At 45.3% G+C, this 70,854-nt stretch overlaps 6 protein-coding genes across 8 annotated transcripts; 4 read left to right on the top strand and 2 right to left on the bottom strand.

Moving 5' to 3' along the window:
* The first annotated feature begins 14,220 nt into the window (after nt 1-14,220).
* On the top strand, nt 14,221-15,722 carry LOC136518618 (S-norcoclaurine synthase 1-like). The gene is made up of 2 exons (XM_066512292.1): nt 14,221-14,334; nt 14,413-15,722. The coding sequence occupies exons 1-2, from the start codon at nt 14,327-14,329 to the stop codon at nt 15,518-15,520; spliced, it is 1,116 nt and encodes a 371-aa protein (XP_066368389.1). The 5' UTR covers nt 14,221-14,326; the 3' UTR covers nt 15,521-15,722.
* Nucleotides 15,723-35,982: 20,260 nt separating this feature from the next.
* LOC136516773 (S-norcoclaurine synthase 1-like) lies at nt 35,983-37,254 on the top strand. Its single transcript, XM_066510255.1, has one exon. The coding sequence runs from the start codon at nt 36,000-36,002 to the stop codon at nt 37,101-37,103; it is 1,104 nt and encodes a 367-aa protein (XP_066366352.1). The 5' UTR covers nt 35,983-35,999; the 3' UTR covers nt 37,104-37,254.
* Nucleotides 37,255-37,385: 131 nt separating this feature from the next.
* On the top strand, nt 37,386-40,015 carry LOC136516771 (pentatricopeptide repeat-containing protein At5g46580, chloroplastic-like). The gene has a single exon (XM_066510254.1). It carries the CDS (start codon nt 37,473-37,475, stop codon nt 39,633-39,635), a length of 2,163 nt encoding a protein of 720 aa, XP_066366351.1. The 5' UTR covers nt 37,386-37,472; the 3' UTR covers nt 39,636-40,015.
* A 612-nt stretch (nt 40,016-40,627) lies between these two features.
* LOC136516343 (uncharacterized) lies at nt 40,628-42,293 on the bottom strand. Its single transcript, XM_066509715.1, has 5 exons — nt 42,096-42,293; nt 41,892-42,005; nt 41,407-41,486; nt 41,185-41,309; nt 40,628-40,902 (listed from the first exon to the last, which is right to left on the bottom strand). The coding sequence occupies exons 1-5, from the start codon at nt 42,146-42,148 to the stop codon at nt 40,831-40,833; spliced, it is 444 nt and encodes a 147-aa protein (XP_066365812.1). The 5' UTR covers nt 42,149-42,293; the 3' UTR covers nt 40,628-40,830.
* Nucleotides 42,294-42,401: 108 nt separating this feature from the next.
* On the top strand, nt 42,402-49,811 carry LOC136516341 (ATP-dependent DNA helicase 2 subunit KU80-like). 3 transcript variants are annotated; one of them, XM_066509714.1, is made up of 12 exons: nt 42,402-42,648; nt 43,296-43,388; nt 43,490-43,541; nt 44,538-44,669; nt 45,282-45,676; nt 45,863-46,149; nt 47,250-47,445; nt 47,579-47,725; nt 48,254-48,421; nt 48,512-48,841; nt 49,353-49,483; nt 49,579-49,811. In XM_066509714.1, exons 1-12 carry the CDS (start codon nt 42,634-42,636, stop codon nt 49,637-49,639), a joined length of 2,007 nt encoding a protein of 668 aa, XP_066365811.1. In that variant the 5' UTR covers nt 42,402-42,633; the 3' UTR covers nt 49,640-49,811. The 3 variants fall into 3 exon arrangements, with proteins under 3 accessions (XP_066365811.1, XP_066365810.1, XP_066365809.1); XM_066509713.1 differs by having other exon boundaries at nt 47,522-47,725; nt 49,362-49,483; XM_066509712.1 differs by having other exon boundaries at nt 47,522-47,725.
* A 2,475-nt stretch (nt 49,812-52,286) lies between these two features.
* On the bottom strand, nt 52,287-54,844 carry LOC136517238 (acyl carrier protein 3, chloroplastic-like). The gene is made up of 4 exons (XM_066510769.1): nt 54,467-54,844; nt 54,220-54,336; nt 52,856-52,978; nt 52,287-52,654 (listed from the first exon to the last, which is right to left on the bottom strand). The coding sequence occupies exons 1-4, from the start codon at nt 54,536-54,538 to the stop codon at nt 52,526-52,528; spliced, it is 441 nt and encodes a 146-aa protein (XP_066366866.1). The 5' UTR covers nt 54,539-54,844; the 3' UTR covers nt 52,287-52,525.
* Nucleotides 54,845-70,854: the final 16,010 nt, after the last annotated feature.

Raw genomic sequence — 70,854 nt, 5'->3', positions numbered from 1 at the left:
CTTTCTTCCATGATGTGGCAAATGAGACCATTCATTGGTTGACGGAAGGAGTTCACTACAAGGTAGATTTCACTACTTTTGCTCGTCTTCTAGGGTTTGGGAGTGGAGATAGATATGCATGCACCATTTAGACAGAGAATGTCATGAAAGCTGAGGATATTGTATTTGCATATGAGAGGAGAGGTCTAGCTAATGGAAAACAGTAGGGTTGAAGTCTTTCTACTATACCATGAACAACCTTTTTAGAGAGATAATCAACCCAAAAGGTGGTGACTCAACTTCACTGAGGAAGTATGCAAAGAACTTGCTTACAAGGATGGCTCCAGGGAGTGATGCTTTCTCTATTAGCAGGTTTATTTGGGCTGAGTTGAGTGACTCACTAGATGATGCTAGGAATGATCTCCCGTATACGCCTTATATCATGTATATCATTGAGAGGGTGTTCAGCATTGAGTTTAAGAAGGATGTGGAGCATAGGCCATATAGGTTGCCATAGTGGTAGCACACAGGCTAGGAGGCACTGGTTGGGGCTACTGGACACGTCAGTTGTAGTAGGGGCTGCACCCTTAGAGATACCTAGTAGCAGTAGGCCTTCCTCTTCCCACCATAGATCCAGGGGGAGCAAGCTCAAGGAGTTGCTCAAGAACATATTTTGCATGTGTCAATATGTTGTGGATGCCACTTATGAGGGAAGGAAGGACATCAATGACATGAAGAGGTAGTTGGTACTTGAGGTTAGAGAGATTCCACCGCTACCAGACAGTAGTGAGGATGATGAAGAGATGGAGTATTCTCATGATCAGGAGACGCTTGGTGAGAGGATGAACATCCTCAGATGTGAGAGAGGACAGTCCAGGCCACAGAGCTTCATAGCTACTACACACTGGGCTAGTAGGGCTGTTGTGAGTGACAGTGGCGAGGAGTCTGGTCAGAGGACTGTTTTTGGCAGCAGGCAGCAGACCGACTCGATAGATAATGATGATAGTGACATTGGCAGTGACTGGAGCAGGGAGTAGTGAGACAATCGTACTTTACCTCTCTTGTTCTTTCCCTTTTTGGCATCTATTGACAAAGGGGTAGAGAGACAAGATTGAGATGTTTCTTTTGTGTCGTCGTTGTCTTTCGTCATGGTGGCAGTAGTAGTAGTTGATGTTGTGAGTTGTGAGACTCGAGGTCTTTTTCAAACTCTTTTTCTATCTTAGTGGTCTATAATAATACTTTGATTTGCCTCTATGTGGCGATTGGTGGTCATGGACATGGATATGTGAATTTTATGTGAAATGAAATGCTAGAACTATGGTAAAACTTCTTCATATTCATAAGTTTCTAGCATTCCATAACTGTGATGTTTGTTCATATATGTGATGCTTTCTGTTCTGATTAGAAGATTCTAAGTGTGCAGAATGCGAAGGCTCCACGCTTTGGCCCAGAGGCTTCAGTGGTCTGCAGACCTAGGATATTTTCTTTTGTGCATAAACTGTCATACGAATCATGGATTATTATTTGACACACTTCTTTTGCACCCCCACGATGGCATGAATACAATGTATCTTTCACACTTGCTCTTATTATATGCAAAGTATGTCTTGAAGGGATATTTTTATAATTCCAAACAAATCTTGCATGTATTCAGGGGGAACCTAATGGAGACGTTGCAATAGCACAACGGGTGATGGGATATGAGAAAAAAACAACGATGAACACAAATATTTTTGTGGGGCAATTTTCTAGATTTATAGGACAAAAACAAAACAAAATTAGGGTAATCATAAACCTGACGGTAATATCTGAAGCTCTGCTACTGCTTCGAACATGTATGGTCCCCCTTTTTTTTTAGATGAGCAAGTCATGCCGGCCTGCTTGCTCTCTCCGAGTCTCGACACAAGACTGCATTCGACTATGGTTGTGTGTATGTGGTTGCCAATGCCAAGTCAGCATCACGATTTTTTCAAGCACAGCCCAGATGCACCGGCCCTGAAAAAGTTGGGCCGGATCTTGCCAGGCACGGCATAGCTTTGCCGAAGGCACCCACGAGCGGGGGCTGCTAAGGTGATTTTTTTTAATTTTAACATTTTTTGTAAACTAATTTTAAATTTAACATTGTTTGTTTTTTATTTCCAAATCTAACACTTTTTGCCGCGCCTATTGCACGGTGGCGCGGCGAGAGTATGACGTGGCGAAGACTGGGGGCGCTGACCGGTGACATGGGAGGGTCTGCCGCGCCACTGATCTTGGCGCGGCGCCGCCGCGCCATCCCTCACGGCACGTCAGTCCTAGGCACGCGCCGCAGGCACGCAACGAAGATGGCGGGCTACTGCGCCTGCGCCTGCGCCTGTGCCACAGACAGGCGCACGCCGCTGATGCGATGGATTGGGTCACTTCACTTTCGTCGTGGGCTGCTGCGCCTGCGCCACAGACAGGCGCACGCAATGGAGACGGCGATGGCGTGGCCTCGGAACTTGGAGAGCCCAAGCATACGGGTTGCGTTGCGTCACAGTGTCAGCTAGTACGTGCATGCGTCCGTTGGTTCGACGTAAGGACATAAGGAGGTTGGTCTGAGCCAGAACTGAGGTGGATTGGATGGATGGAGACATGGAGGAGTGAAGTGAAGCTGGGCTAGGTTGGTGGCAATGATGGTGGCACAGGCAGCAAGACAGACCGCGCTGCATGAAATTGTTGTAATTTTTTTCTTCCTAATATAATTCATTTAATGCTATTGAGGTCTAACCTGTACTCTGAAAGTAGGCTGGAATTCGATATTGCAAAACTTCATTTAGAAGGAGTCAACTAAAATTGTTAATTTAACATGTACCACCTATGTGTACTGTCATAATCAAAAAGCAAAAATCAATGGATACAAATGAGAGCTACTTTGGTCCATCGGTGTGGATGCGAATTATGAACCTGCCTGATTCTCTGTTCTCAGAGAACAAAGAAATAGCATTATTAAGTATTCGTACATGCACAATAGGAAATTAAGGAACTCATCTACATTTTTAAGTTATGACCATGAAAAGAAGTACCTCTGAGATGGAAATTTTGCGACAACAGTTGGATCCTTCTAACTTTCACATAGCTTCTTTTGAGTTTCTGCACAAAATAGGAACTATTCTTATGTTAGCATTGGAGAAATAATCACATCAAGCTTTGGTAATTTTAAGCAGCTAAAAAATGTAGTTATGGAGACACTGGCATTACATAATTCTAGAAACTATATTAGGCTGTACAATAGAATGTAGAATCAGGGAAGATAGATATTTTCATTCTTTTGATTTTTATCATGTAAGGTAGTGTTCCGAGTTTTTTCCCTTGTGTCATACAACACTTTTCAGACTTTGTAATGAATTTTCTCTGCTGTCATAGTGGTCGAAGCTGCACAGTGTTATGCCTATTATCTAAACAAAACAACAAACAGTTGACTCCACTATCATTAGTTGAACTACGTATCAACTATCAAATTAAACCAATAGTTTCATGAGAAGCAAAAATAGTAATTACCACAGACAGAGATACGCACGAAGACGTGCTTCAATTTCTATTAGCACCAAGTCCACCATTGATAATTGAAACCTATCTGAGTTTGTCCAACTTGGTGGCCCTTTCAGTCAACTTCGCTAACTAAGGTTCCCGAGGTACTTATCCATTACTGCATTAATAAAAAGTGAACCCATGACCATTGGTCCTCCAATGTTCAAACTATGATATGAACAATTGATGTGATCATGCAAAGGAAATACTACTGGAGGTCTAAAACTATCAGAATAGCTTCATGAGGCATCCGGTGCTATAAAAAAGGTTCCTTTGTAGATGGTTAAATAATATATGAATTGCCGATGCACCGACAAAGTCTTCTGTTCTTTAGAGGAGGTCCGGTATTGGTGCATATTCAAAATGGTTTATGAACCTGTCCCATATACATTGTTTTGTTAGCTGGAAAAGCTTCAGAACCCGGTTCAGTCATTAATATTAAAGTATTAGAAACCAATCACTGAGCCAGTTTTTTCAAAATAACTGCTATATTCAAAACCCTTTGCCTTTGCTAGTTAGATGTTGCCAATATGTTTTCCTAAAGCCTGCATGAGAAAACCTACAGAACAGGCACATTGGAAGCCAAATAATCGATAATTCAAATGTGGAAAACAACCAAGCTTCAGATGGCAAGTAGCGCTCAATGAGAGGGACCGTAAATTTGAACAATAGTATTTTCCCAGCCTAGGAGAGCAGCAGCACAAAAAGCACCAGGTATAAAAAAATAGTAGAAAGAAGACAGCAACAACATGCAGCAGTAGAAATGGAAAGACTGGCCCAAATATATTTAAATTTTATGCACATTGTTTTTTTGGCTTTACATAATAAAATATTCTAATTAACTGTCAGTATAATCTAGATAAAAAAACTATGGAATAGAAATGAAAAGACTATGGCCCAAATATATCTAAATTTATACATATTGTTTTTTTGGCTTTACAGAATATAATATTCTAATTAACTGTCAGTATAATCTAAATAAAAAAACTATGGAATAACTAGTAGTTCGTGCAGCGCGGTCTGCCTTGCTGTCTGTGCCACCATCATTGCCACCAACAGCCCAGCCTCACTTCACTCCATGTCTTCATCCATCCAATCCACCTCAGTCCTGGCTCAGACCAACCTCCTCATGTCCTCACGTCGGACCAACGGACGCATGCATGTACTAGCTGACACTGCGACGCAACGCAACCCGTCTGCTTGGGCTCTCCGAGTTCCGAGGCCGCGCCGTCGCCGTCTCCATTGCGTGCGCCTGTCTATGGCGTAGGCGCAAGCGCAGCAGCCCGCGACAAAAGTGAAGTGACTCAATCCGTCGCACATGGACTTGCTAGCTTTCATGAAAGAAGCTCAAGAGATATGTACGTGCACATGGACTTGCTAGCTTTCATGAAAGAAGCTCATAAGACTAGCCTGTGGCTCTCAGCTCACGCATGACCCACCTCACCCACATCCCTCTCACCTCACGCATACAGTGATTTTTTTTAAAAAAAATGTCATAGCTACTAAACCAAACATCTAAATTAAGTTCGGATTACACCATCATATTTTTTTTTGCAATAAATCCTTCAAAACAATATCTCACATGAATATATTTAGATAAAAATTTATTAATAAATATTTATCTTATAGAAGATAGAACATTTTCTTTTATTGAGCAAAGACGATGTTCTAGATTCACAAAACAATGTTCCGTCTCCATAAGAAAAATATTTTCGGTTTAGAAGAACAATATTCTAGTTTAGGTTCATGAAATTGGTATTATAATCTATACCTAATAATAAAGAGGTAAAATTTCTCACCACCAATTTTTTGGGTCGTTCCCTTTAACTACTACACAATGGAGTGTTTCCTCCATCCGGACTTATGTATATAATCCGTGCTCATACGAGTTAGAATATATCTTCTCTAGTGCAATACGGAGTCCGATTCTAAAACGTATTGGGTCGTGTATGGTCTATATTTAATCTAAGAGCCCATACTCCTGCGCAAAAAAAATTCCTAAACTATCAAGTCCGCTTTTTCTCATGCGCTTTCCCTTATTATTTTGCATGTCATTTTTGTTTTGCTGATTCTCTCGTGATTTTTCTTATAAACATAAAAATAAATAACAAACACAGTATCATCCTTCTCTAATACTTAATAATCAAATATTTCTACTACTAAGTTATTGATGTAAACTATTTTGCATGTTATTTTTGTTTTCTAGATTCTCTCGTGATTTTTCTTATAAACATAAAAATAAACAATAAACACAATATTATGGGTCTTTTGGTCCTTCGTCCCTCCCTAATCCTTAATAATCAAACTATTCCTACTGCTAAGTTGTTGATGTAATTTGATTAAGAATAAAAAATATATTCTTATTATAACCTAGATCAGCGAATGGTCTAATTAATTAAATCATGTTGTCGGGGACCAATACTAGGGTACCCAAAGAGGAGGAGTTAATGGTCATCAACATTGATTCATCCGAGCAGTCAAGAGCGCGACTACGGCTCCGACCGACCCCTAGGTGCGCGGGCTCCACCTCGCCCGACCTCTGGGCCATGATCTCCGTCTCGCCTGACCCCTTGGGTACGGGCTCCGCCTCGCTCGACCTCAAGGATGTGATCTTCGTCTCGCCCGAGCTCTGGGGGCGGGCTCCGCCTCCGTCGACCTCAAGGACGCGATCTTTGTCTCGACCGACCCCTTGGGTATGGGCTCTGCCTTGCCCGACCCAAGGTGCACGGGCTCCGCCTCGTCCGACCGCTGGGGGCGGGCTCCGCCTTGCCTGACCCCTAGGGTTCGTGCTCCACCTTACCCGACGGGGACCTATACCGCCGTCAACCACTCTAGGTCCAAGTGTATGGGTCTAGGTCAAAACTCTGACACCAGGGAAGATATTGGCATGCCTCGATGTAACCTGTGGCCATAATAGGCCATACCTGAGGGTTCACATCAAGAACAACGTTGAGCGTGCCGGTGCTGTTCCACCTAACCCTCGTACAAACAATGATAGGCACGTCAGTTCACCACTGATGTCCACCAGGATGGAATGGAATGCCATGACCGGCAGACTGATGCCTGCGCATAGCGCTAGTGACGAAGAGGGCCACGACATGGAGCCGTCCCTATTGACATCTACAGGATCATGGGACCCACGTGAAGAAGAAGAAGAAGAAGGACTCGGCGATCCTGAAGGCCTTCTTCTCTCTCTCGTTTTTCTATTTTCCTCTGTTGTAACCCGCGGTTTCCCTTGGACTATAAAAGGGAAAGCAGGGCATCCCATGAAGGGGACCGAATCCAATCCGATTGACCCATCGAGATTTGCCACTCACTCCTTTCACCTAGAGACTTGGGATCATGTCCCTGTCTCACTCGTTTGTAACCCCTACTATAAACTTTCAGTGCTAGTAACACGAGCAGCAGCGATGAACTGGATGTAGGGACTTTCTGCCCAAACCAGTATAAACCTCATGTCCTCTAAGCACTGCCATCCGAGCTAGACGTGTAATACTATAATTTACTCATCAGTGGTAACTCAAAACACCGACAGTTGGGGCACCAGGATAGGGGCCTTTTGCCCGTCTCAACATCCACACTAGGCCTTGAATGGCTAGTCACGGTGTCAGCTAGGTCCCAAACGCGCACGTGCGCTTCAGGAACCTAGATTTCATCGTCATAATGGAGGGAGAGTTGGCGTAGGCTCCCACCACCGTCCAACCTCTCCACTCCACCAGCCTCGATGCGATCATCGAGGCGCTTGAGGAGCTGCAGCTGCACGCTACTGGAGGCCTATGCCCCTAGGAGCGACTAGCTCCTCGGCTTCGATTATGGGAGGCTAGAGCGCTAGTTCAGCGCCTTTCTGGGCCCCCAACTATCCCGGGAGTACCTAGGGTCACCTTACCTTCTTGTTTGCCAACATCATGACGCAGCTTGTCGAAGGAGAACCGCTCTCCCCAGATACCTCATCTAGAGCGCCTCGACAGCGCTCTCATTCGGTCTATGCCATGCCGTAGAGACTGATGACCACCTTGTGGCGCAACGCATGCCACCATCTCCTATGAGCGATAAGTTCATGGGGATGACCGAATATGTCATAGAATCTTTTCATGACCTCCTCATAGGAGAATTGGAGTCACCCTCTATCTCTGACTCTAGTAGGGGGGCCATCACCCCTCTCGTGAATGTTTCATGGTAGGTACCCCCGAGGGACACGTTGAAAGCATCCACAAGGGAGAGGCTACCCCAATGAATGACTTCAATGATGAGGTCAAGAGCGATGCAGGGGTCCCACCCCACCTATGGGTAGAGCAGTTGAAGGCTCGACACTAAGAGCTTGAGGAAGCATGACTCTAGCTCAAGCAGGAACACGTGGAGCTCGAGCGAGAGATCGAGCGCCATGGAGACAGGTGGGCATGCACATGTTGTGGCTCATGACGAGAACCAGAGGATCATCGAGGATGATGAAGCCCTCCCACACTTCACCCGGGCAAGCCAGAACATCATCGCTGTAGTGGCCTTGCTCCGGGGGCTTTCGAGGCCCATGATGCCCGAGGATCATCGAGCCTAATGCGAGATTCAGCACGCTACTAGAGCATGTGCCAGCACAACAGGCTTGAGAGTGTGTTCTCCCAATGACATGAGCTCGACATTAGCCAGCGTATGCCCTTAGAGTGACCCAACATGGATAGTGTCAGTTCACCACGTGCAGCAAGGCGGCAGGCCACGCACTAGCGGTCCTAGTGCATAAGCGTCTTGGCCACAATCGTGACACGCACGACACCCTTGATGCCCGCAGGCGTGCCCATGGCGATGTGAGGGTGGGGGCTAGCCATGGCTACCACCCATCATCATGGCGGACACTATGATAGCTGTGAGGATCGAAGACCGAGCCTCAACTTGTCGGGCCCTTAGTCCTTTGCTCGACACATCCTCAACGCCGCCTTCCCACCATGGTACCGACCAATGACCTAATATCCCAAAATACTCTAGGGAAACGAACCCCAGATTGTGGCTCAAGGATTATCGGCTTGCTTGCCAAGCCGATGGAGCGAATAATGACGATTTCATTATCCACCACCTTCCATTGTTCCTGGCCGATTTGGTGCAAACATGGTTGGAACACCTTTCGCCCAACAGATTCCAAAGTTGGGTAGACCTAAAAGAGATCTTCATGGGAAACTTCTAGGGCACATACGCGCATCCTGGGAACCCATGGGATCTAAAAAACTACCGACAGAAGGCTAGGGAAACTCTTCGTGGGTACATTCCAATGCTTCTCCCTGACTAGTGCAACGAGCTGCCCAACGTCGCCGATGCCAACGTCATAGGAGCCTTCCTATCTAGGACCACCTACAAGTCCCTAGTCCATAAGCTAGGACATAAGGGCCCATGAACCACTAAGGAGCTCCTTCAACATCGCCACCAGCCATGCCTCGGGCGAGGAGGCGGTCAGGAGCGATCTTTCGACCTGCCTCAAAGGCAAGGCAAAGTAGGATGAGGACACCAGCAAAGGTGCCTCCAACCATCCCAATAAGAAGAAGAACAAGCAATGATGTGAGGGCTCGCTCATGGCCACCACCGACCACAAGGGGGTCAGAAGCCCGCCAAGGGTACCCCGAACCACTTCGAGAAGCAGCTCGAAGGGCCATGCTTGAACCATGCTTTCCCCGTTAAGCATCTATACAAGGACTATGGCCTCATGAAGCGGTTCTTGTCCAGAGGCTCCAATAAGGGGGGCATAGGAAGGACCCAAGCTAGCTGCGGATGACACCGAGGGGAAGGACGATGGCTTTCTAATGCTGGATGGCTACCTCATGATCTTCGGAGGGTTGGTGGCCTACGACTCCAAGCGCCACCAGAAGCTTACACGCCGCAAGGTCTATATGGCCAAACCAGTCGTGCCTACCTTCCTCCGATAGTCAGAGTCTACCATAACCTTTGATCAGATCGACCACCTAGAATGCGTTCCACAGCTAGGAAGATATTTGCTCATGGTTGACCTGATTATTGGCATGAAGCAGCTCACCAAGGTACTGATAGATAGAGGCTAGTGGTCCTCAACATCATGTATGCTAAAATGCTCGATGCCATGGGCATCGACCCAAAATGTGTCCGACCGATTGGGGCACCTTTCCATGGCATCATGCCTAGGGAAATAGGCTGTGCCACTTCAGTAGATCGATCTGCCCACCACCTTCGGGGATCTGACCAATTATAGGATGGAGACCCTTACCTTCAAGGTGATCGGGTTTCAAGGAACCTACCACATCATCCTAGGACGTCCATGGTATGCGAAGTTCATGGCCATCCCAAGCTACACCTATCTAAAGTTGAAGATGTCAGGTCCATGGGGGGTCATCACCATCGTTACCTCCTTCCAGCACACCTACAAGTGTGAGGTCGAGTGCTGCGAACACGCCATAGCAATCGTCGCCTCCAAAGAGCTTGCAGCCATTAGGAAGGAGGTCGTTGAAGAAGCACCTGACCCCAAGCGGTCTGTCGGATCTTTTGAGCCAGCGGAAGGCGCTAAGGAGGTCCCTATAGACCCCAATAGCTCCAAGGGCAAAGTGGTGTGCATTGGCACCATGCTTTCCTCCGAATAGAAAAGCAGCGCTCATCAACTTCCTCCATGCCAATAGAAACATCTTTGCATGGAGCCCCTCGAATATGCCAGGTATTCTAAAAGAAGTCACCGAGCATGCCTTGAAGATTAGGCCAGGCTCCAAGCTGGTAAAACAGCGCCTGTGTCGCTTCAACAAGGCGAAATGCACGGCCATCGGCGAGAAGATTGCAAAGCTTTTGGCTGGCCGAGTTCATCAAGGAAGTATACCACCCCGAGTGGTTAGCCAATCCCATTCTTGTACAAAAAAAGAGTGGAAAATAGAGAATGTGTGTTGACTACATGGGTCTCAACAAAGCGTGTCCAAAGAATCAGTTTCCTTTACCACACATAGACCAAATAGTTGACTCGACCTCAATGTGCGAAACCCTTTACTTCCTTGATACGTACTCTAGGTACCATCAAATCATGATGAAAGAGTCTGACCAGCTCAGTAACATCTTTCATCACCCCATTCGGATCATTGTGCTACGTCACAATGTCGTTTGGTCTAAAAACACGAGGGCTATGTACCAGCGTTGTATGCTCAAGTGTTTTAGGGACCTCATCGGGCGAACCGTTGAGGCCTGCGTGGATGATATCGTGGTAAAATCCAAACATGTTGACTAGGTCATAGCCGACCTAGAGCAGACCTTCACAAAACTTTGAGCAAATGGCATTAAGCTCAACCCCAAGAAGAGTGTTTTCGAGGTCCCAAGGGGTATGCTGATGGGTTTTATTATCTCTGAGCGTGGCATCAAAGTCAACCCGGAGAGGATCTCGACCATCACGAGGATGGGCCCAATTTAGAATATAAAGGGGGTACAACAAGTTATAGGGTGCCTCACCGCGCCCAGCCGCTTTATCTCGTGCCTCAGCGAATGAGGTCTTCCCCTCTATTGGCTTATGAAGAAGGCCAACCATTTCAAATGGACGCCCAACGCCTAGGAGGCACTTGACACGATCAAGCAGCTTTTGACGAAGGCTCCGATCCTGGTCCCTCCGACCGATGGGGAACCGCTTCTGCTCTACATCGCGGTCACCACACAAGTGGTTAGTGTCACCCTGGTGGTAGAGCGAGAAGAAGAGGGACATGCCCTCAAAGTACATCATCCCTGTGTACTTCATTAGCGAGGTCTTGTCCTGATTCTAAGACTCGCTATCCCCCATATCTAGAAACTCCTATACGCCTTCCTTATCACCAAGAGGAAGTTGCATCACTACTTCGAGTCACATCTAGTAATGGTTGTGACATCCTTCCCTCTCAGGGTTGGAATGCACTAACTTTTTATACAAAAAGGGGAGAAGGGCTAAAAATATGTTTGGCCATAACAAAATTTAAGAGCTTGTTCACTTGTTACGAGTTCACCGCCTGGCTTATCAGCCTAACTAATTTTTTGGGGAGGATGATCTCATCCTCTATCTCTGCAGGAAAGTCCTATGCCAGCAGGTCACCCAGGTTGTTCAGACAGCTCGGGCCCCTGTCGAGAGACTGGCAAGGAGCAGTAGGATGCCCCATGTGGGTTATGCCAACCCCGTCATGAACGATGAACCCAGATTCCACTCGAACATATCCGGTAAGAGCTCCCCGATCCTGTCACTCGAGCCATCAAGGTAAATCCTATGCTAGCGGGTCATCCAAGTCGATCGGATGGCCCGAGCCGCTGTCGAGAGATAGGTCACCCTTAATTTATGCACATCTTCTCCTATTGGTTTTGCTATCGACTCCACAATCTCTAAGTGACGCTTGACCCTAGCAACAGCTAGGGGTCAATCCTCACTCAGGGGCTGGTAAGAGTATGTCTATTCAGTAGACATTCTCCATGTTTGACCCTTTTTCACGTTAAAAACTAGAGGCAAGGTTTGCGGAGACAAACACTGAGGAAAACTGGTCGGACCGCAAGAAACCTATGCCCTAGCGGCTATGACGTTTTTGCTCACTAGCATGATCAGAGTTAGTTTCCCGCACTCCGAGCTTTAGCCTTCACCTTCCTAGGAAGAGTTTGGAGGGGCTCACCTATGGAATCTCCAACGAGGAGAGACTAGCAGGTCACCCAAGTCGATCAGATAGTTCAGGCCGCTGCCGAGAGATGGATAAGGAGCAGTGGGAGGCCCCATGCAGGTTATGCCAACTCCATCACGAACGACGGATCTAGATTCCACTCGGACATATTCGATAAGAGCTCCCCAAACCTTTTGGAACTAAGTCACTTCTACCTTAGATGCTTCGCTTAAGTTGCTTTTGTAGTTCCACTCACCTTTTGGAACTAAGTTAAGTTTTTACTTGAGCATGTTTTGTAACATAAATGTTATAAGTCTTCCGCACTCTGATGTAATTATTTTTGTACCAAATGTTGTAATGTTGTGGTAACTCTATGTTGATCCTATATGAGTTGTAAAATGTGGATGAGTCGGGGTTCTCCGAGGACACCCGACAGACTACCTGAGTTATCTGGCTCTCATGTGCAGCAGTCAGAGGTCTTAAAAACAATGACAAGTGCATGTGGGCCATATAATTAGGGTGGTTCTGCCACAACGCCTACGTCTGCGCCCCCATCCAACTCGCGTCATCGGCAGGAAGGGAAGGCTTGCGCCACCGCAATTCCCCACCAGGTACACCGTAGCTGCGGCGACACTGTGTTTTCAAGTGTTTCAGACATTTTTCAGACATGTTGCAAGTGTATTATTCAAGTGTTTCAGATATTTCAGGGACATGTTGCAAGTATTTTATACGGATGTTGCAAAAGTAGATTGGGGGTTGTTGCATATGTTGGAATGGTTGTATACGTAAGCTGCAAGTGTCTATCCCCAATGTCCCATCTATGTTTTCAGACGTATGTTGCAACTGTGTTTATCTTGATGTTGCATATGTTTCACATAAATGTTACAAGTGTTTTATCTGGATGTTGCATATGTACGTTTGTAATGGTTTCCGAGCATTTTCAGGTGTTCTTTGCAAGTGTTTGAGAAGCATGTTTCAAATATTTCATCTGTCTTCGGATGTATGCTGCAAGTGTTGCATCTGAATATTGTAAAAGTAGATTGGGATGTTGCACATGTTGTAAGTCACCCGCCTGCTGCAGTTGCTAGAGGGGGAGCGAGGGGCCGGACGGGGTGCAGACGCCACGTGGGGTTAGGCGGGGGCGCAAACGCCGCGTGGGGTCGGGTGGAGCGCAGACACCACGTTGGGCTAGCGCGGAGGCCAAGTGCAGGCGTGGAAACAGGGTGCAGGCGCGGGCATCCGGACGTCCGGGCACTAGCACCACCAAAGATAAATACAATATCGCTGTTGATTATGACTTGTATAATAAATTTCATTGTCAATTCTCCAACTAATCTTATTTGCATCCCCGAATGAAACAAAAGATTGGGATTGAAATCATATTACCACCTTAATTCTCACAGTCACTTCCAACCACCAGTTCACATGTCCCTGCCTAGGAGTAGTTGCCAAATACATGTCCTAATCCTAAGAGCAGCTCCACTGGCCAAAAGGGAATTGAGGGGTGCAAAAAGCAAACCGGGAACATTGGAGCAATAGAAACGTTGGATGTCTGACTAAAAGGCCCCGTTCGGCTGGTAGAGTTTTGGTTGAAACTGGCTGAAAAATACTGTTCTGGTTGATTTATTGTAAGAGAAAAATAATATTTCTGCTAAAAAAAGAAATTGAACACTGAATATAGAGTAAGCCGAACGAGACCAAAATTATAGTTTGCAGACGAGATAAATAGAGGGGAATAAAAAATTCATGTGAGACGCGTTGCCTCTCGTCACTCTCTTGCTCTCGCCAATGCCACTCAATAAAGGTGATTTAAAAAAAACACTATTCGGTTGCAGAAGCCGATGCGCACACACCGGAGGCTGCGAACTTTGCTTTTGTTCGATTGCACGGTTCGACGTGACGCTGGAGGTGCTCTGATCAATGGTAGGGCTCTGTCCTTTTCTCTTTTATTTTCCTTTTTTTTTAAAAAACTTCTTGCTAATACTCGGTCCATCTCTCAGTTAACTAATTTGCAGCCAAATGGAGGCCATGTACAGTATGGACCATGGAGTATGGAGTAGTATAGCACAGCCGACCACCAACCCAAGTCGCCCTGCATGGAGAGTGGAGACCGGCCAGGACAAAACAAACAAGAAATGGTGCCTACTACCTAGCCGGCTGCCGCCTGCCGCCTGCCGGCCGGACGCCGACGTTGATATATCCGGCGACTTGATATGCACAGGTAAAGCCAGCCACCAAACCAAGTCTAGTCATCGATCGAGTCGATCCACTAGCTAATATATAATCGATCCAATTCCAGGCATCCACCACCACCACCAACTACCATGGACGCCAAGCCGCGGAACCTGGGCGGCTCGCTGCCGGTGCCCAACGTGCAGGACCTGGCCGCGCGCCCCGCCGACGAGCTCACGCCGCCCGTGCTCCACCGCTACATCCGCGACGACGTCGACGCCGCTGACGCCGACGCGGCCGCCTCGGTGCCGGTGGTGGACCTCGCGAGGCTTCTGGACCCGTCGCACGGGGAGCAGGAAGCCGCCAAGCTGAAGGCCGCCTGCGAGGACTGGGGCTTCTTCCAGGTGCTCAACCACGGGGTCCCCGACGCGGTGATCGCCGACGTCAAGCCGGACCTGCAGGCCTTCTTCCGCCTCCCGCTGGCCGAGAAGCGCGCGGTGGCGCAGGAGCCCGGCGGGATCGAGGGGTACGGGCAGGCCTTCGTCGTCTCCGACGACCAGAAGCTGGACTGGGCCGACATGCTCTTCCTCTCCACGCAACCGCCCGAGTACCGGGCCCCGCTCTTCTGGCCGGCGCGCCCCGCCACGTTCGGAGACTCGCTGGACCGCTACTCCGCCGAGGTGCAGCGCGTCGCCACCCGACTGCTGGCGGCCATGGCGGCCAACCTGGGCGTGGCGGACACCGGGAAGGTGACGAGACTCGCTGACGCGCAGGCCGTGCGGATCAACTACTACCCGGCGTGCCCGGGGGGCGCGCACGGCCGGGTGCTGGGCCTGTCGCCGCACTCGGACGCCACGGGGCTCACGCTGCTGCTCCAGGTCAGCGCCGTCCCTGGGCTGCAGATCAGGCGGCACGGCGCGTGGGTCAGCGTTGACCCTATCCCGGGGGCGCTCGTAGCCAACGTCGGCGACGTCGTCGAGGTGCTCACCAACGGGAGGTACAGGAGCATCGAGCACCGGGCGGTGGTCAGCCCCACCCACGACCGGGTGTCCGTCGCCGCCTTCCACTCCGCCAAGTTCGGCGACACGTACGCGCCACTGGAGGAGACCACGGTCGGGACCGTGCCGGGGTACAGGACCATTGGCGTCGAGGACTACATCCGGCTGGCGCTGTCTAGTAAGCTCGAGGGCAAGAACATCATGGACGCCATGAAGATCAATCCGGTCCCTGAATGAAGATTTATAAGTACTGCATTTCCCAACAGCAGTGAAAACATTTCTGATTTTTGAAACTATCGACCTTGCAATACAGGCAGCACTGGTCGGCAGAGGATTTGGAATCATATTATAGACAAAAAAAAAGAGTGCAAATTTCTGTTGTCGTTTTCGTCGTCATCTCTTCTTGTTGTTTTGTGTCATCTTTGCAAGAGAGGATTGCTCTAAACATCTTGATCAAACAGTTAGCAGGTAGCAGTCGTAGAGTTGAAGCAAAGTGTTGCTAGGCTGGCACAGAATCAGCAAACAGTTATGTTGACATTGAGGATGACCCCAAACCAACATACCAGTAGGGCCTTGGACGCCTAAGAGGTTGTACACAACCTGCAACACAGCAAGAACGCGACGTAATCGATCAAACCAATCTAAAGACTGATGAAACCGATGTAGAGCCTGTTCTTGGCCGAAAAAGCTCCCGAACCTCTCTCGGGAAGACCCGTCAGGGAGGAGCACGTTGAGGGTCTCCTAGGACCAGTAAGGCCGCCTAGGATGCAGCTGAATCTCGTCGGGAAACTCAACGAACAGCAAGAGGGGTTGAGAGAGAGGAAATTAGGGCATAAGGAGTTGATAGATTGGTTTGTGTGACGATTGGATAGATGGGAACTCAATCGGCCATGATCCTCTCATATATATAGAGGGAGTGGTCTTATCCCAGTAGGAAACCTCTCCAAGCCTTATTTTCTAAGTTTCCCACGAGTTTGGAACAGTTCGGATCGGAATCCAAAAGGCCAGATCCGAACAGGATTTTCTGTCAGATATGTCGGAAGTCTCAACTCAGGTCGGAACTCCCGACGTAGGGATAACCCCAGACACCCGGACAGATTTCTTCAGGCTTCCCGGAAGTCCCGACACCCATCGGAACTTCCGACAATCGGAAGTCCCGACTTGGATCGGAACTCCCGACAACGAGACATCTTTCCGAGAGTATAACTCCTTCATCCGGACTTCAAATTAGACGTTCCATATATGTTTTTTTGACCGTCTCGACGAGAGGAACGCAATGGTGAAGTCCATTTCACATTTTGGCAACTTCACAAAATGGACATTTTTGGTTGTCAACAAGTTAATGAAGTGCGTCCTTTGAAAACAAATCATCTGAGGCCTAATTTTCTTCTGTGCATACAAGAAAGTAAACCACATGAAGCATCCAACACCCACATAAGCTGATTGTGCAAGTTCACAGATGGAGATGAAACACTTCTAGGAGATAGCCCCTAGCTACTTGGCTTTAGGGCCTGTTTGTCCGGGCTCCTATCCGGCTCCAGCTCTGCCTCCTTCGGAGGAGCCCTGTCAAACGTTTTGTCGGAGGAGCCGTTTTTCATTATGGCTCTTTCAAAACGGCTCCGACTCCTTTAGTGGAGCCCCTCAGAAGGAGCCCTATCAAACACGCCCTTAAAGAAATTGAATATATAGCAAGACAACTGGAAGAAAACGTTACTGGTTTCATAAACAATTGTTTTGTGAGGACTATTACCAATTTCAGAATAGGAAAAAAATGCAGGTTTTGGGAACTGGGTTAATTGCTTATCGCAGAAGTTAACCAAGAAAAGAAGTGGACATGTTATAGATGCAGGTGAGGGCTGCAACCTTATGATTTTTAGTTCAACATTTGATACATGTACCTGGCACAAATAGAAACTTCTTTTTGGAGCTCGACTGCAACCACTAGGGAAAAGGGGCAACAAAACATTTAAAAGGGCCAAATTGGATGGAGGAGGTACTAAAACGCATGGCTTGCAACCAAAATGGTAGACCGACTGTAAGAGAAATCTAGAAGGGGAAAGCTTCTTGGTTCTACTTACTGATGACTATTTTCATCTTGTTATGTTTTATATGTCCATCCATCAACTGGACTTGATACTAGCATTGCAGGTATAAAGAAAACTGGGAACATTGGAGAAATCGAACATTGCGGAAAAAAATTGTACTCTCTTCATTCTAAATTATAAGTCATTTTGACTTTTGGTTCATCTATTTTGCTATGTATCTAGACATATTATTCATCTAGATACATAGCAAAATAAATATAAAAAAATTAAAATGACATATAATTTAGAACAGAGGGAGTAGCTTGCACACTAGCCCAACCGAGGAGAATAAAAAGTTCATGCGCGGATGCATCGCCTCTCACCAATCCTTTGCTCTCGTCATCGCTGCCCCCAATTCTATTCCGGCGGTCGTTCACCCAAATATATTCCAGCGAACGATTCCACCGAGCCACGCGCCCAGGAAACGCCTGCGTCCACCGTTGCATGTTGTCAGACGTCATTTTGAAAAAGCGAAACATTTATTTGAAAGTGCTACAACTTCTTAGCGATGTATCTGTTTTTAATTCCATCTGAACTAGTGTGTTCTATATGATGAGACAAACAAAACTAGACCCTACTTGTATATATTTCAAAGAATTTTATTTTAATAGTAATTTATGTGTATTTTCTTATTACATATAATTTATAACATATACTCCGTAACTTATAAGTATAACTTATACACACAACTTGTATTGAGTAACTTATATATATAAGTTGTATAGAGTAACTTATATACGCAAGTTGTGTTTGATAACTTAAATATTATGATGGTCAAACTCACCTTTATTTCAAATAGGTATTACTTTGTGCAAAATTTATTACATATTTTAAGTATTATTATACTCTGAAATTTGGTTGCTTCTCAAGTTCTATTTAAAATTGTGATCATTAGATTAGGACATATTGCTCGCATCTTCAGATTCGTTGACAAGAAGTTTTTGAAAATTTTATGTCATACAGGAGCATGCAAAGCCTATTCGTGAAGCATTGACGTATTATTTGTGCACCCATGAGGAGAATCAATTATTTTTATCTGCAACACGTGACATAGCTGAGCAACATGTAAGATTTTCATATTGTGCCTATGTTTTTGTGTTTGAAGGAAGGAAAAATTGGCTGTGGGACACTAGAGAAACAAGTAATTGGCCAGTGAGCACCGCCAATGTCAAAATTAGCTAGCAGACATTATAAATTCGTGGTTCTTTGCTGGAATACACTGCACCTATTATTTTATTCATTTTTTAGTTTAGAGAAGAGAGAAGGTGGGGGAAATGTCTAAACTGCCCTTGTCTTCTTCAACCTCTGGTTGTTGGTCGATTTGGTCGTTCACTGGCCAGCCGTCGAGATTCAGACGTCGTCCTTCTTCGATCAAGCAGGCCAACAGGGGGCTGGTTGCCGATGGTGATCTAGGTAGTGCCCAATGCCAGCAGGGGCGGGCGAGTGGGCTACGGCCAGAGCGGGCGCGGCGGCTCGGCTCCTAGCTAGAAAGCACGACAGCGGCGGCAGCAAACCTCCCATGGAATCGCGTGGCAACGACCTTCCCAGCAGGCGCCACTCGCCCGCGGCGAGGTCGCGACTCCATCCCAGCAAGGCCACACGCGGGTCCTAGCAAGGCCGCGAGCCGCCGACGAGGCCGCGCTGTAACAGAACCGACCAATTATACGAAATTAAGTAAGAAAATCATCCGCCAGAGCAGACGATTTAGCAAACTTAAGCCCATATAACCCGGTAGTCCATGAAATCACGAAAGATTTCAAACCAACTTCCATTCCAGCCAAGATCGTAATAAGTTTAGCGGTCACCATCACATATTACATAAAAGTTTGCAATCTCAGATACATCAGAGTTAAAACATAGTTATTACAAAACCAGTTCGAATAAAAGTAGCGGAAGTCATTTGTTCAAACCACACACCCACTCACGCGGAGTTCAAATATAGTGCCAGCGAATGATCATCTCCAACAAAAGCATCAGACAAGACGTAAGGAATGCCCATGCCCATGGTCCTAAGCATCACCCATCGCAGGATAAAGGCAGTTGATACAGTAGCCGTAATACATCTGCCCATCTGCAACAAGTGGGAATAAAACCCTGAGTACGAGAAGGTACTCAGCTAGACTTACCCAACATAACCGAAAATAAGTGACACCAATGATTATGAAGGGCTTTATAGTAGGGTAGCTGACTCATTTGCAAAAAGAAGCATTTTTAGTATTTCATGACCCTTTTTAAAGCATTATTGTCAAGTTAATTGTTATTAACCTGTCGACTAGATTTGCACCTATACTAGAGCAAACATGTGATTAAGCAGATAATGATAACCAATGATCATTAAACAACTTCCATACGGTCATATTCATTATAACTGTCCAAGTGTTCCATAAACATTTACTACGATGAAGTCACTCAAGTCAAGTGCTCACTGTCCAGGAGCGATGGCGATTCGAATCGATTCCTAACCAGCTGGTAATTTATTCCTTACACAAATCTCACTCACCCGCTAAAGTAAGATATTGATCACCGAATCAACTATCCAGGAATCTCGAGTTTGCCAGGAACCACATGTACCCGGGGGCCGACCGACTGCACTTTGGTCTTATCATCTCGCCCCCGTGTCCTACCACACCTGCTCCGGCACAGTGCGCTGCGGGCAATCTACTCGGCCCGAATAATCTCCCAGCTTCGCGGTCGGAAGGTACTTTATCCGGCCAGCTAAATGTAAGGCATGCGTTCAACATGACTCGAGGCCCAACAACGGTCGGTCCTTAATCGACACCGACGGAAAGCACTATAGTCCAAAACTCTGCAAGTCTCCGTTCGGTCTCAACTTCATTTAACACTTAGTTATACCATGACTTCATAGTTATCCAAGCAGATCCAGGTAACCACCTATAGCTCGCAGGTGACAGGAAATCACCCGACTTCTACCGGTCTAAGCCAACTAAGCATTGACTCGACTGCGAATACCAGGGTAACAAGGATATAGTATAACAAAGGTAAACAAGGTATAATGCGGCAACGGTTGCAAACAACTCCTGAACGTAATGCATCAATTAAAGTAAAGCATTAAATTAATAATCGCAAACCGGGAGAAAATGCTCCGGGGCTTGCCTCTCTCGAAGGAGCTCGGACGGTGATCGGGGCACTCCAGAAGTTCCTCAACGTCCTCCTCGTCGGCTTCGGGCACTTCCTACGGCTGCACCTCGAGCTGCTCCTCGGACTCCTCGGGTATGACGACTGGGTTCTCGGTTTGCGATCCTATATGATGCAATGTGCGTAAGTGCTTATGCAATCGGTCAATCGGATGAGATGAATACAAGGGATATGCTTGAATGCAAGGTAGTCAACATCATCCAAGAAAATGTACTACAAGCACATGTCATCTACTTCATTCTCTTCTACTACTAATATGCTAAATCAACACATCTTATTAAATGCTTCAAAGATACACCAAAGCTTTACTAATTTCTTAAACACACATAAAGCAACCCTTAATTAAACCCTAATTAATAATAGGTTTGAATAGCAACCTCTATTTTTATTGCTTAGAAAAATCTTAGAAAATTACCATAGCACATTACTACCCTAAGTAGTCTACCATCAGATTTTCATGGTGTTTGAATGAGTGGGTTAGCCTACACAAAAATAACAAGCTATGGCATGATTATGAACATGAAAATACTTTGTACTGTGAAAAGTGTCAAACAACAGAGTTAGTATTTTTCCTATGTTCTTCATAGCATACAACTACTGTACAAAAATTATCACATGCATGTTTTATACAAAGTTTGCTCTCTAGCTAAAATAATAAAAATCAGCCATTAAAGGCACTTGAACTACACCTCAAAATTTTTCTACAGCACAAGCATGACACATATTTTTCCTAGAAAGTACATTACATAAGAAGATTAACAAACTTAGAATCATATTTTTCTGAAGCCTATAGATTTTTCTACACATTTTTCAAGTTATTAGCAATATACATAATTAAATAAAGTTCTACAGAAAAGTATCCCAAAAATGACATGCAATAATTTTCCCAAGTAGATCTGGTGATAAGGAACCTAGCAAAATTTATTCCAACAGATTTGGAGCTAAAAGGAGTACACAAACATTTTCTAAAGCATTTAAATAGAATTCTGAAAAATCATTTTTGAAATCCTTTTAAACTTCATGCTCAAATCTGCTAGATCCACCCGGTTATCCACCCAAAACCTGTGCCAGAGAGACAGACAGGCGGGACCCAGCTGGTCAACCGGCCCACTGGCCTGCCACCCGGGGCCTTCGCCAGCCACTGTGGCTGGGCCCCGTGGGTCAGCGACCTAATGGCAGGGGAGGTGCTCCGCCGGCCGGTGCTCACCGGCGGCAAACCCTTCCGTGGCGCAGGGGGGTGCCAGCGTGCTCAACGTGTGGAGCCGCACCGACTGGCACAATGGCGCTGGCCCGACGGCGTGGGGGTTCGCGCGGCCACGGCGGCATGCTCGCCGGAGAGGAAGGAGGCGCCAGGTTCGGCCCTCACCTCGACGACGGCAGCCTCTGGCGAGCGCAAACGATGGATGTCGACGAGGTGGAACTGTGGGTGGCGCGAATCGTGGGATGGCGCGGTGGTGCGGGAGCTCGACGTCGGCGGAGCGCGTCGGCGAGCTCGGGCGCGGCTACTGCTGCTGCAGGGCAAGAGGCAGGGAGGCAAGCGAAGTGGAGTGGCGGAGTGGGGTTGCGTGCGTGCGCTCGGACCACTTTGACGGCGGGGCGCGGCTGGTCGGAGCAGGCACCGCCCCTCGCCGCCGGTGTACGGGCGCCGCGTGGCGGCCGGGCAGGCGGGGAAGGCGGGCACGGCTGCGCGCGGGAGCGGCCGTGGCGTGGGCCTGGGCCGGCGAAGCGCAGCTGGCCAGGGCGAAACACGCGTCAGGCGGGGACGTGGGCCAGGCCGGCTTTGGCCGTGGGCCGGGAAGCTGAGCGGCGGCCCGCGAAGGAGAAAAAGCCATTTTCTATTTATATTTTCAAGAAATTTTTAAATGCCATCTTTCAAATATTATTTTGAGCAAAAAAATGACATCTGTTGAAAATGTACCAAAAATGAAAGTTGATTAGAATTTAATTCTCTACAACTTTGCTTTTATGACCAAAGCCAAATTCTTTCTAGATTTTGAATTGAAAAATCAAAGTCCATGTTTAACTCAAAACCCTAATTTTTGGGAATTTATTTTTGAAGCCAAATTTTGAATTAATTTGAATACAAACCTTGCTCCAAAAATTGAACTAAACATTTCTAGATGATTTACCATGATAGCCAAACATGTTTTACTAACCGAGCAAGCAAAATCAGGGCAAAACAATTCTAACAAAGGTATGCAACATTCAGGTTTCACAACATGTTTCATATGTTTCGAAGTAGTGTTTCAGTTGTTATTTACATGGTTAGGCATGTATGATTAGGATGCTTGATGATGCATGATATGTATGATTTGCAGTGCCTAAATGCAAGCATAACACCGGGGTGTTATAGCCCTCCCCCCTTATAAAAATCTCGTCCCGAGATTTGGGTTACGAACCATTTGTTATAAAAATCTTCATAAGCTTTTTGTAGATACTCTCCCGTTTCCCAAGTTGCATCTCCCTCATCATGATGATCCCACTGTATCTTGTATGTTTTCACCACACTATTCCGAGTAGCATGTTCCTTAGTGTCTAACACTCGGACTGGTTGCTCACGATACACCAAATCTGATTTGAGTTGGATACCTTGAGGTTCTATTCTTTCCTCTGGAACACGCAAACATTTCTTGAGATGTGATACATGGAAAACTGGGAAAACGGTACTCATTGTTTCAGGTAACTCTAATTTGTAGGCTACCGGACCTCTTTGTTCTAGGATCTTGTATGGTCCTACGAATCTCGCGGCAAGCTTTCTTCGAACTCCGAACCTTTTCTTCTTTATTGGCGTGACTTTCAGATAAACATAGTCACCAACTTCAAACACAAGGGGTCTCCTTCTTCTGTCTGCGTAACTTTTCTGACATGATTGGGCCGCTTTCATATTCTGCTAAATAATATGAACTTTCTTCTCGGCTTCTTCTACAAAGTCAATGCCATAATACCTTCTATCTCCAGGCTCGACCCAACTCAATGGTGTTCTACATTTTCTGCCATATAAAGCTTCGAATGGAGCCATTTTGATGCTTTCTTGATAACTATTATTATAAGAAAACTCAGCTAACGGTAACCATGACTCCCATGATCCCTTAGAAGACAATACATAGGCTCTTAACATATCCTCCCAAAACAACATTCACTTGTTCAGTCTGACCATTTGTCTAAGGATGATAAGCGGTACTGCGAATCAAACTAGTTCCTAAGCCTTTGTGTAAATGTTCCCAAAAGTGAGCCGTGAACTGTGAGCCTCTATCAGATACTATGGTCTTCGGTATACCATGTAACCTCACAATTTCTATGATATACTTCTCGGCATATTGAGGTGGTCGATAAGTTGTCTTGACAGGTAGGAAATGAGCGGTCTTGGTAAGACGGTCCACAATTACCCAAATCGAATCATGTTCTTTTTGAGTAGTGGGCAAACCCGTGATAAAATCCATACTGATATCGTCCCACTTCCAACTAGGGACTGATAAGGGTTGCAACATACCGGCAGGTTTCATATGAATAGCTTTCACTCAACAACATGTATCACATCTGGCAACATATGCTGTAATTTCTTTCTTTATTTTGGTCCACCAATAACGAGATCTTAGTTCTTGATACATCTTACTACTTCTGGGATGGATAGATAGCTTATAAAGGTGAGCTTCATCCATGAGTTTATTCCTAAGCTCTCGATCCTTAGGAACCACAAGACGGTCGTCAAACCACAACATGCCCTGTTCATCCACTTTAAAGTGCTGAGATGACTTTTCTTTGATTTTCTCTTTGATGTGGAATATTCCCTTGTCGGTTTTCTAGCCTTCTATTATCCTACTCTCCAAAGTGCAACTAATCTGAATACTATGTAACACAGCAGGATGCATTAGATCAAACCCATCTTCAAGTAATGGCTGCACATTCAAGTAATGTGACTTTCTGCTCAAAGCATCTGCCACTACATTGGCTTTTCCAGGATGGTATTGCACATTCAAGTTGTAATCCTTGATCAATTCCAACCATCTACGCTGTCTCATGTTTAACTCTGGTTGGGTAAAGATGTACTTAAGACTCTTGTGATCTGTGAAAATATTGCACACATTACCAAGTAGATAATGTCTCAAAATTTTTGGGCGTGCACAACTGCAGCAAGTTCAAGATCATGTGTTGGATAGTTGACCTCGTGCTTTCTCAATTGACGTGATGCATAAGCAATGACTCTCCTTTCTTGCATAAGAACATAGCCTAATCCAGTTTTCGATGCGTCGCAAAACATATCAAATGGTTTCTCGATATCTTGTTGTGCTAGAACAGGAGCAGTGGTCAACAGTTTCCGCAAAGTGTGGAAAGCTGCTTCACATTCCTCTGTCCACACAAACTTGTGATCCTTCTATAGGAGACTTGTCATCGGTTTGGCAATCTTCGAGAAATCTGGTATAAAGCGACGGTAATAACCGGCTAGTCCTAAGAAACTTCTAATCTCAGGAACTGTGGTCGGTGCTTTCCAATTCATCACTTCTTGCACCTTACTTGGATCGACTGAAACTCCATTTTCTGACAGAATGTGACCAAGGAAAGGAACTTTCCTCAACCAGAATTCGCATTTGCTAAACTTAGCATACAGTTGATGATCCCTAAGTCTGGTTAAGACAGTTCTCAGATGCTCTTCATGATCTTTCTCGTTCTCGGAGTACACCAGAATGTCATCGATGAACACTACCACAAACTTATCCAATTCTGGCATGAAAACTGTATTCATCAAAAACATAAAGTATGCAGGAGCATTTGTCAAGCCAAAGGACATGACAAGATACTCATACAACCCGTATCTGGTGGAAAATGTAGTTTTCGGTATATCCTGTGGCCTAATCTTGATCTGATGATAACCGGATCTCAAATCTATTTTTGAGAACACCTTGGCCTTGGATAATTGGTCAAATAGAACATCAATATGTGGCAAGGGATATTTATTCTTGATGGTCACAGCATTGAGTGGCCTATAATCTACGCACATTCTCAACGTGCCCTCTTTCTTCTTCTTCACAAACAAAGCGGGACATCCCCATTCAGACTTGCTTGGCCGAATAAACCCCTTTTTTGACAAATCTTCTAATTGCTTCTTCAGCTCAGCTAACTCATCTGGAGGCATCCGATAGGGTCTCCTTGAAATCGGAGCTGTTCCGGGGACTAACTCAATTCCAAACTCAATCTCCCTATCCGGCGGAAGACCAGGTAGCTCATCCGGGAATACATCCGGAAATTCACACACTACCAGAATCTGATGAATAGGAATGACTACCGTAGCACATGTAACACTTATAAGGTCTGTTCTTTGAGGCAATGGTACTTGGAAAGTACCCTCACCTAGGGGATCCTTAAAGGTAAGTACTCGACTTCCAGTATCTATGATGGCTCCCCAATCCTTCATCTAATTCATCCCTATAATGACATCCAAAACTAACCCAGGCATAACTATCAAGTTCACTCGGAACTTCCTGCTACCTAATTCAAGGGTTGCCCCTCGAACCATCCGGTTGGTTAAAACATCAGCCCCTGCTGAACTTATACGGTACCCATAACCCAATTATGTGCATAGTTGTCCATGTTTCTGTGCAAATGCTTGACTCATAAAAGAATGCAATGATCCAGAATCAAATAGAACAACTGCAGGGTTTTTGTTGACAGGAAACTTACCAGCAGTAATGGGCTCTCCCTCAAGAATTTCATCCACTGTCGTACTATGCACTCTAGCATTATAAGTCTACTGCTTCTTCTTGGGCGGGTATGGACAAAACCTCGAGAAATGGCCGGGTTGATCACAGTTATAGCAGGGTCCTCTCATTGTCCCGGCAGATCCCACAGCTCCCTTGAAACTGCCTTGTACTACAGTTGTGGCTGCTTTGTTGGGCTGTACTGCCATCTTATAAGGTTTCTAGGGTCCACGGAAATTCTGACTTCTTTGTTGAGGTGGCCTAAACCTAGCGCCAGGTGCCGATGGGCGATATGGAGGACGACCTCCCATAGGTGCTCTAGCTTATGACGGACCACCTTCAAGGGCTCTCTTGCATGTCTTGGCTGCGGTGCTGGCGTTGTTATTCTTCTCCTGCTTCAGACAGTCGCTGATGAAGTCATTGAATCTGACGCGGTTGTTGGTACCAACATGCTTCATCATTTTTGGATTGAGTCCCCTCTTGAAACTGGCTATTCTTTTAGCATCTGTGTCAACCATGTCGAGAGCATAGCGACACACGTTGTTGAAGGCATGCAAATATTGCGTCATGGTTTTGGTGCCCTGGTTCAACGCCAGAAACTCTCCCAACTTCATCTCGGTCAGCCCGGGTGGAATATAGACTCTACGGAAGGCCTCAGCAAACTCTCTCCAAGAAATCTGAGCATTTGGAGGGAAGGTGGTGCGATGGTGCTTCCACCACATTCCCGCTAGTCCTTGCAACTGAAGTGCAGCATACTTCGTTTTCAACACCTCAGTCATCCTCAACACATGGAATTTATCTTCCATCGTGTTGATCCATTCCTCAGCATCGAGTGGCTCTGTTACTTCCTTGAATACTGGTGGCCTGGTGTCCATGAAATCTTTGAAGCTGCTATATTGGTTCACTCCCATGCCACCACCCTGATTGTTACCGCGTTGAACGTTGTTGGCGATGGTACGCAGAAAATTCTCTATGTTCTTCTAGGATTGTTCCGCGTTGCGCTGACTCCCGAGCAACTGTGCGAGGAACATCTCGGGGGTAAACGGGGGAGGAGGTGGCAAATGCGGTTCATGGGGAGGTTCATTGTTGTTGCCATGGTTTCCACCACCACCACCGGTCCCCGCACTATTAGCACCGGTCTCAGCGGCCTCATACGTGGTTCGGCGAGTGTTTGTCATCTGCATATTTCAGCAACAAGTAATGATTGAGTGAAGCTGTAATAATTGCGAGTGAAGGAAAAATTATGTCGTACTGAATTTACTGGAGAGAATAAATTCATATAATAAAACAGAGGCACAACAATCGCATCCCAATTAAAACAATAGCACTTAATCAAATTACTTCAACAACAAACATCGCGTCCATACAATTAAATTGCCAGCATACATACATTGGACTTTTTATGCGTTCAGATATCGCATTCGAAAATTAGTTCCAACCACATGCCAAGTCTCATACGTTCAAAGCAACATACAATAGGTTACATGCCAGCAAAAGAAAGGTCATCGCGACAGGACCTAGATACTAGCGCAAGGCAACTAGCCTACTCCTCGGGGCTATCATTGGGATCGGAGACGTCACCATCGCCCCCAGGTGAAACTACAGGCTCGTCCTCATTGTCGTCGTCGATGTCCATGCCTGCAGCGTCTGGTGGAGCATATGGGCCAACCCCATTGTAGAGCGCGTGAAACTCCTCGTGCAGGTTGCCGTTGTATTCCTCTAGCTCATCGACCCTCTACAGCAGAAGGTCCCTCTCGTCCCAGGCTTCATTCCTTTCCTGAACCAACTATCCAATCATGCGGTCTGTATTGTTGTTGGCTTGAGTCAACGTATGCACCCGTTGCATAGCTCTATCACCTCTCTCAACCGCCTGATCTCGCTATAAGTTCATATCAGCCAACTGCTCCTGCAAACTAGCTATAGCACGTGCTTGTCTCTTCTTCTGCTTTCTCCCCTTGAGCTTATCCTGACCACGCAAGCCAGTCAAAGTCCAGTAGGTACTCTCGAGACCCTCATACGCTCTGATGGTGGTGAACATAGCACTCATTGCCTGGTTGTCGCTAGCCTGTCCCTAAGCTGGACCTCTGACCAACGCACTTCCCTAAGGCTGAACCCAAATGGCATCACGAGGATCATCCCTAGGAAAAGTGCCAGTTAGAGCTGCTGCAAGCTCATTGGGAAATCTGCTCATAATATCCCTGATGACACAGAAGGCTGCTCCTTCTGCACCCTCAGCGGGAGTGCGACCCTCAAACTCAAAATGCCAACCATCCCAATCTGGAGCATCACCGAGAGCAGGAACTGTGATCTCCACCACTACGAGTCCATCCTCTGTTAACTGGCTCTCATTCCAGGAGTACACCGGCTCTTGACCCTTTGGGTACCCCACATCATGGAGCACTCTCCAAAGCAAAGTCAGCATGCCAAACTCGCTCAAGAAGGTGTTCGTGGTGCGGTGCTCCCTTAGGGCCAACGGACATCGAGGTGCTCTTCCTCCGGTGGACTTACGGGCGATCTGCTTCGTGCGGGCCATCAATAGCAAAAGTTCTTTTATTACCTCAGGGAAACATATTTTAGGTGATACAACTTTTATCAAAATAAGATAATCAATTTATAAGGGGAGGAATGCATGACATGAATGAAATGCACAGGTAACATGATGTATGTACGTGCCGTACGTTCTCATAAACTTAGGAAATAAATAATTTCTAATGACGAATTCGGTGGCATGCAACGATCTCTCAAATACGTAGCTAATACATTCTACACGATAACGTTGTTATGTACCTGCAGAAGATTCATTTCAGCCCAATTCCCAATGAATGCATAAAAGCAGTAAATTTTATCTACACGCTCTACACGAATCCCCAGATACGTGCACAATGGTAGTAACTACCCGAACCATCGTCCTATTGATGGCACCGCCTCAACAGACGGAAGACCCATACATGAGATACCTTTGTAAAACATGCGTAGAACATGTAATTACTCCAGCATCACATAAGCATTCACCGTAGACCGGCGGTGTATCCGATCATGCTCTCACAACTCACACTTACCGAGGCGTAGAGGCAATTGATCCATACATTACCACTCAAACAAGTGGCACTCATACAATAGCACGCCGTATGAGCGACGAAAGAGAAATATGATGCAAGAACCCCAGTTAGTACTTAATTAAGCCACCTAAAGTCCTTAACTGGGCATAAAGGATATGATCACTGGCACACTTTATATTTTGAAAATCACGTTTTCCAAATGCCTTTTTGTTTTAAATACACTTGTGAACAGTAACACGCTAAACCATGCTCTGATGCCAGCTGTAACAGAACCGACCAATTATACGAAATTAAGTAAGAAAATCATCCGCCAGAGCAGACGATTTAGAAAACTTAAGCCCGTATAACCCGGTAGTCCGTGAAATCACGAAGGATTTCAAACCAACTTCCATTCCAGCCAAGATCGTAATAAGTTTAGCGGCCACCATCACATATTACATAAAAGTTTGCAATCTCAGATATATCAGAGTTAAAACATAGTTATTACAAAACCAGTTCGAATAAAAGTAGCGGAAGTCATTTGTTCAAACCACACACCCACTCACGCGGAGTTCAAATATAGTGCCAGCGAATGATCATCTCCAACAAAAGCATCAGACGAGACGTAAGGAATGACCATGCCCATGGTCCTAAGCATCACCCATCGCAGGATAAAGGCAGTTGATACAGTAGCCGTAATATATCTGCCCATCTGCAACAAGTGGGAATAAAACCCTGAGTACGAGAAGGTACTCAGCTAGACTTACCCAACATAACCGAAAATAAGTGACACCAAGGATTATGAAGGGCTTTATAGTAGGGTAGCTGACTCATTTGCAAAAAGAAACATTTTTAGTATTTCATGACCCTTTTTAAAGCATTATTGTCAAGTTAATTGTTATTAACCTGTCGACTAGATTTACACCTATACTAGAGCAAACATGTGATTAAGCAGATAATGATAACCAATGATCATTAAACAACTTCCATATGGTCATATTCATTATAACTGTCCAAGTGTTCCATAAACATTTACTACGATGAAGTCACTCAAGTCAAGTGCTCACTGTCCAAGAGCGATGGCGATTCGAATCGATTCCTAACCAGCTGGTGATTTATTCCTTACACAAACCTCACCCACCCGCTAAAGTGAGATATTGATCACCGAGTCAACTATCCAGGAATCTCGAGTTTGTTAGGAACCACATGTACCCGAGGGCCGACCGACTGCACTTTGGTCTTATCATCTCGCCCCCGTGTCCTACCACACCTGCTCCGGCATAGTGCGCTGCGGGCAATCTACTCGGCCCGAATAATTCCCAGCTTTGCGGTCGGAAGGTACTTTATCCGGCCAGCTAAATATAAGGCATGCGTTCAACATGACTCGAGGCCTAACAATGGTCGGTCCTTAATCGACACAGACGGAAAAGCACTATAGTCCAAAACTCTGCAAGTCTCTGTCCGGTCTCAACTTCATTTAACACTTAGTTATACCATGACTTCATAGTCATCCAAGCAGATCCAGGTAACCACCTATAGCTCGCAGGTGACAGGAAATCACCCGACTTCTACCAGTCTAAGCCAGCTAAGCATTGACTCGACTGCGGTTACCACGGTAACAAGGATATAGTATAACAAAGGTAAATAAGGTATAATGAGGCAACGGTTGCAAACAACTCCTGAACATAATGCATCAATTAAAGTAAAGCATTGAATTAATAATCGCAAACTAGGAGAAAATGCTCCGGGGCTTGCCTCTCTCGAAGGAGCTTGGACGGTGATCGGGGCACTCCGGAAGTTCCTCAACGTCCTCCTCGTCGGCTTCGGGCACTTCCTGCGGCTGCACCTCGAGCTGCTCCTCAGACTCCTCGGGTATGACGACTGGGTTCTCGGTTTGCGATCCTGTATGATGCAATGTGCGTAAGTGCTTATGCAATCGGTGCATCGGATGAGATGAATACAAGGGATATGCTTGAATGCAAGGTAGTCAACATCATCCAAGAAAATATACTACAAGCACATGTCATCTACTGCATTCTCTTCTACTACTAATATACTAAATCAACACATCTTATTAAATGCTTCAAAGATACACCAAAGCTTTACTAATTTCTTAAACACACATAAAGCAACCCTTAATTAAACCCTAATTAATAATAGGTTTGAATAGCAACCTCTATTTTTATTACTTAGAAAAATCTTAGAAAATTACCATAGCACATTACTATCCTAAGTAGTCTACCATCAGATTTTCATGGTGTTTGAATGAGTGGGTTAGCCTACACAAAAATAACAAGCTATGGCATGATTATGAACATGAAAATACTTTGTACTGTGAAAAGTGTCAAACAACAGAGTTAGTATTTTTTCTATGTTCTTCATAGCATACAACTACTGTACAAAAATTATCACATGCATGTTTTATACAAAGTTTGCTCTCTAGCTAAAATAACAAAAATCAGCCATTAAAGGCACTTGAACTACACCTCAAAAATTTTCTACAGCACAAGCATGACACATATTTTTCCTAGAAAGTACATTACATAAGAAGATTAACAAACTTGGAATCATATTTTTCTGAAGCCTATAGATTTTTCTACACATTTTTTAAGTTATCAGCAATATACATGATTAAATAAAGTTCTACAGAAAAGTATCCCAAAAATGACATGCAATAATTTTCCCAAGTAGATCTGGTGATAAGGAACCTAGCAAAATTTATTTCAACAGATTTGGAGCTAAAAGGAGTACATAAATATTTTCTAAAGCATTTAAATAGAATTCTGAAAAATCATTTTTGAAATCCTTTTAAACTTCATGCTCAAATCTGCTAGATCCACCCGGTTATCCACCCAAAACCCGTGCTAGAGAGACAGATAGGTGGGACCTAGCGGGTCAACCGGCCCACTGGCCAGCCACCCGGGGCCTTCGCCAGCCACTGCGGCTGGGCCCCGTGGGTCAGCGACCCAGTGGCAGGGGAGGTGCTCCGCCGGCCGGTGCTCACCGGCGGCGAGCCCTTCCGTGGTGCGGGGGGGTGCCAGCGTGCTCAACGCGCGGAGCCGCATTGACTAACACAACGGCGCTGGCCCGACGACGTGGGGGTCCACGCGGCCACGGCGGCATGCTCGCTGGAGAGGAAGGAGGCGCCAGGTTCGGCCCTCACCTCGACGACGGCAGCCTCTGGCGAGCGCAAACGATGGAGGTCGACGAGGTGGAACTGCGGGCGGCATGAATCGTGGGATGGCGCGGTGGTGCGGGAGCTCGACGTCGGCGGAGCGCGTCGGCGAGCTCGGTAGCTCGGGCGCGGCTGCTGCTACTGCGGGGCAAGAGGCAGGGAGGCAGGCGAAGTGGAGTGGCGGAGTGGGGTTGCGTGCGCGTGCTCGGACCGTTTTGAAGGCGGGGCGCGGCTGGTCGGAGCAGGCACCGCCCCTCGCCGCCGGTGTATGCGGGGAAGGCGGGCGCGGCTGCGCGCGGGAGCGGCCGCGGCGTGGGCCTGGACCGGCGAAGCGCAGCTAGCCAGGGTGAAACGCGCGTCAGGCGGGGACGCGGGCCAGGCCGGCTTCGGCCGTGGGCCGGGAAGCTGAGCGGCGGCCCACGAAGGAGAAAAAGCCCTTTTCTATTTATATTTTCAAGAAATTTTTAAATGCCAGCTTTCAAATATTATTTTGAGCAAAAAAATGACATCTGTTGAAAATGTACCAAAAATGAAAGTTGATTAGAATTTAATTCTCTACAACTTTGCTTTTATGACCAAAGCCAAATTCTTTCTAGATTTTGAATTGAAAAATCAAAGTCCATGTTTAACTCAAAACCCTAATTTTTGGGAATTTATTTTTGAAGCCAAATTTTGAATTAATTTGAATACAAACCTTGCTCCAAAAATTGAACTAAACATTTCTAGATGATTTACCATGATAGCCAAACATGTTTTACTAACCGAGCAAACAAAATCAGGGCAAAACAATTCTAACAAAGGTATGCAACATTCAGGTTTCACAACATGTTTCATATGTTTCGAAGCAGTGTTTCAGTTGTTATTTACATGGTTAGGCATGTATGATTAGGATGCTTGATGATGCATGATATATATGATTTGCAGTGCCTAAATGCAGGCATAACACCGGGGTGTTACACGCGCCATTCGTGCCCGGCGAGGCCACGCGCCCGTCCTAGCAACGCCGTGAGCCCTCGGCGAGGCCGCGCCCGCCCCCGGTCATGGCCGTCGTCCGCCATGGCCACGCCCCCGACAAGGTCACGCCCGCCCCCATCGAGGCCGCACTCGCCCCCAACCCGGCCGCGCTCACCCCACGCTCAGGATGTGGGCGGGCTCAGGATCCAGAGGACGGCGGGATACGGCCTCCCCCACCACCTCGTGGGGCGCGGGCGGGCGCACATTGACGTGGGAGCGTGGCCTCCATCACCATGGCGGCGGCGCGGCCTCCCCACCACCGTGAGGGCGTAGGAGAGCAGAAGCTAGGTCTCTCACAGTCCGCCACGTCCCTGAGCTCGCGCAACGTGGTGAGGAGCTGCGACTGTGGCGCCGATGACCCGGTGGTAGCTTCGGCGGTGGCGTGGACCCGCGAGACCAGCGCGACGACGGCGGCGCAGTCGGGGCTTGGGTGTGTGGACGTGGTCGACGTCGTCGGCGACGTTGAGCGTGCACCGGGACTAGATGAGGCGGCGCAACGGGAGGCTCGCACGGGCCAAACCTACTCGCGATGCCGCATAGGAAAAAAAGAAAGATAGAGAGGAAGAAGAAAGAGACAAGGGTAAGAATGACATTTCCCTATCTTCCTCTCTCCTTAGTAGGTGGAAATTAATAAAATATGAGGCGCGGTGTCCAGCAGCATAATTATCAATAACGAGAGTGTCTTCCAGCAAATGGCTTAATTTTGGGTGTCCGCCAGCCAACGACCTCCATTTTCAGTGTCCGATAGACAATTGCCCCTTGAAGGAATGGTTATATTTTCATCTTTTTAAACAAAAAGGTTATAAAACTTTCAAATTCTGGACCAGTAAGGTACAACTTGTATGATTTTCATGCTAGCCAACTTAGTTGTTTAACTAAGTCTAAAAAGCTATGTACCTAACTTTCTTTTTATGTGTATGCTAGTTAACTTATTTGATTAACTTATGGTACAGAGTTATGTATTTAACTTGTGTTCTCATGTGTATGCTACTTAACTTATTTGATTGACTTATTGTCTAGAGTTATGTACCTAACCTATCTTTTTATGTGTATGTAACTTAACTTATTTGATTAACTTATTGTATAGAGTTATGTATGATCAACTTACTGTACTTAGTTTCAAATTTATCACCCAATGTTAGATTATCATGTTAGTTTCTGCTATTAAGCTATGTGTTTCTTTGTTGAGAACGTTGTTCTTTTTGTATTTATGATTTTTAAATATTAAATATTTTACAGATCTTGCAATTGAAGACTCAGATGATGAATATCATAGTTGTACAAGCTATGCAAATCCATTTTGTAACTTGTTATTGAAGTTTGCATCATCTCATGGGATTTTGTTGTGTAGTCTATGGTGTAAAAGTTACTTTTATTCCCCCCATCCTTTTTTAAACCCTTTTTTCATATTCCTGAATGTTTAGTTTCTAAAACGAAAAGAAAAATGCTGATAAAACCTAAAGAGAATGTTCTATAACTTAGCATGCTTAACTTATTCTTTCGAAGTTACGTTGTATAACTTAATTTGTGTAAGTTATGCGCAAGAGGAAAGAGAACGACAGGTTCATGCACGTGAAAAGAAAACGAGACCGGCGTGTTTGCACGTGCAAAAATAAAATAAAACATCTGTCTGCCAAATAAGAAAAGTGGTAGAATTTGATTATTCCTAAAATAAAAGTTGCAGAGGCTGTCCGATCGTTGGCCCAACTATAATCGGGTAAACGTTCGTGATTTGGTCACGTCTGCATCGCCACTCAGATAAAGGTGATTTTAAAATATATATTCGGGTGCAGAAGTCAATGCACACACCGCCGGAGGCTTATGTTCGATTGCACGGTTCGACATCAACGCTCAGGGCCTGTTTGGAACGCAGGAATCAAAAACACGGGAATAAAAAAAAACACAGGAATAGAGTGAGTGTGTAGTGGTAAAACAGATGAAAGGAAAAACGTGGGAAATAACTAGAAGAGGTGTTTGGAACGCAGGAATCCATAACACAGGAAAAACGCAGAAAGTAACATTATTTTTTTGTTTCTCCTCTCTTGCTGTCTCGGTCTTCGTGAATCCATTGGTTTGGACTGGATGTTTTGTTTCCCGTGAAACGAATGGAGGTAGGAAACTTTCCTTTGTTTTACTGTTGAAGTTTCCTTCATTCCAAACAGCATTTGTGGAAACATTTCCAAAGGAATGGATTCCTATGAATTTCCTTTGAAATTCCTTTGATCCAAACAAGGCCTTCAAGGTGCTTGAATGATAGGGTTCTGTCCTTTTTCCTTTTAAAAAAACTGCTACCTAATACTTAGTCCATCTCTCAGATAAATAATTTGAAGACAAATGGAGGCCATAGACAATGGACTTTGCACTAGCCATATACAGTGGCCGCTTCTCTTATATTTTCTCCTATCGTAAATTAGTTGCAACAATGTTTCGATGTATTTTTTCAGCGATGCGAACAGAGATGTACTAGTAAAACAGCCGGCCACCAAACTGGATGATGGAGACTGGCCAGGACAAAATAAAATGGCACCTGCCTCTGCCTGCCAGTCACCAACTACCATGGACTCCAAGCCGCAGAGCCTGGGCGGCTCGCGACCGGTGCCCAACGTGCAAGACCTGGCCGCGCGCCCCGCCGACGAGCTCACGCCGCCCGTGCTCGACCGCTACCTCCGCGACGACGTCGACGTCGACGCCAACGCCAACGGCGACGCGGGCGCCTCGGTGCCGGTGGTGGACCTCGCGAGGCTCCTGGACCCGTCGCACGGGGACGAGGAGGCCGCAAAGCTGAAGGCCGCCTGCGAGGACTGGGGCTTCTTCCAGGTGCTCAACCACGGGGTCCCCGACGCGGTGATCGCCGACGTCAAGGCGAACCTGCAGGCCTTCTCCCGCCTCCCGCTGGCCGAGAAGCGCGCGGTGGCGCAGGAGCCCGGCGGGATCGAGGGGTACGGGCAGGCCTTCGTCGTCTCCGACGACCAGAAGCTGGACTGGGCCGACATGCTCTTCCTCTTCACGCAGCCGCCCGAGTACCGGGCCCCGCGCTTCTGGCCGGCGCGCCCCGCCACGTTCGGGGACTCGCTGGACCGCTACTCCGCCGAGGTGCAGCGCGTCGCCACCCGCCTGCTGGCGGCCATGGCGGCCAACCTGGGCGTGGCGGACGCCCGGAAGGTGACGAGGCTCGCCGACTCACAGTCCGTGCGGATCAACTACTACCCGGCGTGCCCGGGGGGCGCGCACGGCAGGGTGTTGGGCCTGTCGCCGCACTCCGACGCCGTCGGGCTCACTCTCCTGCTCCAGGTCAGCGCCGTCCCGGGGCTGCAGATCCGGCGGCACGGCGCGTGGGTCAGCGTCGACCCCATCCCGGGGGCGCTGGTGGCCAACGTCGGCGACCTCGTCGAGGTGCTCACCAACGGGAGGTACAAGAGCATCGAGCACCGGGCGGTGGTCAGCCCCACCCATGACCGGGTGTCCATCGCCGCCTTCCACTCCGCCAAGTTCGGCGGCACGTACGCGCCACTGGAGGAGACGATGGTCGGGACCGGGTCGGGGTGCCACGGCGAGCCGCCGAGGTACAAAACCATAGGCGTCGAGGACTACGTCCGGCTGCTGCTGTCTTGTAAGCTCGAGGGCAAGAACATCATGGACGCCATGAAGATCAATCCCTGAACAGCAGTGACAACATTTCTGAACTTTTAAACTATCGAGCCTGCTGCAATGCATAGTATATGCAAATTTGTGTTCTTGTCGTCGTTTCTTCTTGTTGTTTTGTATGATCTGTGCGAGAGAAGATTGCTCTAAACATGTTGGTCAAGTAATTAAACAATGAACATGTTTCGATTTGAAGGGACTTGTTCTTTCAGTTTATTTTTCTCTCAGTTTACTTGGGCCTGAAACAACTATGGGCCAAATATCAGGGTCATACAGGCAGTTATTACAAGATATTTGTGTCGGATATATTTTCAGAAGTGGATTGTGCTGTTCCCTTCTCCCCAATCCTCCTCCACTCCTCCTCGATCCATTCGTCCCGCGCCGGCCATGGCGCCACTGCCGGCACCACCAATCGCGGCATCGGCCTCCGCCTCCGCATTCCTCTTCCTCTCTCCGCCGCGGAGCCGGAGCCGCTACCAGCACCCCAAGACCAAGCCGAAGCCCGCCGCTACCATCCTCTGCTCCTCCACCGCCACCGCGGCCGGCTCAGCATCGCCCTCCCTCTCCGAGCAGTTGGAGCCGCTCTCCCGCACGCTCCTCCACGACAAGCCCACTCCGATCGCGGACCGCCCCACCCCGGAGCCAACCTGGGTGAACCCCACCAGGCCCAAGCCTAGCGTGCTCTCGCTCAGCCGCCACCGCCGCCGCTCCCCTTCCGCGAACACTTCCTCCGCGCCGCTGCAGCCGCTCCTGCGCGCCCTCCGCGCCCTGCCCGAGGACGCCGACCTCGCGGGCACCCTCGACGCCTTCTTCCTGCAGCAGGGGCAGGGGCAGGGCGCGGCGCCGTCCCCCTCCGACGCGCTCCTCCTCCTCAACTACCTCCACCCGTCGTGGCGTAAGACGCTCTCCCTCCTCGCTTGGCTGCGCGCGCTCCCCGCCGGCGCCTTCCAGCTCGACACCATCTTCTTCAACGTCGCCCTCAAGTCGCTCCGCGCCGCGCGCCAGTGGCCGCACGCCGAGCGCCTCGCGCTCGACATGCTCGACGCGGGCGTGCCCCTCGACAACATCACCTACTCCACGCTCATCACCGCCGCCCGCCGCTGCCGCCAGTTCTCCAAGGCCGTCGAGTGGTTCGAGCGCATGTACGCCGCCGACGGCGTCCTCCCCGACGAGGTCACCTACTCCGCCGTGCTCGACGTCTACGCGCAGCTCGGAATGAAGGAGGAGGTGCTTGCGCTCTTCGACCGCGCCAGGGGCAGCGGCTGGAAGCCCGACCACGTCGCCTTCGCAGTCCTCGCCAAGATGTTCGGGGAGGCCGGCGACTACGAGGGCATCCAGTTCGTCTTCAAGGAGATGAGGGTGGTCGGCATCAAGCCCAACATCTTCGTCTACAACGCGCTGCTCGAGGCGCTGGGCAAGACCGGCAAGCCGGGCCTCGCGCGCAACCTGTTCGAGGAAATGGTCGTCCAGGGCGTCGACCCCAATGCGCGCACGCTCACCGCGCTCGCCAAGATCTACGGCAGGGCGCGCTGGGGCCGCGACGCGCTCCAGCTCTGGAACAAGATGAGGGAGCTGAAGCTGCCTGCCGATAACATCCTCTGCAACACGCTGCTGAGCATGTGCGCCGACGTGGGGCTCGTGGCCGAGGCTGAGCAGCTCTTCAACGAGATGAAGGATCCGGAATGCCGCGACGTACCAAAGCCGGACAAGTGGAGCTACACGGCCATGATCAACATATACGGGAGCAACGGGGACACAGACCACGCGCTCCAGCTGTTTGGGGAAATGCTGAAGGGCGGGATAGAGCCCAACATAATGAGCTACACCATTGTCATCCAATGCCTCGGGAAGGCACAGAGGATACAGCAAGCCGTGGAGGTGCTTGAGGTCGGGCTGGAGAAGGGTCTCAAGCCCGATGATCGGCTCTGTGGGTGCTTGCTCTCTGTCATCGCTCTTAGCAGCGGGGAGGAGATGGAAATGGTGCTTTCTTCACTGGAAAAGGTCAATCAGAACCTGGTCAAGCTGATCAGAGTGCTCGGTGATGCCCGGGTTGGTGCTGACGATATCACAAAGGAGCTGAAGAGCGTGTTGAACGCTGCGGCCCCTGAAGTACGCCGCCCTTACTGCAACTGTTTGATCGATGTATGCCACAACCATGGCTTCCCTCCTCAGAGAGCAAGAGAAGTCTTCCATCTTGCTCAGACCTACGGTTTATATTCCAAGGTTCAAAGCAGAAAGGATGAGGAGTGGTCGCTGGACCTGCGATCGCTCTCGGTTGGTGCGGCTAAGACAGCGTTCGATGATTGGATGCAGACTGTCTCGGAGCGCTGGGTGCAGCACAAGGCTTTGCCAGAGTCCTTCAGCGTTTACACTGGATCCAGCACCCACAAGTTTGCGCAGGGGCTGGCAAGTGCTTTCGCCGCTCATCTGGAGCAAATGGCAGTGCCATTCTGTCCGAGTGAATCTCAAGCCGGCAGCTTCATCAGTTCAAGGGATGATCTGGTCTCATGGTTGCAGACGAGCAGTTCGCCAGCAGTCGTTGCTGGATGACTGAATATAGGCGCAGTGGTTGTAACTGCATAATGCTCCAATTTTCAATGGAGTGCTGAATGAGCAAACCGGTTGATCATGCATTTGTGGACATGTACTAGTTTGTAGGAAGAGAATTCGAAGTCTGAAACGCATAAGGAACTTCAACTCTTCCATAGATTACAAAGTTAGCAGTAGCACGTAGCCGCTCTTGAAACATTGGCTGATTGCCAGGCTGACACTGCTGGTTTTGTTTCTGAAATTTAAATGCCACTTCTTAAATACCATTATCGTGGTGGAGGAACCGTATAATCTTTGGATTTGTTTTTCCTCCTCACACACAATGTACCGATTTGGCTACTACTAATATACTACCTTGGAAGTTGGAATTGACTACAGAATTTTTATTTGACTCCATAAGATTTGTGACATTTTTCTTTTTACTATAGAGAATTGGTAATGGGGTTTAGTTTTGGTTGGTCTCTTCTTATCTACAGAACAAGTTTACACAGGGAGCGCCAGGACTGTGTAGCTTTCCAACTGCAGCAGTTTTGCACAAAGATAGAAGATGGGTCATTAAACCAATAATAAAAGTATAGGTGATGCACTGAAAATTTACCTACCGGCACCCTCCGGCACCATGATCGCTTGATCGTTTCTGTGGTTTATAAGTCGACTGATGCTATTTTGTTGTGAAAGAAAAATACTATATCATGGCTGATACGATCTAAGCGATCAGGTGCATAATTATGTTGACTTCAGGGAGCCACACATGCCTTGAAATAATAGTCGATGCATTGAAATTTGAAACACAATGTTCGAGGGCATGGTTCCACATTGAAAATTGCAAACAAAGTGCAAATTCTAGGTTAGGAATTAGGATGATATATGCATGCTGGCTACCCACTTATTTCTCAGGATAAACTCATCTCAATTATATATAAAAAAAAATCCCATATCAGCTATAAAAGGGGTATGCATACCCTGGGAGCATCTGCGGGAGTAGCAGAAAATACAAAGCAGTATCACTCAGTCATCAACACAGCAATTCACAGATGATACACTATTTCTGATGTCACGCACGCAATCCTCAAATGAGCGAAGATGATCTTGTAGATACAAAGCGCAGATGGAAACTCTGATAAATTGCCTACGAATGTAAATGAGATTGGATCTGGATTACAGTGACACAAAACATATATGCTTTACATGCAAATCATGGCTCAACAGGGGGCTTTAGTCTAATCAACCTCCGCACTCTGTCTTTCTCCGTGTTTTCGAGCAAACCCTGCACAAATGATGAACACAATTAGTCAGATAAAGTACAATTCTTTTACTGTAGGTAACACGTCACAACATATTTATATAGCACAATTCTTTTAGTTGCATACAAAAGTTTGATAATCATGAGGCAGACCATTGTTGCATAGGATCACAACTGACATTTGGCTTGGAAAACAGAACATGGCAGACATTGGAACATCCAGCTGATATGCTAAGCATTATATTGTATCCAGATTACAGGCACAAAGAAATGTCCATGAGGCAGAAAAATGAGTCGAAGATCTACCTGCCAAACAATCTCATCGAGGCACAAGCAGATCCTCCCGTATTTGTCAAGGAAGAGGCGCTCAGTAGGAGGTTTTCCACAAACATCCTTGACTGCTGATGTAATTGCAAAAATCACCTCGGCCACTAAAAGGGTAGAAGGCAGTTTAAGTTAAAAACAATGTAAGATGGCAAAGATTTGAAATGGAGGAAGACCAAAGATTATCAGAAAATTGTGACTTACAAGCAAGTTCATCATATTCATCCTTGCCAACAATGTACAGGCAGACGTCCCCCATCGTGGTATAAACAATAGACACGGACCTGGGGTAGCATCGAGGATTAACAGTGATGGAGCAACAGTCTAATGTTTTGGTTGAGAGGACAAGCATTATTCAGTAACAACCATAAGACCGGGACTCAGGAAGGGATACATGTACTTAAGACCAAATGCCTCTAGCCCTCTACTAGCATATGGTTAACTCGTACCACAGCTGATAAGCCAGGACTTGTGAACATCTTTCATGCTTGGTTTAATCAATTTATTATGACAGTAAATAAAATGTTTAAAGGAACCCGTTGATAACAATACCATAGTTTTTTTTTCTGAAGCTAATTCCCATCAGAGATGGGTTGATTCCTATATAAAACCAAAAGGGTCACGAGCATAATAATAAGAATGAAGAAAAAAGTAAATTTGGTGTGTGGGGAGATGATGATGAAACCTACTTGTGGGAGGCAACGTGGAGCTCCTCGTTCTTGGATCCCTTGAGGTTCTCGGATCCGAGCTTCACCAGGAAGGAGCGCCAGTGGAGCCTCTCCTCCGCGGGAACCCCATGGAATCTGCGTTAGGGAGACGGTAGATCTCGTCAAGGGGGGCGAGATCGAGATGAGATCTCTGCGGAGTGAGAGGAGGGTGAGGTGGGGAAGTACCGCTCGATGAGGATGTTCCCGTCGGAGTTGGCGAAGAGCACGGCCAGTATCATCCTCTCTCCGGCCTCCTCTTCGTCGACGGTGTTGGGGGTCTGTCTCCTTGTGTTGGGTGCGAAGCAGAAGCTGAGGAACGGAAGGAGGAAGAAGGCGACGGCGACGAGTTTGGGCTTCCCTGCTGGGCTATTAACTAATCGTTTTGGGCCGGAACGGCCCGGACCACTCTCTTCCTTTCCTTTTCGTTCCTTCCTCTGCACACCGCCGCCTCTTCCTGTCTTCTCTCCTCTTGTCCCCCCTCCTCGCCGCCTCCGTCCTCAACTCCTCGTCTCGCTAGGGGCTGCTCCTCCCCGGCTCCCCCAGTCCCCCTACCCCATCCCCACCCGGCCACCTCGCCCCGCCCCTTGGTTGAGTTGACCACCCTACCGTCAGTCAGCTCCTGCAGCTTACCCCAGGCTTCGAGCGGGTTTTCAGGTTTTCATGGAGGCACAATAAACCCTCTTCGGCTCTGCCGCGCGGCAAGTCCCCGTCCACTACGTTCGCCATGGCCCGCAACAGGGTGCGTTCTCGTCTTATCTCCATTGCTTGCGCATAGAATGTATTTCCCTGTTTCGACCAATCGCGCCTTCTCAATAATGCACCACACATTTGGCTTTAAAAAAAAAAGGCGCGATTTGTCCCTCGCCTATGCTAGGGTTTGATCAAGCGGGAAAAACGTACTTATGTTTCTAAAGCCATTAGAATCTGGTCCTGTAAGTTAAGTTCTCTGGTTGGTGATCTGGACTGTACATTTCAGTTGCTCCGAGTTACTAGCTTGTCTGAATTTGTGTCATAAAAATATGTTCTCTGTTTTGCACTGCATACATGATTGATTCCCCCACTGCTGCTGTGAGTTCAACTAGTGATTTTTTATTTTAATGTGTAAAAAACGACCACCTCATGCTCTGCTGGTCTGCATAACATACGTGTTATATGATGTAAAGAGATGTGAAATTGTTCCTTCGTATCTGTCTTAGCTTTATGAGTTTTTATGCACATTCTACGCAGGGGGGGAATTTGGATGAACAAATGACTAAATGAGCCCTTGTTCTCTTGTTGGGACATTCCTATAACTTCCTTTTTTTTTCAGAAAAAGCGTGAAATGGGCTTATCATTTCTTCTCTTAGCAATGCCTGTGCTTTTGCTAATCATGTAATTATTTCATAGGAAGTGGTGATTTTGCTGTTGGATGTTGGGCCTTCGATGCATGGGGTGCTGCAAGAGGTCAAGAACATATGCTTGACTCTTGTGCATAAGAAGGCAAGCACATGTTCTTTCATGCATCATCGAGCTTCCTCAATTAGTGCTACTGCATATAGTTTTCCGAGCAAACCATCTCAGATTGATAGCTACTTCTGCAGCTAGTTTATAACAGGAGCGATGAAGTCGGCATTGTCCTCTTTGGAACTAAAGGTTAGTTATTTATAGTTGCATCAACTGTTTCTATTTGTACCTCAAATTGTATTGATTTGTTGATTTTCTATTAGATTTTGGAAACTATTGGCTGAGCCTTTTTTTTCTTGTTTGTTTGAAGAGGTTCGAACTGTTTGTCATCTTGTAAGCACTTTGTAACCATTCAGAACGAATTTAGATACGATTTTTTTACATTCTCTGATTGGGAACCCTCCCTTTTCATTACAAAGAGAAGGCATGAAAGCAGGGTGTTTTGAGATAAATTTGATCAAACAGAATAAAACTGTGTTCAATGAAAAACAGTAAAACTATTTTGTGCACTTTAATCATGTGTTGAGACAATTACTTCAGTTCCATAGGAATCAACATGATATAGGGCGTGTTTGGGACCACGGCATAGCGACGTCGCGGTGCAGTATCAGTACCGTGACCTCCACCCCATGGTACAGAAAACACGAGCGCTAGTTCAATCTTGCAGTGGCTGTGTCTGCAGCGGTGGAAACAATCATCGATTCTGGTGGGGTGTTTGGCTGGATTTTCTTGATTCTCGTGGTGGGATGACCGCAGATCCGATTTTAAGCGGTCCCAAACACGCCCATAGGAATTTCAAGACGAACTCAGCTCTCCAGAGACAACTGCCATTAAATTAGTCAACTTCTTTTTGGTACTATATGCACTCTAATGCAAGGATTGTTTACAATAAATCTATCTTTCCTAATATATTTCATGATGTCACTTCAAGGAATGCTTATATTATGAAACTGCTCGAAGTTACATTGACTAAGTGTTTGCTTAACAATGACAAAGGTTTGCACTTTTATTCTTTTGGCTATACATCTAGAATCAGTGGAGATTTTGGAACACTCTTCTTCTAGTTAGACAGCGATATTAAAAATTATATTGCTTGTACATCTGTTACAAACACTGTCAGCATTTTTATCTTTATTGTTTCTGAAAATTAAGAATTTATGGAGTACATTTCCCTGATCTTTTCAGGAACATGCAATGAGCTTGCAAAGGAGCTTGGGGGCTATAAGCATGTGACGGTCACACGTGATATTAAAGTTGTAGATGAAGGGACGGCACAGGCTCTGCAAAACCTTCCATTAGGATCTGCCCCTGGTGATTGTATCCATGAAATAGGAGTGGGTTTGATTTTATCCTAATACTAACTGCTAGTCCCTTCGTCCCAAACTATAGGTCGTTTTGTCTTTTCTAGGTACATAGATTTTGCTATGCAGTATGCATCTAGATATATGCTATGCCTAGATACATAGTTTTTACAGCCTATAATTTGGAACTGGAGGGACTAAGTATCTGTGCTGCTACACTACATAAACTCCGTGTCTCTAGTTCCACTTTCTTAATATGCCCTTGATATGTATGTGCTTGATAATCTTAAATCATATGCAGACAGTTTGAATTAAAGTAGCATGTCTTAGGTTGTCCATCTTTGAGTGTTTGCATTTTCTGTAGTGCCCTTTGTTAGTTTTATTTACTGACATCAGTGAGTTAACTTTTTTTGGTCCTTTATGTAGTGGTTCCTGCCTATTGATTGTCAAACTGATTTCTTTCTCATGTGCTTCTTCTTTATATGTGTTAATTATTATGTATAGAACTATACATCTATGGTTTATTTAGTTTAAAGTTGTTTTTGTGATTTCGTTTTGATTATAGCCTTGTTTTGTTCTGATGGAATCTGACCAAATTCAGCGTAGAAATTCCTTTACTAAAGCAAAGTTCTGGATTCTATTGTTGTTGGCTTGGATATGGTGATGAGGAAATTTGGTAATACCAAAGGGAAGCGGAGGCTCTGTTTAATCACCGGTGCACAGGATCTGTTAAGAGATCCGCCCGAGGGGACTAAAGAAGAACAGGTGGACACCATTGCAGACATGTTGAAAAAACACAGTATCAAGTTGGAGTGCATTATCTTCAGAGAACCGGGAGTGCATCATAATGCTATAATGGAAGAAAACGACCGATTATTGTATCAGTTCAGAAATAGATCAGTTGCTAAGGTAGTTCAGGTTGACAGCCCAACATCGCTGTTGGGTGCTCTCAAGACAAGAAATGTGCTTCCAGTTACTGTCTTCAGGGGAGACCTGGAAGTGAACTCCAATTTTAAAATAAAGGTAGGCCCAGTTCGTTTGTCAGTTATATCTTATATGTGATGTTCCATCAGTTACAGAGGTTCATAAAAAATTAAATCTTCTGCTTCAGTTTGCAAGGTTTTTTTGAGACTATTAGATTTGAGGTGATTGCGTTAGCATGTTCATATTACTCGCAATCATGGCTGACATGGATGCCCTTGTTAATAGGTGTGGGTCTATAAGAAAACAGCTGAGGAGAAATTCCCCACTTTGAAGAAGTATTCGGACAAGGCTCCTCCAAGTGATAAATTTGCCTCTCATGAAGTCAAAGTTGATTATGAGTACAAGAGTGTTGTTGAACCAGACAAAGTTGTTCCACCAGACCAGAGGATTAAGGGGTATCTTTATGGTCCTCAAGTTGTTCCTGTATCAACTGCTGAATGGGAGGCAGTCAAGTTCAAGCCAGAGAAAGGTGTGAAGCTTCTAGGATTTACAGATAGATCCAATGTACCACGGTATGCTTTAACCTTTAGCTTGGTTTCCGAGTCTCTAAATGTTGTTCTTCGGTGCTTGGTTTGTAGTTGTTGTTGTGCTTTCTGCATTATCATTAGTCTTGACATCAATGCTAGACATGATCATTAAATTCTGCTATCAGCTAATGATCTGGAAACCTCTCCTTTTCTTTTTGCTAGAGATGCCTCTTCTCTTACTACCACATGCATCATTGGCGATAATAATCGTTTCTTATTGCTACAGTGTATGTTTAGATAGATCGCAAGACCAAGTATTGTATGTTCTTTTTTTCTCGAACACGCAAGAGAAGTTGCACCATTTCATTAAGAGAGAAAAGAGCAACTGTACAAAGGAGGGAGCCCCCCCCACAAAAGAAAAGAAAGGAAAATACTAGACCAGAACAACTAGCCTTCCACAGCTAACATGACCTGTCACTGAGACACAAGGCCAAAGAAACTAGTTGAGTAGAGGCTAGGCGATAAAGTGCACTCAACAGAAACTTAGGGAAAATTAACCCACAACAAGCGACCCAGGCAGCAGCTCCTTCATATTATGTCTGTTTGGTGTCTTCAAGGCCAATCATTTGAAAACCTTGCAAACATAAACCTGTGGTGAGATACTGAGATGGCTGAGTTGATCTATAAATTGAACATAGCCATACAGAGTGATGTGGCTTGACTGTAGACAAGAGGGAAGGAAGAACCTCTCCTCAGTCCTCACCTAGTCCTGCCTGCATCAGTGAAGCTGAATCGTTAATGGTTTATTTCAACAGATGAAACCTGTCTACTTAATTTTATCCTTGGGTGCATATTGTAATATTTTTATTTATGAAAAAAGTAGAGTTAAGTTCTCTTAGCTTTCTGCTGTTTTGAGTCTTGCCACTATGCTCTAATATTTTGACTATCATGATAGCTGTACACTTTTCATAATTTTTACTGAGGATCCTTTGCAATTTGGACTATTTGTAAAGTGTGTTTTTAATTATATTTGTAAAGCTGCTCATAAAATATCTTTTTGATGTTCTGTAGTCTGTAACCTGCATGCTTTCATGTTCTGTAAAGTGTGCTTACAAGTAATGGTTCCTTTTTTTCTACTTCAACAGGCACCATTTTATGAAAGACGTTTGCTTGTTTATACCTGAACCAGGCAACATTAAAGCAACTCTTGCGGTTTCTGCCATAGCAAGAGCAATGCATCAAATGAACAAGGTTGCTATTGTGCGATGTGTGTGGAGGCAAGGTCAAGGGAATGTCGCTCTTGGTGTATTGACACCAAATATTTCATCAGTGAACAATGTCGTAAGTATCATATTTATGCCGTTTACATTTGAAAGCTTTGATGAATGCTCAATCAATTCTTTACTATATGCTGCAGCAAGATTCCTTTTACTTCAATGTGCTCCCATTTGCTGAGGACATCAGAGAGTTTCAGTTTCGATCCTTTAGCAGCCTGCCATCATCATCTCAGCCCACTGAAGAACAACAAGAAGCTGCAGATAACCTAGTGAAGATGTTAGACCTAGCACCACCTGGAAGAGAGGTCCTCAAGCCTGAGTTTACGCCAAATCCCATGTTGGAGGTACTATTTTTCATGGTAGAACATCCTGTGGAATGCATACATGGTCCTATTTGTTATTCTATTTTCATCTATCCCTACATTAATGTGCCTTTAGTAAGGCATTGACTTAGTGCAAAAATACTGTGGCTGTTCTTTTTAGTCCAACAAAAATCATGACATTATCAACAAGATGTGCAGTTGTGCACTGCTGTAGGCTTTTGACAAATACCGTGTCCCTCTTAAAGTGGAAATAATTTTACATGTCAAATGGTAAGTATGATCGCTGTATTTGTGTCCATTCTGCACCAATTGTCACCCCAAAGAAAAGTTCGACCAACATTAGAGAATTAAGAACATAGCAGTAGGACTTTATGGCACAAGAAGGGTATGGGAGGATGGAGCGTTATGGAACAAAACAACTTAAAGTTCAAAATTTATGTGATAACCAAACATTTCTGCAATACCATTGGGTCTTGTGCATGAGGTAGTGTGTGGGTTGCACACTTGCACTGCCTGTTTCATTGATTATGGTACATTGTCCCCTTTCAGAGATTTTACAGTTACCTTGATCTCAAGTCAAAGCAGCCAGATGCAAATGTCCCACCACTTGAAAGATCTCTAAGGAGGATAACTGAACCTGATCCTGATGTGATTGGCCAACAAACACAATTAATCCAGAATTTAGGCAATGCTTTTGAGCTGAAGGAGAACCCCAAGGTTAGATGCAAATATTTGTTATATTGATTGAATTTGGTCCAATTTTACAAAAGAAAAACTACATCATTTGACTTGTCTAATTGATTACAGAAAAAGAAAGCACGAACACAGGACATATTGGCATATGCTGGTGCAGGTGATCAAGCTAACTCTGTAGAAGAGCCTTCTGTAGAGAAGGACAGACTTCTGGAAAATACACATCCTCCAACAGAGAATGTTGGGGCGATCAGAGATTCAAATCCAGTTCAAGATTTTGAGGCCATGCTGGCTAAGAGATCTAGCTCAACTTGGGTTCAGAAGGCTATTGAAGATATGCAGAATTACACGGCAGCTTTGTTACAAAAGTCTCGTGATGGGAGTAACTACCAAAAGGCACTTGAATGTTTTGCTGCTCTGCGGAAGGCCTGCATTATTGAACAGGTAAGCACTCTAGGGGTTTATTTTCATGAGCACATGATAGTTACATGAGCCAATGTCATAAAATTTATGGCAATGCAACATGGGTAGGTTGGGTCTGATTGGATCCACTAGTGCTAAGGGCTTGTTTAGTTGGGTGAAGTTTGGGATTTTGGCTACTGTAGTACTTTCATTTTTATTTGGCAATTAGTATTCAATCATGGACTAATTAGGCTTAAAACGTTCGTCTCGCGATTTCCAACCAAACTGTGCAATTAGTTTTTTTTTTCCGTCTACATTTAATGCTTCATGCACGTATCGCAAGATTCGATGTGATGGCTACTGTAGCACTTTTTAGGAAAAAAATTTGAAACTAAACAAGGCCTAAAATAGTTAGCAGCTAAAATTAGTAGCTATGGAACAAAACAGGCCTGCTAACTATTAGTTCATTAGCATGCTTGCTGGGTCTCCTTAAAATTGGGAGCTATTGCCAGTCTGTTTGTCTCTGTTTACACTAGACGTCATTCTTGATCAGGAACCACAGGAATTCAACGAATTCCTAACAAAGATTTACGAGAGATTGAAGGAGGGTGATGCTGCCAAGTTCATTCAACTTCTCTCCTCAAAAAATATTTCACTTATCAGCAAAGAGGAAGCGCCTGACAGGTTTACAAAGCTTTCGCCATGTGTCCATCCACATTGCGGTTAGCATGGCTTTCGTTTCTTAACATCTCCTATTGATCTTCTCCATTCTGCTGCAGTGATGTGACTGAAGAGATGGCAAAAAGTTTCTTCCTGAAACGAGAAAAGGCGTCTCAGTAGCAGCAGCTGGAAGAAACTGCAAGCACCTTCTGTTTGGAGATCATCGGACCGGATTGTGAAACTGCCCTAACTATAGCTTAGCCTAGCCCGTTGCATGTGTGTGGGCATGTTTTGAGGCTTTGTTCGTGGATGGAACTGGAACTAATACTCAAACTCTCTGGGTTTAGCCACTGTTTTGCTGCACAATCCGTTGGTGTTGGAGCTTTATACTAGTAGTAAGTACTATTTAGATTCTTTCGAGTAGATTCAGCTTGGCTTTTTGCGTGGTAGACAGGACAGGACCGTGCGCCTTAAGACGTCATTCAAAAGGAAGGAAAAGAATGTTGACGATGGATTCAGCTTGGCTTTTTGCGTGGTAGACATTCCTTTGCTCCGAACAGTCGGGCGTGGTCCAGCCTCGCCGAATCAAGAATGTTGACGCCAACACCAGGTCCCAAATCCGTAGCATTTTTTCTTGTTTCTGATCTGCTTCCCAATACTACGCACCTTGGCCATCCTATGATCTTCAGCCACGGAGATAGGAACAAAGCCTATGGTTTTATCATCCACAAATTCCATTCTAAGCTCACTACAGTCAAGGCCAATGTGTTAAATCACGTTGGCCGGCTTACTTACATTAATTCTGTCCTTGCCTCAATTCCAATCTATTACATGTCTACGGTCCTTTTCTCCAAATCTTCTGTGGAGAAAATCACTACTATTATCCGTAGATTCTGGTGGGCTGGCATCCAGGACGATAATCCCACTAATCCAATTGCCTTCCGCTCTTAGGAGGATATCTGTCAGCCTAAAGAGAATGGTGGTCTAGGCATCAGAGACCTTTATACGATCAATAAAAGTCTTATCACTAAGGCTGCCTGGAACATTGCCACCAACAAAAACCCTTTTCTTACTGCTATCCTTAAAGCCAAGTATTTCTCCAACGCTTCTTTCTGGACTACCAATTCTGATGACCCTCGCTCCATCTTCTGGTCTTCTATCCTCCAAATCAGAAAGGACCTAACTACTAATGTTACATATCAGATTCATGGTGGCAACTCCTCAATTTGGTCTTCGCCTTGGTGTCCCATTTGGGACTCTATTCATAACCATCTTCTCCTTCCTGTTACCCACTCTCCTCTTCCAAATGTGGTTGCTGACCTCTGGATTCCTAACACTCACACCTGGAATCTGGACCTCCTCTCTAATGTTTTTGATCAGCAGGCTGTTCAAATTATTTCACAGGTTACTACGGTTCATAGTCAGCGCCACGACATCCTGAGGTGGACTCCAGCCAGGAAAGGAGACTGCACCACTAAAAATGTTTACAGATTTTTCAGTGCTCAAATGCAGGTCCGGTTGCCACTCACAGGAACTCGGAGCATCCAGCAACAGGCCAATACATTATACAATCCTCTACAGAACATGGAAGCTCAAAAATCTTCCTCCTCTCATCAAGACTTTTACATGGAGGCTAATCCGTCGAAACTGATGCACATTCCTCCTCTCATCAACATTGCTCCACCTGTGGTATGGTTGAAACTGATGCGCATTTATTTTTCCACAGTCATTTCGCTCGTGCAGTTTGGTTTTCAGCTACCCCATCGCTCAGAAGTGATACACTGCCCATGGAAGATGATGGAGTTCAAGATATCCTTTCAATTCTTATAACAGATGCAACCACAAGTGATTTATTACAAAAAAATCCTGACAACCTTATGGTATATCTGGAAAGCTCGAAATGATCTCAGATTTGCCAGGAAATCATGGACCCGCATTTAGCCACAGCAGCAATGGCGAACTCAACTCTGGATGCACAGGTACAAAGCTGCACTGATGGACAGCCCCAAGAGGACATCTCCTCCTCTCTGCAGGAATCCATACATCACCAGCCGGCCTTTACTGGACCACCGAACCAGGAACAAGCACCATCAGGTTCCACTCCCCCCTCTGCACTTTTGAATCAACCTAGCTTCAATATGTACAGGTGCACAATTCCAATGACGAACAGGTACATGATCCAAATGCCAGCCCTGCTACCTGGCGTCAGATGCTATGCTGATGCTTCTACGACACCTGATCATCCATCCATGCAGCCAAGAATGGCAGGTCTAGGAGTATTTTTTTCTTAATACACAGGTACAACCGGTGCACGCCATCTACATCAGGGCTGTCATGACCAATGCTGCATCTGTGCTAATGGCGGAGGCGGCTGCTCTAGCTCTCGCAGCTACGGTTAATGACGGTCTTAACATCAACAACACCACATTCTTATCCGATTGCCAACAGCTGGTCCACTTCCTTAATGATGCAGATCAAACCAATCCCCCAGACTGACGATCAAAAATTTACAAGGTCAACCGGCAACTCAATACTACGGCAGACACTCTGGCCAGACAGGCCTTATCTGCCTCTAGTTCTAGTACTACAATCTTTGAGCCTGTATGCTCCAATAGTGATCATCATCATCACTGTCCAGTGATGAATGCTTTGCTGTCTGTAAATTTAAACTCTGTATCTATCATTGCAGAGCGTTGCTGCTGATATAAAGATGCTTGTTGTAAAAAAAAACACTTTTGCGGTGCTCAGGCGAATTCAACAATTAATTTCAAGCAAGGAAAAAGATACATGGAGAACATTTCAGATAAAACTCATAAACTCCCTGGATTTGAAATGAAATTGTATATATATGGGTGAAAAACTTCAAATTCTTCGCGACAAGTTCCAATACCTTTTTCAGCTACATGAATGAATGGGATACGGTCTCTCGCAGCTTCCATCTCTCGGCGGCAGGGAAATAGGGAATAGGATGATTTCCCTCCCTGTTTTATTAATCCCAAAAGGCATGCATGCATACATAAGAGAAAACTGAACTATTAGGCCCTCAAAAACCACCCGGACAGCATTTTAAGCATCCTTCTCCGTGATAAGCTTGTCGATGAGAGCAGCAGCATCCTCCACCGTCTGGATCTCTTGAGCACTCGATTCGTCCACGCTGATTTGGAATGCCTCCTCAAGGCCCATCACAATTTCAACCTACACCAAATTCAGAAATTAATGTACCAATGGGACAATTCATATATAGTTCCACTAGCGGAGGCAATGGCAACAAATTCCCAAGGGTTCTATTAAAATGGTGTAGCTTAACGATAATACAAATACACAAAAATTTAAAATTAAAATGGATTGCTTTGCTCCCAATTACTAGTAAGGAATCACATGAGTACAAGGAGTTACCGTGTCAAGTGAATCAGCTCCAATGTCTACAAACTTTGTCTCTCCTATTACAGTGGTGTCTTCGGGTAGAGCTAACTGATTCTTCACTATTTCACAAACCTTGTCAACAGTTTCTTGTTTAGCCTATTCAAGAATTAAAAGTCAATTGTCATGTACCGTCATGAACAATAGCAAAGGAGTTCCAATGCATGGTGCACAAATATGTCATAAGTATTTCGCTAGCCTACTCTGTTTTGCTGCCCCTACCACACTTGCAGTTCCTGCGGTACTGCCACCCCTGGTTATACATTTTCATGTGATAAGTTTCAGGCATGAAGCAAAATATATAAAGATGTGAACTGCACCATTAATTTGGGTGTACATTTTACCATCAGAATAGCATGCTGAAGTTACTAGAGTAACTTTGAAGTGTTGCTACAATATATATGCATAGCATCCAACCGAAACACAGGTGATGCTGGTACTCAGTAGCAGAATAACATTATGAAAATCTACGATCAACTTCTCTCAAAGCAAATCCACAGTTGGTTTGAAGTGAAATAGTTATATGTGTGCGTTTTCAAATGGCCCAATTGCCCCAAGTTAAATCTGTACAAATCAAGAGAACCTCTCATCAGAGTATTCAAGAACATTTCCATCAAGTGGCATTTTTCTAGTTGTATATTAAGTCGTTCAACATTTGACGACGAAATTATTTTTATACTGACAATCTTCAAACTGTGTTACTTGCAAGAACGAAGACAGTGTACAGTACTACAGCGTGACGTAATGGTATGTGTGCTTCAGGTAAAATATTATAACTTGCACAACAAAGAGGATTATTCAGTGGTGTATCAAGTCAGAGTACGTATAAAACAAGTTCATTGACACTTGTATCCTCTCCTCTGCTTAATTTCCTATTTACACCGATGAAGGTAGGAAGAAATGGCAAAATGCTAGGCATGACTCATCAAAGCATAGCTGAGATCCTCAATACCTATGGTACGTGAAAGTCATGGCTGTGGCTTCGAACTTTAAAACAAAAATGCATTTCGTTCCAATCTCCTTAATGAAATACCAGTGAAGTCGTGTTCTCAAAAAAAAAAAAATCGTTCCAATAAACCATTTGGAATGTTCAGAACATATAAAGTGGGTATATTGTTTGACTGGAGTAGCATGAATAGTCATATCAGAGGTCTAGGAAGAGCATTATCAGCATTTCACAATGTTCAAGGCACATTTTAAGCATAGTGGAGAAGTCCAGGACCATCGAATGCATATTATAAGATAATAAATCATCTAAAGAGCTTCCCAGTGAAGTGAAATTTGCACAGTTCAATGGATGGAACAACACAAAGACGCTTGCTACTGATAGGAATACGTACCGAACATGACACCTGAAAGCGCTTTGGAATCCGCCGCGCCCGAATTGATTGAAAGTTTGCTCTTTGCCTGGGGAAATTGAAAGATGCCGATACCCGAAACGACACTGCATCCATTCCCTACAGTGACAGGAAAGCAGAGCTCCGGCATCTCGAAATCAAAGATCCAAGCTTTGCACCAGTAGTAACTAAAGGGAAGGATAAAAACGCCAGGAACGCAGCGAGAACACCCGAGAAAGACGATGCAGACCTGGACCCGGAGCGCCGGGGAGTAGGTGACGGTGGCCGATCCTGCGGCGACGGCGCTGACGGGAGCAGCCATGGCTGCAAGAAGGGATCAGCGGAATGAGCGAGAAGAATCAGCTAGGCCTGCCAGCTACCCCACGAGCGATGAGTGCAAGAGAGAGGAAGAATGGGTGGGAGCTGAGGCGCGGGCGCTTTGTTATTGCGGGGGAGGCGGCGGCGCTGCCTCGTGTCCATCGACGGTCGTCGATGGAATCAACTCCGATGTTCCTGCGGCGACAGCGACAGCGATTGGAGGGAGGGAGACGCGGACGCGGACGCGGAGGAGTGTGCTATGCCGATGCGTCTTTGGGACGACCATTTGCCGCTCTGTCAGCATCTGTATGGAGTATCATGGAGATCTCTCAAGATGCAAACGAGGCCGGACGGCTTTTCCTTTCTTGTCACCGGCTTAAAACAAGTCCAACCTTGTTAAAAAAACTAAGTTTACTTTAAATAATAAAAATATAAAACATACTTCCTCCATCCTAAATTATAAAATATTTTGACTTTTTTATTATTATAACTTTGTTTATACACCGAGATATACGGTCTAGATATATAAAAAATATTATACTAGAAAAATCAAAGCATCTTATAATTTAAAATAGAAAGATTACAACATATATAACAGCAACAAATGGGCCTATGGTCTAGTGGTAAGGTTGTCCAGTGGGACGCTACCCATCAAGGTTCAAACTCAACGTGTGGTACTGCGCGTTTTCCGCGCACGCATCGGAGGCGACGTGCCTCCCAATCTCTTCTTTGCATATGTACAGATGTGTACACGTGTATATGAGTATAGAGTGTGTAGGTTACGTACGTCCAAGTTGTACCTGATAAAAAAAACATACACACCCGCAACAAGCTAAAGCTTCCACATCATATTAACCAAATGAGGATTTCAAACCAACACTAGGATCGCACAAGTGTTACTGGAACTCACTCCACGTCTTGTTTTTCGAAGGGTCAAATTTTTAAAAATTTTAATTAAATATAGACAAAAATATGTTAATATTTATGATATGTAATAAATAGTATTATACTAATAGTGAAACAATTTATAATAAATACATTAAGATATAAATGTTGATAATGTAGTCTATAAATCTAGTCAGATTTAAAAGTTAGATTTCTCAAAAAATAAGACATGTAGTTTTTCTTTACGACGAAGGGAGTATTTGTTTAAGCACAATGATATACATGAGTAATTTGGCCAGCTTATAATCCATGGCGGAATTAAGATTTTAGAGTTGGTTGTCTTGTTTTTCTAAAAAAAAGATCCCTCCACATTAGACTACATAAAAAACATATGGTGGCTATAAGCTAAGGTATAAATTGTTCAAATCTAAGATGACCATAAAAGAAAGGAAAATTTGCCAAATATATAACTACAAATATAATTGAACTTTAATTATGTGCTCCTTTATAGCTTCGAAGTAGCTGAAATTTTTATTGTTAGTTTGAAAAAAAAAACTCACACTTAGTGAATCAGACCATGTAATCATTCCAACCTTCATCTTACTTATGATTTTATTCTTCACATAATTTGTTGAGAGAGATACTCTTGAAGAACTAGCACCAATTTGGTGAGCTTGTAAACAATGTAATGTTTGAGGTGCTTATGTATTAGGATTGAATGGTATCATGCAAAGAATCAAATTTATGTTTACCTCATCAAGCCTTTCATTAAGATCAGAAAGTTATCTCTACTAGAAAAAATGATTTTATGTTTGAACAAATAGAAAACATAGCATAATGTGGCCCCTAGTTCCACACTATATTCAAGTTATCTAAATTCATCAAACCATGTAGAATTGAAGGGGCAAGTCTTAGCATCAAATTAGTGGCTCCTGGTTGACATGGCCCTACTATAATATGTATCCTTAAAAGGAAGAATATGCACACTAGCTAAACAGTGAATAACAAGGAACCAATGCATGCTAGTATTACAAGTTAATGGGGAAATCCGGAGAAAGAGAGTGGAGGGATTTATTGATCTAGTATGTAGCCTTGTAGGCTTTGTGATGGGGACGGGATTCCAGATCTTCTGTCAGTGGAGATAACTATCATTTTGTTGAAGCACGACACACCGATTCGGCTTTATATCAAAAGACCCAAACCCTACAACCTGAGCACCACGGCTCTTATAGTTATCAACTATGTCACAATCCGGTTGACCTCGCCAAGAAGGCTAATTCTTGTCTATGAAGAACATAAACAAGAACTTGAAAGAAATAATTCAATTAAAGTGACAAATTGCAAAATGTATTATCAAACACTCGAAGTTGGGGTTTCAGAGCTTATGACGATGATTGTTCAAAAATAGATTGATATAAAGCAAAACTCAAACTGTTACATACGTGGTGATGACTCAATATATTATCTAAGGGTCATGCACACCCCTTAGAACACTCCCTAATGGGCTCTAAGACGATACATGGCTCAACGGACCAAAAGACGATGATGTACCCTAGCAAATTCTGGACGTAGACTTTTTGATGATTCATGTTGACTCCAGTCGAATTTTGATGTCAAACCAAAGCCAATAGTTAATTTATGAAATTATCTTTCCATACATATATGGATCATCGAAAATGGGAAACCGTATGTGTCCTGGCATCCGCTTTAATATAGGCTGGTCCTAGAGGCCGAGGCAAACTCGAACTCAAGTTGAACTAGGCCTCTGGCTTGACTTGGACGTACTTGCTGGTCTTCTACGGCTCCACACCTCTCTACAAATACTTCATGACCCTCTCTAATATTTCTAAGTAAGATACAATCATTAGGTAGCAATTTATTCTCAAAACTATGAAAAAGATCGCTTAAGAACAAGCTCACCTCTAGATTTAATTGTCGCATTTGAGCTCGGGTCATTGGACCTTGCATAGTAGTTAGAGGATCAGCGGGTGCATCCAAAGGAGTGATGTCCTCATCATCCTCTCCCTCTTCAAGTGGAGTCATCCTTGACTCAATAGGTCATCTTCTTCTCCCTAGCACATGGTTGAAGTAGAAACCCATGGTGGAAGTTGCGCCTGAAGTCTTGTGATTAGTACATGGTTGGAAGTAGAAACCCATGGTTGAAGTTGCGACTAATGCAAAGGAGCCAAGTCCAGGCAGACACTCCCATTCATGATGTGCGAGCAAGTGTGCAGAACAGGGAACATAATCCTAGAGTCCACTAAAGTTTACCACGAGCGATGGGTAAGTAGAACATGATCACATATGGACGACAATGGTTGAACGTGAGACCACAACTTGTTGCATTGAGAGATGGTGATGGGTCACATGTCCTAAACTATTGATGGTCCTTAACTCAAATAATCCGACCATCATTTCCTACTAAAATTGAGAATCACATGGCTTCCATCATAGCTATAGGCTTTTAATCTAACTAGTTTTAGAAGTTTTGTGTTCCAAAGTGTTTTGTAGGGAACGTAAATTATTTGGTGCACAAGTACCATGAATGGCAGAGGAGCAACATCTGCCCATATGACCAAGGATCACTAAGAGATAAACTAGGGCATATCTGGACAACTCCATGTGATTCTAAGCAATGAACAAAAGGAGACATGCACATGGTTCAATACCTGCTCAAATCACATATTTAAACCTACCACATCAAAGAGCTTGTCAAGATGAATGCAATGGACATGTGAATCACCTAATTCAGAGTTTGGACACAAAAATTACACTTCCTAGAAGATGGTGGGTTGAAATAGGGATAACTAGGGTCAGAGACCTTCTAGTAAGCCTAATGGATCTCAACTTTGGTGTGAAGCCTCCTTAGTCATCCTAGAGCACAAGGTAAGTGGACCACAAAGCATAGGCCCTAAGAATAGGTCAACCGACCTCCCCCTAGGTTGCTCGATCCTACAGTTGGCCCAAAATCAACTAATCTTTGGAGACGTGCAAGGAGGCACAAAATAGAGCAATCCTATTCGTAGTTCATCCCATTGATTGAAGGGCCCACCACCTCTACTCCCAAAGACACTTGCACCTCACATTACCACACTCTCTCCCTCTTAGGAAGGTGTGCCCCTTTGGGTGGGCACTTTCCACCAAATTACAAATTTCATCCTCGACAAATGCGGGCTCTTGTATGGTAACTCTTGTTCCTATATTTAATTAAGCATTGTAGTTATTACTTAAGTTGTTTATGGGTTCCTCGTCTACTGCATAGTTTATACTTTGCATAGGTACCTTGCTTTTGATATCGAGTAAGGTAGTAATCAACAGTGTAGACATGATATCTAGACTAGTTGTTACCTTGGTTTGCATTTAGTTAAATGGATAGTAGTGGTAGCCGACTGGCGGTGATAGCCATGTCCAGCCTAAGTGTTCCACCACCTTAGTACTGTTATGTAGAACCTAGGGGTGGGCTGGTTGCTCCCCTTCTCATCCCTTTCTATGTTTTTGCTTGTCCTAGTGCTCGAAGTAAACAAAGTGGAGAGATTAACAACGTGTAAGGTCAGGGAAGTTATTAAGCAGAATTATTGAGTGCTCTTGGTGAAGGATGTATCTTAAGAGAAGGGTCGACTTGGTCCCATAGATTAGGGCTTGGAGGTGGTAGGTGCGTGTGTTGTATAAGACAAGAGGGGCTTCATAGGTAAAGGGCTTGGGTATAGTTCAAGATTGTATCTAGACTTGGGTGGAGCACAAAGGCTACCAGATGATCCAAGCATCTCTGACATAGGAAACCATGCTTTCATTGTGACCTCATGGATAGTCCACCTAGCAGGGATGTATAGTCCACCTAAACAAGGCCAAGGGACTTAGGCTCAATTGATGGCTTATTAGATGGATCATAAGGTGTCACGAATGATCCAATAGGACAAGGTCAAGGTAGAACAGACTAGTTGTGACTTTGTGTTGACTAGGTAGATGGATCATGGGTTTTTTGATGGATGGTCTGCTTGCGTAAGGTAAAGCACTACAGTGGAGGTGTGGCTCTGGTATGCACACTTGGATGGTCCATGGGAACAATAGACGGTCCACCAAAGGAAGACAGTGTAGTAGATGATATTTAGGCACACGTTTATTGGTAGCCCATGGTGGTTTATAGACAATCTGCTAGAGTAAGACTCTAGAGGTTGCTCTATTGTGTCTCTAGTGTGTATTGTCGAACGATCGCCAAAGCAAGGATTTGTAGGATATTGTGGTGACTGGATAATCCAGGCAGCATGCTAGATGCTCCACCTAAGCACCACAAATATTATTGAGCTTAATTATGTTAGGATCAAGGAGGCTGACTAGAGAGAAGGGTGGATAGTCATTTATAAAACTTAAATGCCTAGGCTAGCCGATTGAACAACAAATCTAAATTAACGGTCTAGCCCTGACTACACCTCTCTATTTATGTTCAAAAGTACACTGCAAAAGATACTAAACAATATAACTAGGGTGTCAAGATAGTGAGAGCTAACCTACACAACTCTAGTTTGTAAGGTCACACACAAACCTAAGAACTAGAACACAAGCAAACATAAGGGAGCTCCTAGACATACTAGTGAGCAAAGGTAAACAACACCTACAAGCTACACAAATAAGCACTACACTAGCACAACCACTCGAGCTACACAAGCACAAGAGCAACAACACTAGAAAAAGATAATGCAAATAAAAGCTAGTGTCAGGGAGTCACAAACCAAAAGTGAGACAAGATGACACGATGCTTTTTGTCCGAGGTTTGGTAGCTTTCCAACCACTTGCTCTCCGTTGAGGCGAATCCAAGGATGACACTCCTTCCACTAGACTCAAGCCCGCAAGCTCAGATCACATTGCAAGGTGAGTTCCAATGTGAGCACTAGCCTCTTGAGTTGGACAATCAACTTGACACTTTTTGCCCCTCCTTCTACTAGAGCTGCTCTTTATGATCTCCCACAGGGACAAGCACAAGAGACCCAACAAATCCTTCTATAGAGTTATCGTGTAATCTTTGCGTGGTGCTTCAACGAAGCCACATGCCACCAAGCCACCTAGGAGGTGGCAACCTCCAAGAGTAACAAGCTCTCAATTGCTCACTAGCCCCTAGTGCCACTAGATGCTCTCTCTATTAAATAAATGCACTACAAACTCCAATCTCACTTTTGCATTTACTTTGTGAGAGTATAACATATGTGTGCATCCAAATGCTATCATGCTCATCAAGATACTAATCTTGACCCCTCATAGTACGACAAAAGATAAAAACACTACGTGAAGTGCCTCTAAGCACTAAATTTGCACTTGGTCCCTCTAGTGTTCCTGATCTTCATGATTATCCTTGTGTCCATGCTTGAAATCAATCTGGAGCTAAGACCTCCATGTGTCTGCACTATGACCAACTTAATGTGATATGATTCATGCAAAATAGATGTTAGTCACAAAGCACATGCGTCCATTGTTGGTGTTTTGTAAACTAGACTAGTAAATTTATACGATTGCCGCGCTGCTCTAGGAAGTCAATGGTAGCATTCAAAAGATACAAGAATTTATACTGGTTTAGGCTGGAGCCCTATATCTAGTCTCAGAGATGATCAAGTGTATGTTCCTCGCTTGAATGCTCTAAAGTTCTTACAATGGAGGTGCAAGAATGGTGGAAGAGGTAGGAGATTTAGAGCTAGGAGATGGGCTGTCCAAAGGGAAGCTTCAAGGGCCCTTCTACGATGTAAGAATGAGTGAATGAGAATCGGATCCCCAAGATAGGTGCCATATCTGCCCTTATATAGAGTTTGGGGCTAGAGCATGTACAAAGAAGAAGGTTCTCTCGATCGAAGGGTTGTGAGCTTAAGGGAGGGCCTAGCTAACTTGGCTTGCAGGCTACGCCATCTTATGGTGCATGTCTTGGTGTGGTTGTCGTCATGGTCTTATGGCCACACCACGGCATGGCGTGACATGGTGCTACTATGCTAGCCATGGCGGTACTATAGGCACAGTGGTGGTTCACCTACCATTCTGTGTGACGTGGTCTCCACCGTGGTCTTCGTCATTGCCTCCTAGTTTCCTAGGGCATCGTACAGGAGTTGGTAGCCACTCCTAGGTTGTTGATCACCCATGGGCTTAAGGAGCCGAAGGCCATGATCCTGATTGTTGGGGTCATGGCTCCCGTCGGTCTAGGTGGCCTCTAAGTCAAGGCGTTCGTCGTGGATCCTATCCCATAGTGGGTAGAATCATACATGCATCTCGTTAGGCCATATTTGGCTAGTGGTTTTTGTACCGATCATCACCACCTTGGGCAGTGTTGTCTTGTCTAAGCTACAAGACGTAGGGGTGGTGTTTGATCGGACTGAGGTGACTATTGTCCCCTCAATCCTTGTAGAGTCAGAGTGGCGTGTCTACTCCTGTTAGAGCGGGCACATTTGGCTAGGCTCGACCTTTCCCCATTCCTCCTAGGGGTCATGGTGGTGAGAGGTCATGTATCTCTTGTGCATCGTGTGGCTAAGGTAGAAGGGAGGGGTCATGGCTGACCCTAGCCTTAGCGTTCGGCCTAGCTCACTTGGCTCAGCTAGGCCTTGATCGCTCGGGCTTTTGCTGGATGTTGTATAATGGGCTGCTTTGGCCTGTCACTTAGCCGATGTCCTGAGACACCCTAGAGTTATAACCCCAACAGTAGCCCCCGAGCGTTTTTGTGATCATGAAGTGATCGTGAAAGCGCTGTGTGGCGTGCATAACGAATGTGGGTTCATAGTTCATGGCTTGTTCGAGCTTCATCGCTTGACCCCTTATAGGCTAGTGCATTTAATGTGGTAGGTGTCCATTGTGCTCTGCCCCGTCAGGATGCCCTGACGATGTGGTACGTGACCATTGAGCCTTGTCGTGTTAGTGTGCTACGTATCGGGGTTCGTGTTCTAGGCGAGACCGAGTGGTCTCATCGATGTTGTACCAGCCCTGCCTTTGTGAGAGTCTCAACTTTCCTGACCTCACACGAGCATCTGACATTGGTTGTGCCCTTCCTTGGTCTGCCACATGGCGTGGGGGTTTTAGGCAGTTGAGTCTGTCCCTGGCCTATAAATGGAGGCCTTTCTACCATTTGAGGCATGCATGGCTATGATTACAAAATGCTCTTTTGCCTCCCTGACTGGTTAGGAGCTGAGAGGATGAGGAAATGGAGAGGGAGGTTCGAGGGGAATCATGTGGTTCCCATTATACGTTCCACTGGGGGTTGTTTGTGGTGGTCGGAGCCCTTTTCCAGCAGCTAGTGCTAGAAGGAGACTTGCGAGTAGAGGAGGATCGGGGAGGTGCTCAGGACATTTTCTAGGCTCAGTGGTTTTAGCAGCTCCTAGTCCTTTTAGGTTTGGGTTCGCTAAAACACTAGTCCTAGTGGCCATGATCAGCCATCCTAGGAAACCATGGGAGTTGCTTCCCTCTTATTTCTCCGGATGTGATGGTGGTGGCTTTTGATACCACCGACCTTGACCTCTCCTACGTGCTTTGGTCTAGAGGTGCGGCAAGGAGATTCACAAGGGGCTCCTTGTTGCTCCTCGTGCCTGTGGCGCTCACCCCTAGATGTTTTTACGGTATCACCTTCAAGGTGATACCTGGTTTTGGCACCTCGTGGGTAGTTTGTCCACCCTGTCTTTGAAGGTGCTAAGCTAGGAAAAATTTCCCTTGAGTTTTGCACTTCCATAGCGGCGACGAGCCCCTGAGCTCTAAGGTCGGGTCGTGCTCTCGCCTGGGATCACCGGAGTGGCCGTTTTGACCTGATGGTTCAAAGAACCATTTCCCTAACCTCTCTTTGCGTGGTCATGAGGTTTTTGGTTGTCGTGTGGTGGCTTGTAGGCCTTGTACCTTTTGTGTTTTCCACATGACCAAGTCATGATCATGTTTAGGGCTCTACATTGCTTCATATGGAAGATGTTGCTGTGTTACCCTGGCTGTATGCTTCATCGATCTCTCCCGAAGAGGTCATGAACCTTCTTACAGTTTGTGAGCCCTCGAAGCTAGCCTTAGGTCATTGGACCTAGAGGTGCCGGGAGGAGTTTTGATCATGGCCTGGCCTTGACTCTTTTTGGGGTCGTGGGGACCCATCTCCTATTTTTCCTAGAGCCCATGCCGGCCTCAAGAGGTCGATACCTTGTTATAGGTGGGTTTAGTTTTGCCCCACATGGGGAGAGGCATGTCCATCGTAACCACATGGTCGGAGTGGTGCGCCTCATCGAGGTCGATGGGTAATTCGAGTAGGACCCGATATCCTTCCCAATCAATGTGGAGTTTAGTTGTGCCTCATCAAGAGACGTCCTATAAATTGCCGACCATCAAACCCGTTGGTCTTCGGCCACCTTCGCAGCTTTTAGAGGTCAAGATGCCTCCCCTAGAGGGGGTCAGCCTGGCTTACTTCAAAGTGGATGACTCAGACACATAGAGAGATGGTTGTGTGGCTCCGCACCATCGATTAGAGCTGTAGGGGCCCATCTCCTCCCTGCCCCTATCCCTTTTGTGGTCTCGAGCCCTTCTAAGGGCTAGCCCAAGAGAGTTTTTTCTATGTGTGATGTGGGGTTGTGGTTGCAATAGGTTGATCTACACATGATCTTGGGGGCGATTGGCCTCCCTGGTCATGTCATGGCATAATGGCACCCACTCGTGAGCAATCATACGTCGTGGGATGCGGGCGTGTAAATCGAAATGATATGGAAAAAGTGGGGACTCACGAAGCTTACTTGGTTCATGCCACTGCATGGGCAACCATTGTTCCACCCTCCATCCGGTCACTTCACCTGCTCTATGGGGTTTTCCAAGTAGTTGGTAAGTGTGAATGAACGTGCGTACGCCTTAAGTGTCCATAGCGGCTATAAATGAGGTTGGAGTGGTATGGTGGGAGAGGCATTTGCTTTGAGTTGCCTGCTCCACTACTTCCTTATTCTTGATCTTGCACACCTAGAGTTCCTTCCTCGCTAGCCAGAATGGACCGTGGCAAATGGCCATTGGAGGAGTCACCGGATGCCGGTGGATGGCCACCGCGTCTTTGCGCTTGTCTACATGATCAGGGGTAAGTGTACTCAGATAGCATTTAAGTTTGAAATTTTAACCTATGTTGACCATGCGTGCTCATAGGGCTGCCTCCCATGTCATGTCTGGAGGGGCCACCAGCGCCGCTCATTCCATGAGCTCATCCGTGTGGTGGATGAGGCCCACCGGTGCTACTCCAACACCACCCGCAAGGTGGGTCAGTTGGAGTACTGTCTTGAAACCATCAGGGTGGCACTCGAGGCCTCAAAGAGGGAGACCACTGCCACGTAGGTGGTAGCCACTAATGCCTAGGCCCGCATTGTGGGTATGGATGCTTCTTCATCTTATTGTCCTGTTTGTTGTTTGTCGCTCCTGATCTTCTTATCTTTTTGTTGCTAGTGCTAGAGGAGAAGCTGGTGGTCTCCCACCATGAGACACAAAAGTCCCACCTCTAGGAGGTCCTCCTAATGGAGGACAATGAGTGCATGGTGATGGCTAGAGTTTGGCATGAGGCTAGTGTCGCCCTCGCCACCCTATAGCTCCATACCGACAAGGACTTCCGTCAGGTGGCGCCTAGGTTCTTAGGCCATGCTAGGTAGGTGGAGCGGGCAGAGCTAGTCAATGACTTTGCCACTGTCGTAGCCACCATCGTGGCTATCGTAAACATGGAGGACATCCTACGTAGTGGTGGCTAGGGGCCTTAGGTTGTACCTAAGGTCTTTTAATAAATAATTTTTCTTAGTTTGTATCTCACGCCTCTTTTGCTTTCATGTGCTTGCCGATGATCCAATCATTTGAATGTCGTAGTCACGCGACCCTACCTAGGGATTGACCTATGAGGCTTGGCCTAGTGCAACTCTGTTTCATGACCGAAGTATTGTAGGACATATCTAGCGGCAGCGCGCCTTTCGTCATCCTTTTTCCTTTAGGTCATGACAATCTTTCTTCTGGTGAGCATCGGTGCATGGTATGCCACGATGTAGCCCCCATGAGTGAATTGTGTCTATTGGCATGCGCCGATTGACATGGGTCACTTGGGGTCGCACATGTCATCAGAGTGTCGCTTTGATATGCGCTCATTGAGGCGTGTTGTGATGTCTGGGTGCAGGAAGGATTCATTGATCATTATGTACAATGTCTCAATTGGCTAAGAGTAGCTTTGATGTGAATGTTGAGTGTCCACGCCATTGGTCATGCCCGACACGGCGTGGCTAGGAATGCGTGGCACATCGAATCGAGGAATGCATTGTGTCATGAGCCCTCTGGTGCTCATTGATCACATCATCCTCATGCTGTGTTGTCACCTGCTTTGTCACACACCGTGGCTAAGGTCACAGGGCGTGACCTCCACATGCTTCCCTCCATGTAGGGAAGTTGTGTTCGGTTCAGCCCCTAGGGGTTGGCATGTGGCTGTCGTGATGTCGTAATTTTTCCATTCATAGAGGTGGGCCTACTGGAGGTCACCTCCTATTGTAATGATTCTGTGAGGTCTGACATTTTGAGCTTCAGGTAGGTGTAGTTGGGGACGACCATGAACTTGGCGTAGCATGGTTGGCCTAGGATGGCATGATAGGTGCTGGGGAAATCTGCTATTTCAAAGTGAGCGTTTTCATGTGGAAATTGGCTCAACCTCCGAATGTCATGGGTAAGTCGACCTGCCCGAGGGGAATAGCCTATAGCCTGAGTATGACTCCGTGGAACAGAGCATAGGATGGTCGTATCGCCGCTCGTGATAGCCCCATGGCGGCATACATCTTAGCGTAGAGGAGGTTGAGGCTGCTCCCACTGTTCATGAGGACACAAGATAGGTGGGTCTTGCCGATGATTAGGTCCATGATGAGGGGAAGCACCCCGATCGTGGAATGTGGTCAGGGTGATCCTTTCTATCGAAAGTGATCGTGGTTTCCGACCATTTCAGGAAAGCCAGGACGACTTCATCCTAGGTGGCCACATTGACCTCCCTGGCCATGAGCTTCTATTGGTGTTTGGACGCGTACACCATAGGTCTACCGAAGATCATGAGGCACCCTTTTGGGTCAAGATACGCATCCCTTTTCTCCTCATTGCCGATGAGCTCGGGTGGCATGTCTATGCCGATTGCCTTATAGTCGCCACTGAAGTAGTGCTTGATGAGGTTGCACTCCTCGAGGGTGTGCTTAACTGGATAGCCATGATTGTGGCACGACATCTTGATTATCTTATCAAAACTGACGTGGTTGAGCTTGTTGACGGTAGTTAACTACCATTATAAACCATTAATATAGCATATATAAGGGCATAAATATAATCACCAACGAAGGTCTATGGGTTTAAACTAATAAATTCTACAAGTTTTGGTGAATCTATATTTTCTGCAAGGTTTATATAGAAAACCGTCAAGGTGGACCAAGATGTCAGATTTAATTGTGCTTATCCGCAGCGAAATGGACACCAAAAGATTTTAGAAGACTCGAGAGGACTCCACACCGAAGAGGAGGGCAAGACGCCTGACCCACCTACAGACCAGTTGGTCCCTAGGGTCCACCTATTAGCCCCAAGTTGTTATGTCAGTTCTCCACCACCTCCTAGGTTACATCTATGCCATCCTTTAAGTCGGTTTGATCCAAGGGCTCACGTTGGACACTTTGCCTATATATACCAGTTGTTGGTATATTTAATGCATAGAGATAAATCCGTAAGTGCACGCATACCGCTGTAGCTTTCACCCAGAAGTATTCCAAGTATCATATCCATAGGGAAACGTGTGAGACTAACTATGGTCTAACTTAACAAGGGGTAGCGACTAGGTTAAGGTATAACTTAACTAGGAGTAGCAACGATGCTAAGGGTAAATAGGAGCATAGAGAGGATAACTAAAGTTTTCTAGTTCTGACTTGGGTAAGCTTATGTCTTCTACTATCCAACTGGGGACATTACTAGGGAAAGACACTAGTAGAGGATGCTTTCCTTTGCAACCGCGTCCTACTTGCGCCTATAGACGGAAGGTGGACTACAAAGGATCAACGAAGCTATATATTACAGGCTATATAGAACTTATGTCACTCACGTGATCTACCACCTTTCGGAATATAGGGTGCATCCATGATTAACCCAAGTCTAAGAACCATGATTATACTTATGATTAATACTTTACTCCCCCTATGTAGAGAATAAAGCACTCAAAAGAGTTGCAAACCTGATGAACAATATAAATAAGTTGCTTACTTGAATCAGGAGTTGATTACCAGAGAAATCTCAGGAGCAAGTTCAGATAGAACTTGAATCCACCAAGGTACAAGCCATAGAGAGAGCATCGACAAGTCGACATCTCCTCCAAACTCTTCCCTTATTCTCTATCTCACTATTTTTATTTATAAGACTAGATCCTATGGAGGACTAATCTTCTCTTGATAGCTGGCTCTGATCCTCATGATATGAATTAAGGTTTTTGGATGGCTTCAGAGAGGGTGGTAGGGGCTAGTATATATAGGCCAAAGCATCCAATGTGAGCCCTTGAATCAAACTGACTTAAAGGATGGTGTAGATGCAACTTAGGAGGCGGTGGAGAACCAACATAGCAATAGGAGGCTGACATGGGGGCTCATAGGTTAGGTGGTCTCTAGGTGGGGTCGGCTAGCCCCACATGTTAGAGACATGGGCTCCACTTTGTTGATTCACCTTCTGGAATCTTCTAGAGACTTCCCATGTCGATTACATGGTGAAATTCTATAATTTCCTTTGACGAATAGGTCCCTCTTGATGGTTTTCTGGATAAACTCTGCTAAAAACATAAATTCATCTAAACTCATGGAATTTATTAGTTTAAATCCCTATACCTATGTTATGTTGATGGTTTATAATTGATGTTAGTGACCGTCAATAAGTTCCCCCAAGCTTAACCTTTGCCAGTCCCTGAGCAAAGCTAAACTCAACAATGGATCAGGAGTTTCTACAATATTTTCACGTCTCAAAAGTACACATGCGTTCAAACAAAAAATATCCTCTGAATTAGAATAAACTGATCTAACTTTTAAACTTACCCATATTACTTTCAATCATGGGGCTTCTCCACCTTCACTTGGGTCTTGAGCAATTGAAAGACAGAACGATCAAGTCAAGCACTATATCTCAAGTTCTTTGTTCCACCTTTGTTCTAGAGTTTTTATAAGTTTTCAAAATAAAACCTAGAGATTCTATTGTATGACACTCTCAAGTCTCTTAATACATGTGGTATTTGTGGATCCTCACCAAAGGCAGTAAAGATGTTATGCCTTTTTTTCTTTTCCTACAACTAAAGCTTATGTGGAGTTCATAGGTAGGAAGAAATCTAGAGCATACTTGCAATGCATATATTGTAAAGTCAAACAATGGATCCAAAGAGATTTGAGTCATATAATCAAATCAAGATGTGCATATGTGTGGATAAATGGTGGATATATATGATGGCTAACCTAATTCAACTATGCTCCTTAAAAACTTATCTCTCTTTTGAAACTTAGAAACATTTACTAGACAACAGGGGCTATCTTATTCATCTTTTGTCTTTTTAGGAGGGCATCTAAGTACCCATTGTTTTAGATATCTTGGACACTTTTGTGTCCATTTTTTTCAACTTCTTTTTTTCTCTTTTTTGTGAATAACTTTTGCATAGCCCCATGTCTCTTTTCTGCAACAAAACTTTGAGAGATAGCAACAACAACTTGGAGCATTTATTTTGAGTGGATGGAAAACCTATCAAACTTGTTTTTGTATTCACTCCTAGTGTAGGAGTAAAACATTTTTGGGTGGATCTAAATGAAAAGCATGTCTTTGCGCCTACCCTAGTGTAGGAGTAGTGCATATGTGGGTGGTGTGTACATGATCTTGATATTAAAAGCATGACAAACCTCTCATAAGGGTCAACAAAGCTTGACAAAACTCAATGCAAAAGTGAACAACATATATGTGGAAGTTTTCCTAGCCTAAATAACATGAATTGCTCTAGTGGGAATTCAAGCTTTGTCATATAGGAACTCATTATGTAGCATTTTTGTGTTTTTAAAAGATAATCTCTAGAACTTTAGTGTCATTTAGAACAAGATAAATAACAGCTCAGACCTTCGCATATCATATCCATCAATTACCTAGACTTAGATCAAGCATTCGCTACCCACGAGTTTCAAGTTCAGAGTAAATCTTTATATCAAATCAGTCATATCTAAAACTCAGGAGAATTCAATGCTAAAAACTAGATACTTGAAAGGAATTATAACAAATCAACTATTCATCATTTCCATTTAAGAGATTATTCTGAGTCCTTTTTATTTTATTCAACTCTTAAAAATAAATTAAAGCAAACTAGACACACCTTTTATTTTGTTTTCAATTTTACTAGATCACACATTATTACTATAACTATATATATTTATTATATAGATAACTTTTTATTTTATTTTTCATTCACTATTTAACCATTTAAAAGAAACTAAAACTAGAACAAAGGGAAAGTATACTTACCTGGATACATGGGAGTGCTTCTCCCCCAAGCTAACTCTTTCGGTGAGGGTTTGGTGTTTTAAATCCTTCGAACTAGACTTCTCCTTGTGAAGTTCATTGGTGAAGTATCTCGGTTTGTTCTTAAGACGAAGATTCTTGTAACGACGCCTCTAATGGTGATATCACCTTTTTCTACCAAACTTGTCTTGGTTTTGAGTTTTGATTTTGGTTTAGCTGGTTCAGAACCTTCACTTATAGAAATTTAGGGAATCGAATGTCTTCCCCCCACACTTTGCTTGAAGTGTGTCCTGCTCATAAAATAAGGTAGAGATCAAGTGCATGAGCTCTGTTGGTGGAAAAACACCAATAGAACCAAAATTTTATTTATTCTTCTCTAACCTTAGGCACATTGAACAAAATGAAGTTGATATTATGTGTTTTGTTCAATTATGTCATGGGTGATAAGACCAAAAGATTGAGCATAAATGTAGTATTTAAGTTCATTTGGCAGAAAAGATTGAGTTGCTTAACCTACGAAAGGATTGTCTATCTTTACATAATGCATCAAACTTTACATGATTATGGCTATCATCTTCTAGATATAGGATGTGCAATATTTTAGCTCATTTGGTTAAAACTATGAGAACAAGAAAGTGGTGCTAGGAACAAGCTTGAAAACATGTTGAGTTAATCATGTTGGATCAAGTAAATTTGTAACTCAAACATGTTTGTTTCTTATTTATTGCATACCAGAATAAAGAAAAAACTTTTTAAGTAATGACCATTTATCTTTAGATGTTACCTTTGCATTTGTTGACACCGTTTTTTGCACGTGTCAAAATGATCAGAGTGGGTTAATCGGCAGAGGAGAGTTACTGTATACGCTGACAGCCGATGAAAATTAGCTTGTAAAGATGGTTGCCGATGAATGGTGGTGATCGATGGAAAGGTTGATTTAGACTCGGGCGTTGCCGA

This window comes from Miscanthus floridulus, chromosome 17 (genome assembly GCF_019320115.1).
Source record: "Miscanthus floridulus cultivar M001 chromosome 17, ASM1932011v1, whole genome shotgun sequence".
NCBI classification, from domain to species: domain Eukaryota; kingdom Viridiplantae; phylum Streptophyta; class Magnoliopsida; order Poales; family Poaceae; genus Miscanthus; species Miscanthus floridulus.
This window is presented reverse-complemented; position numbering and strand designations above follow the sequence as displayed.

Excerpts from the sequence above, each read along its gene's own strand:
- LOC136516773 (XM_066510255.1), top strand. The coding sequence starts at position 36,000 with ATGGACTCCAAGCCGCAGAGCCTGGGCGGCTCGCGACCGGTGCCCAAC.
- LOC136516343 (XM_066509715.1), bottom strand. The coding sequence starts at position 42,148 with ATGATACTGGCCGTGCTCTTCGCCAACTCCGACGGGAACATCCTCATC. Across the intron at positions 42,006-42,095 it reads GGGAACATCCTCATCGAGCG|ATTCCATGGGGTTCCCGCGG; the intron begins GTACTTCCCCAC and ends TCCCTAACGCAG. Across the intron at positions 40,903-41,184 it reads TCGATGAGATTGTTTGGCAG|GGTTTGCTCGAAAACACGGA; the intron begins GTAGATCTTCGA and ends TCATTTGTGCAG.
- LOC136517238 (XM_066510769.1), bottom strand. The coding sequence starts at position 54,538 with ATGGCTGCTCCCGTCAGCGCCGTCGCCGCAGGATCGGCCACCGTCACC. Across the intron at positions 52,979-54,219 it reads GCTTTCAGGTGTCATGTTCG|GCTAAACAAGAAACTGTTGA; the intron begins GTACGTATTCCT and ends ATTCTTGAATAG. Across the intron at positions 52,655-52,855 it reads GAGCTGATTCACTTGACACG|GTTGAAATTGTGATGGGCCT; the intron begins GTAACTCCTTGT and ends AATTTGGTGTAG.
- LOC136516341 (XM_066509712.1), top strand. Across the intron at positions 48,422-48,511 it reads AGCTGAAGGAGAACCCCAAG|AAAAAGAAAGCACGAACACA; the intron begins GTTAGATGCAAA and ends AATTGATTACAG. Across the intron at positions 48,842-49,352 it reads AGGCCTGCATTATTGAACAG|GAACCACAGGAATTCAACGA; the intron begins GTAAGCACTCTA and ends ATTCTTGATCAG.
- LOC136516771 (XM_066510254.1), top strand. The coding sequence starts at position 37,473 with ATGGCGCCACTGCCGGCACCACCAATCGCGGCATCGGCCTCCGCCTCC.